At 51.3% G+C, this 69974-nt stretch overlaps 3 protein-coding genes across 3 annotated transcripts; 2 read left to right on the top strand and 1 right to left on the bottom strand.

Annotated features, from left to right (window-relative positions):
* Positions 1 to 5595: 5595 nt before the first annotated feature.
* LOC311425464 (uncharacterized protein) lies at positions 5596 to 8796 on the top strand. Its single transcript, XM_084501334.1, has 3 exons — positions 5596 to 5698; positions 6269 to 6409; positions 7900 to 8796. The coding sequence occupies exons 2-3, from the start codon at positions 6303 to 6305 to the stop codon at positions 8327 to 8329; spliced, it is 537 nt and encodes a 178-aa protein (XP_084357460.1). The 5' UTR covers positions 5596 to 5698; positions 6269 to 6302; the 3' UTR covers positions 8330 to 8796.
* A 2856-nt stretch (positions 8797 to 11652) lies between these two features.
* On the top strand, positions 11653 to 19557 carry LOC311425460 (uncharacterized protein). The gene is made up of 3 exons (XM_084501329.1): positions 11653 to 11824; positions 13387 to 13486; positions 15994 to 19557. The coding sequence occupies exon 3, from the start codon at positions 16031 to 16033 to the stop codon at positions 17729 to 17731; it is 1701 nt and encodes a 566-aa protein (XP_084357455.1). The 5' UTR covers positions 11653 to 11824; positions 13387 to 13486; positions 15994 to 16030; the 3' UTR covers positions 17732 to 19557.
* A 121-nt stretch (positions 19558 to 19678) lies between these two features.
* Positions 19679 to 69532, bottom strand: LOC311425541 (scavenger receptor cysteine-rich domain-containing protein DMBT1-like). The gene is made up of 36 exons (XM_084501485.1): positions 69347 to 69532; positions 67850 to 68170; positions 66414 to 66743; positions 65704 to 66018; positions 64470 to 64784; positions 63776 to 64090; positions 63225 to 63539; positions 62020 to 62334; positions 60839 to 61153; positions 59472 to 59618; positions 51695 to 51862; positions 49766 to 50095; positions 48078 to 48425; positions 47038 to 47370; positions 46217 to 46546; positions 45762 to 46091; positions 44974 to 45090; positions 44756 to 44802; positions 40537 to 40735; positions 37793 to 38122; positions 37375 to 37704; positions 36224 to 36553; positions 35496 to 35810; positions 34635 to 34964; positions 33990 to 34319; positions 33074 to 33412; positions 31640 to 31969; positions 30597 to 30926; positions 29739 to 30062; positions 28712 to 29041; positions 27557 to 27895; positions 26405 to 26734; positions 25240 to 25593; positions 24630 to 24959; positions 23550 to 23666; positions 19679 to 23374 (listed from the first exon to the last, which is right to left on the bottom strand). The coding sequence occupies exons 1-36, from the start codon at positions 69417 to 69419 to the stop codon at positions 23232 to 23234; spliced, it is 10194 nt and encodes a 3397-aa protein (XP_084357611.1). The 5' UTR covers positions 69420 to 69532; the 3' UTR covers positions 19679 to 23231.
* Positions 69533 to 69974: the final 442 nt, after the last annotated feature.

The raw sequence follows: 69974 nt of genomic DNA, 5'->3' as shown, positions 1-69974 counted from the left end.
CTTGGATGTGAAACAGGCAAGCAGACCACCATGGACAGGGGAATCTAGCCATGAGAATTTGCCGTACTGGAGGTGATTTATGATGACCTAGACAATGAATATCTATCCAAAGATCCAGGTGAAGTCAAATGTACAGGACCCACGTGGTGGAAGTTTGTATGGAGCACACCATTATTATGTGCCAGCTCATTGACAGTAATGACCTGAAAAGACCATGAGGAACCCACAGTGGATAAATTGACTAGACAACTCCAGCAGCACAAAGAAAGTCTCTCCTCATCCCTATAGAATCTCAGCTGTGGAGAAGCTTTCTGAAGAGGTTCACCAACTCAAAGAGAATGCTTGGGAGAAAAGATGTCCACCAGCTTAAAGAGAATATATTTTCCTCCCCACTTGCATGAAACAGTGTCTCAGCTATCAGGGTAAGCATCCTTCCATTCACGTAGTAAGATATAGTGGGTAGCCACCCTGTGCCACCCTGTGGTTTTACCTATGTAACCATGGAGAAGACATGAGAAAATGGGATGGAAAATCTACCTCGACACTAGAGGCACGAGTACATGAATTGCAAGGAAAAACAATCAGAAAAGGGGGGGATTCTAATAAATTTGCTGCTCCGATTTCCAGTGGGCAGTCCTCCAGACACAGAAATGAAGGTTCTGACCAGAATTAGAGGGGCTCTGCCTCCAGCCAGGGGGAGGAAAGGGACAATCAAATTTATTGGACTGTGTAGATTCAATGGCCTGGCACGTCAGATGCACAGAAGTATAAGGCTTTAGTAGACACCGGTGCACAGTGCACTGTAATGCCATCAAGTTATAAAGGGCCAGAACCCATCGGTATTTATGGGCTGAGAGGGGGATCCCAGCAGGTAACTGTTTTGGAGGCTAAAGCGAGTCTTTTCCCTTTAGAGAATCACAGATTCCCTTTAGAGAATCACAGATTCTCACAGAATGACCCCAGGCAGTTCTCCAAGGCCGAATTCCCAAGGATCTGGGCTTATTTCTCCTCATTTATCAGTTCAGGGTTGGAGGATAAACAGTGGAGAAAGAGCAAGAGCTGTGCTGAGATAAGATGCTCCCTGCTCCCAGCAGGTCACAGGTGTTTGTCTTTTCAGGGATGAGAGTGGGGCAGATGTTTTGGCTTCATGCATTTTTAGGGATTTTAAGGCTTCTTGCTCTATTTTCCTTCTTTGGTCTGTTTTCAGAGGGTACTTTTGGATCAGGCTGCAACTGCGCTTTTTTTTTTTTTTTTTAAAAAAAAAGGCTTTTAAATAAAAAGCAATGTGCCATAAACTCATGCAAGTTTAGTGCCTCATTCCTGCAGCGTGTCAAGGTTCACCTTCATGTGGAAAAGCTACTAAAAGAGGAAAGTCAGGGATTTTTTTTCCCTGTTCTTGACCTTTTCGTCATAAAGCCAGAAGCCAAAGTATATTTAACAACATTTTAAAAAGCTATCATAACGCAGCCTGAGGTGTTTCTTTAGAAAACAATTTGTAATCTCTCAGCAACCTTAGTACATTAGATAAGACATAGATGAAAGTACATCAGCACATAAATAACCATACCAGACTTACAAGATAAGAAAAGCACAGGACTTTACGATATTATCAGTACTTTTGACCCAGGCACAACATGGATTACTTCTTAACTCATACAAACGTGACACAAAGGCTGATATGAAGTAGATCTCCATACCTAAAGAGCTTGGTGCAGAGACCTGCGTTGCATGGCACTGGGAGGCCAGGTCAGCCACATAGGTGCTGTTATTTATTATCTAAATTAGCAGAATTTACAGACCTAAAGACAAATCTGTACAGATTTGTATTTTGCTGAGGAGACAATGTCCTATAAAACTGGAGAGCATCATGGGGAGCAGGGGCAGTAAATGAACCAAACACAGCAAAGCTAAAAACAGCTTTAGCTCAGAACAGGGTTAACTTACCCAAATTCACATAGCTGGAGTGCAGATGGTGTCAGCCAAGCCAACCACAGAAGATACCCTTGCTGTCACTGTGCCAGAAGACCTGACTCAACACAATCGATGTTGATGTCTCCCTAAGGTGAGGTGAAGTGAGTCCTGGAGGTGTACATTTCTCCCAGATGACTGCAAAGAGAATTTAGATCAAATGCTAGGACCAACCAGCAACACAGCAGCTGTCATATTCCTGTAGTCTATCCTATAGAAACATCCTGTGCCTGCCACTCCCCTGATACTGTCACACCTGTGCATCCAAAATGTTTATTGCTCTTTCTGGGAAAAATAGTAGGAACCCAGGACTATATATCAGATACATCCTTTTCCTCCCAAGTGCAGCTCACTGTGTTTTAAAAGCATATTGCAGCTTAAACTTGTTTTTAAAAATAAGGTTTGCAGTCAGCCCCTGTTTAGCAACACCTTTGCCTTCTCTTGCAAATAAGAATGGGAAATAGGGCACTGCAGAAAAGCTTCCAGTTTCCCAGGGGAAGCAGCAAAACTAAAGCAGACTCCAGTTTTCCAGGGGCACAGAGCAGGAGCTTTTGCTGAAACAGCATTTCTCCTGGGGATGGGGGATGCAGCTAAAATGGGGATGCATCGCAGCTGGCTCGATAAACATTTGCCACTGCAGAAGAGTAAACAGCTGCATTAAGCATCTGAATTGCACCTAATTTGTCTGCTGTAAGTCCTTTCTCTTAAGCTTGGGTGTTCTATAGTCAAGATAAATCTGGTTAGGAGTCATATCCCTATTTCACATAAGTCTAGAGGCAACCAGGATGTGACTGAAGACAGGGACTGCTTAAAATCCCAGTCCTCCCACGGGGACACGAGTGGGCGCAGCACCTCACCCCTTTCCCTCTGCCACCGCTGGCATCACCATGTTCCCAGCACACAGACACCAATCTGGAGGATGCTCAGGCATGCAACAGCCACCAGGAAGGGGATTTGGAGCTTCTGCCCAATGCAGAATTGGTCCCAGCACTGCGTTGGGCTGCACAGGCTGTTGAGACACAGGGAAAGCAGCTGTAGCCACAGGATGGCACCATCAGCCCTGGAAGGGGACCTTGGTTGTGGCCCCTGGTGCTCCCAGCTGCTGGCTTGCTGCAGCTCAGTTTGGGAAGGGCTGTCCCTGGCTCTGTGGCACTGGCTCTGCAACCCCTGGACAATGGTTTTGGTGAGAAAATGGGCCAACACTGACCTCGGACCAAAGCCCTGCCCAGTAAAAAGCTACAGAAAGTGGGGTTTTCTCCTGGGATACCTCATGCATGTGAATATGTACACGCCAAACCCATGCCCACCTGGGCTCCAGGGTCTAAAGCACGCAGAAACAGGACATTTAGCACACAGAAATAGGACATTTACTGGCAAGTTTTTACATACAGATTCACAGCTTGCTGAGAGAAGGGCTCACACATTGAGCTGCCACAATAAGACACAGAGTGACCATGCTGCCCTGCTCTATATTAATTCCAAACTTTACAGCAGTGCTTATGGAAGAATGAGCTCCCCAGCTCTGCACAGAGCCTTCAGTTTAAAGAAAAGCGTCCTAAAACAAGTATGTACAACACTTACCTGCAACGGTGCACTTTTCTTGCATTGATTTTTTTTTCTACTTTTCATCTCCTCCAAAAGGTTTCAAATTCATCCTTTCCTCAAAGTGCTGGCTTCAGTAAACTCCCCCTCTGCAAGTGCAATAGCTGCGCTGCCATCAAGCATCCTCCCTTGCTGTCTTGATGTATCTTGGATCCAGCAGCCAGGGCTGTAGTGCACAGCAGGAGGAAATCCCATCAGGAAATCCTACAGCTGGGATTTGCTGGTGCAGCCTCCAGCAGACTTCAGGCTCAGATGAAGCCACATCCCCTGGGGACATGACCCCTCTGCCTTGCTGAGGAATGTGCTCCAGTAGCACCTTTCTGCCCAGGGGCTGCAAAGTCAAAACAGGGCCCCTGCACCTCCAGGGAGAGCTGCTGAGTTAGTATTTTTCCTTTCATTGTCCCTGTGCTGGGAGTACAAGGGATGTGAAGCAAAACAGCCGTGCCCTGAAGGCAGCCTCAGCTGTTTACCCTGCTCTGTAGAGGGGAGATGGAGGGGTTGGAAATGTTCCTGGGTCACATTAGCAAACAGCAAAACCAAAACAGCTCACCTGCAAGGACGAATCTGAGCTGGAAGGGGTGGGGGCTGAGACAAAGCCCTTAATACAGCCTTCTTAGGTGTGACCATTTACCCAGAGCTTGAGCCAAGACTCTGACAGCTTTAGGAAGCTGCCTGGTACAGCTTAAGATTCATCCTAGCCCACAGACAGCAGAAATCACCCTGGGGTTCCCGGCTGAATGCTTCAGACGCTGAGCTGTGCAATTACAGGAAATGCGTTGGATTCCCAACAGCAGAAACCAAGCAGAAACGGGACAAAACAAGTGGCTGGAGCAGCCGGGCTCCATCCCTTCCCTTCCACCCCAACCCTTTGCATCCTCTGACCTCCAGGTGGGAGGTTTTCAGCTGGAAGTGGGTTTGTGCCCCACGTCAATAAAAAACTATGGGGAAGCCTCTGTCTTCTATAGTGCAGCAAGAGCTGCTGCGACTTCTGAATTTGGGGAAGGGAAGCAGGGAGGTAAAGGGAAATTTAAAGAAATTCAAGAAAAAAAAAAAAAAAAAAAAGGAGGGCAAATAAAATGAGTGCAAATGGGTGTTCATATATACAAAGAGCAGCTAAAATGCTCTCAGCTGTCCTGAGGAAGGAAAGGTGGTGATTTATAAGGACAGCTGAGGGTTGCCTGAGCAGCTACATCAGAGCCACACAATCTGGAAGGCAAACACTGGCTCCTTGTTTGAAAGCAAACACAAGGGCTGGTTTCCTCATCCACTTCTTGCAGGGGAAACAAGTGCCAGCGGCGCTGCAGCCTCGTGGGCTGGTGGTCAGAAACGCTGCCCCTGGACTCTGAAACCCATCCTTCTGCATCCCTGCATCTTGGGTGGGTTGCCATGGGTGAGCACCAGCAGGCTCAGCTACTTGCTCGCTATCCCCAGAATTGGATGATGAAGAGAAAAAGAATCCCCCAGAATGGGATGGGTTGAGGTAAAGAGAGTTTAATAGGCAAAACCAAAGCTGCATCTGCAAGCAAGGCAAAACACAAATTCATTTAGTCCTTCCCACCAGCAGGCAGGTGTTTGGACACTTCCAGGAAAAGCAGGGCTCCATCCTGCATAAGGATTACTTGGGAAGACCAACTCCATCTCTCCAAACGTCCCCATTTTCTCCTCCTTTCCTTGGCCTTATATTGCCGAGCATGACACTGTACGGCATGGGACATCCCTCTGGTTGTTTGGGGTCAGCTGTCCTGGGTCTGTCCCCTCCCAGCTCCTTGTGCACCCTGAGCCTCCTCGCAGGCAGGGCAGCATCAGGAGCAGAGAAGTCCTTGGCTCTATATAAGTGTCGCTCGGCAACAACTAAAACATCGATGTGTCATTGCTGTTTTCATCACAAATCCAAAACATGGCAGCGTACCAGGTGCTAGGGAGAAAATTAACTTTTCCCCCACCAGAACCCGTAGAGGATTGCATGTCCTAGGACAACACCCCCACTTCACCCTGCCTCCTGCCTGCCCTGGGTGTGATCGGGCTCTCAGGGAGGAGCAGGGCAGCCCAGAAGGCTCCATCCGCAGCCCCGAGAACCCAAGAGGCAGTGGGTTTCTTCTCCCCATCTGCACAACTTGGGCAGCACCAGGTAAGGGTCCTCTTGTGTGTCCCAGGAGAGCAGAGCTGGGGTCCAGGAGTGATTTCTGTGCTTGCTTTTTCTCTCTCTCACTCACCTCTGCTGTCAGAGCCCAGCTCCAGTCCGAGACATCTTATTCTGGGGTGTCTCGGTAGTTTTTTTTGTTTTGCCTCATTCATCCAACCCACACCAGCCCCTTTTTTTCTTCTGAGATGCCCTTGGGATATCCCAGCACATCAGTGGGGCATGATGTGGACTTACAGGACCAAGCTCCCTAGGGCATCTCTGTGCTGCCTCATCTCCCCACACCGAAGGGCTGGATCCTCTCATCTCCTTCTCCCATGGCTCAGATGAGAAATCAGGGCAAAGAAATGGATGAGAAATCAGAGCAAAGAAATCAGAAGCTCCCTGCTTCTGCTGCCCACCCCAGCCTGTCCCCTCTGCCCCCTCTGCCATTATTTTGAAGATGGATGTGTCAGCTTGCTTCAGTGGGGCTTGGCTCCAGCCTGGACCCTGCCCAAAGACAGATTGTGCCCCTCAAACCCCACTGCACTTCTCCCTCTGGATTTCCAACCCCTCTAGGCTGTCCTTTTCTGTGCACCAGCAGCCTGACCCCATGGAGAAGCACAGAGACCTCGAGGAGATCCTCCTCAGCGTGCCCCAGTCCCGGAGCGTGGGAATTGAAATCACCAACAAGACAAGCGTGACCCTCCGCAATCCCAGGTTTGTACGGTGCCCACCAACCCCCGGATTTACAACGTCCCCAAAGCTTGGGCATGAATCTGAGAGCAGCAAAACCTGGTGTGCACAAAGTGCTGCATAAAAGCTGCAGGGGGAACAAGGAAGCAGACGGGAGGTAGAGGCACCCACAGCCTGGGCTGGTGCCAACAGGGTGAGGGGACTGCCACAGCCTCGTTAGCCTCGTTAGCACACACTTTGCAGAGAAAATGCTCAGCTCTGAGAAAACACAGGGCTGGACAAATGCCCGGGTTCCTTGGGGCTTGTTTATCTGAGGTAAAGGGCACCCCATCCACTTCCACCCCACTGTTTGCTGCAGGGTCTGGGATCACAAAGTGGTGAAAGGGCTGAGGTTCGGAGGGACCTTTGGAGGTTGTTTTGTCCATGTCAAGCAGGGGCACCTACAGGAGGCTGCTCGGGACCACATCCCGACAGCTTTTGGGTATCTCCAAGGAGCCTCCACCACCTCTCTGGGCAACCCATGCCAGTGCTCCGTCACCATAAATGATGTTCAGATGCTCAAAGGGAACCTCTCCTCCAGTTTGTGTCCCTTGCCTCTTGTCCTGTCACTGGGTGCCACTGGAAAGAGCCTTTTCTGCCAAGCTGGTTCCCAGCTGGGTGCCTCCTGGTGCCTGGGGTTGTTTCTCCCAGCTTCAGGACCTTCCACTTCTCCTTGTTGAACTTCATGAGGTTCCTGTCACCCTCGTCTCCAGCCTGCCCAAGTCTCTCTGGACGACAGTGTGACCCTCTGGTGTATCCACCACCCCCTGGGGTTTTGTGTTGCTATAATCTGCAGATCATTAATGAAGCCGGACCCTGTACTGACCCCTTGGGTACGCTGCTAGTTCCTGGCCTCCAGCTGGACTTTGCAACCACTGATCACCACCCCTTGAGCCTGGTCACCGTGGGATGTCATTCCTTGGCTTCCCTCCTGCCCTGCACCCTTTCCTGCTCCAGCACTGAGCCCTTGCTGTAGTGCCTGGGGTGATGGGATGGGGACGAGGGTGTCTGCAACCTGTGCCTGTGCCTGCAGCCTCACCCTCTTGTCCTGGGAGATATCAGAGGTGCTCCTCAGCAGTGCCCTGTGCATGGGGAATCATAAAATGTAGAATCGTGGAATCAGGTTGGAAAACATCTCTAAGATTACGTAGTCCAACCCTTAACCTAGTACTAAAGTCCACCACTAAACCATGCTATTGAGTTCTATGTCTACAGGTTTTTTTGAAGACCTCTGGGGGTGGTGACTCCACCACTTCCCCAGGCAGCCCATTCCAGTGCCTCACAACCCTTCCAGTGAAGAATTTTTTCCTAATATCCAACCTAAACCTCCCCTGGTGCAACTTGAAGCCATTTCCTCTTGGTGCCTAGGAGAAGAGACCGATCCCACCTCGCTGTAGTCTCCTTTCAGCTAACTCGAGAGCGATGTGGAAACCTTCCAGCCTGACGTTACGGCTCTCTTTCTGGTCTCCCCACAGCTATTTCTGCCAAAGCGGTGATGTCTTCACTCCCCCGTCACCATCCATCAGCCCCCAGTCCAGGGAGATGTGCATCTTTGTGAAACGCCACCTGAGCGCCTGGGGCGTATCCGGAGCCCTCTTTTATGTCTCGGAGCCCTTCTCCTTCGCGGTGATGTTCTACAACCCTAGGAACAACATGATATTTGCCCACCAGTATGCGGTGGAGATCTTCCAAGGGCCAACCATCTCTGGGAACCTGGAGAGCCTCTACTGGTCTATGTGTGGGGACCGACCCCAGTCCCAAACCTACAGGAAGGAGGTGCTGGACAAAAAAAACTCCTCCATCATTGTGTCCGATGGGACCTATAGCATCTCAGCCACCATGTCCAACCACAACAAAGCCGTCCTGAAGGTGCTGGTGGAGGAGACGCGGGGGCCTCTGCCATAGTATACACCCAACTGCTTTCCTCACCCCAAGGACATCTCCAAGGACAGGCACCCCCAAGCTTTCTCCTACTTGCCAAAATAGTGACAAAGCTCCATGTCCTGGAATTTTGTCCCCACGTTGGGAACCCAACAGTTTCTGCACAAAGTGTGCAGGTTTGGTTTTAATTTTGTGTTTCCTCTGATTTCATGCCCTTTTCACCAAGCCTGCTGACAAACTGGGCAGGCAACCCAAGAAACAAATCATTTTCAGATTTCACACTGAAGTTTTACAGATCTCCATCCTCCAAAGCTGAGAAATTAGGAAATACTGAAGAAAAATAAATTAACACATTTCTCTGAGAGCTGCCCTTCGTGCTTTTGGGGTTGATCATAACCAAGGCAGAAGGAAGAAGGCAGTGAGGGCTCCAGCATCTCAAGTATTCAGCCGTCACAATTTCCATTTCCTGAAATAAAATCTCTTGTCCAGACTGAGGGAGAACAATGGCTTTTTTTCGGTGCTGAATTCCCCTGATAACGTGCACTGGCACTTTCTCCACCTGCTGGGATTGTGGTTCCTCAGCTCTGCACATCCGTCTTGCTTGGCACAACCTTCAGAAAAAGGAGGGGAGGCGGGGGAGGAATGGGAAAATACATTTTTTTTTCAATATATATTTTTTCCTGTTAATTCTGTCCTGGTGACATCTGAAACCAGCTTTTCCTACAGTGAGTCACAGCCGACAAACTAAACACCCAGCTGCTCCAGGAGCTGCTGCTGGGGCTGCAGCAGGGGCAGGTTGCAGGAATTTGGGGCGATTTGTTGTGGTTTCAAGGCTGGCCGCCAGGCAGCTGGCACGCACTCCCTGCAGTCACTCGTTTCTGTATTTCTTTACTCCGTCTTCCGTGTGTTATGGTGGCTTTTGAGACCATGACGGGAGGGTAAAGTACCTCGCTGGGGGTTAAAACAGCTCGCAGAGCTTCCGTGTGGAACGAACATGGGCTTGCTTGGAAATCCCCGAGCACCAGGAATTGCAGAGACACACAAACATGTGCTCCAAACACGTCCGTGCCTTGCACACACGTGTTCCATACACACACGTGCTCCAGGCACGTCTCTACCACACGCACATGTATTTAACACACGTGTGGTCCTGCACATCCCTGCCATGCACATGCATGTCCCACACACACGTATCCCCCGCATACCCATGTCCAACACACACATCCTCCTGCAGATCCCCACCATGCACACGTGTCCCACACATGCACATCCAACACGTCCCACATGCATCCTCCTGAACATCCCTGCCACACACGTGTTACCCACACATACATATCTGACACACGTGTCCCACACATGCGTGTCCCCATTTCCCAGACGCATCCCACACACACGTGTCCCCCATACGTGTCCCACACACATCCCCTACATACATGTCCTACACACACATGTCCCACAGATGAGTGTCCCATACTCACACATCCCACACACACGTCCCACACATGCATGTTCCACACACGTGTCCCCCCAAACATGTCCCACCTGTGTCCTGCACACATACATCCTACATACATATCCCACACACGTGTGCCCCACAAACATATCCCACACGTGTCCCATACATACATGTCCCAAATATGTCCCACACATGTCCCACACACATGTGTGACCCACACACCCCACAAACATGTCCCACACACACATGTTCCACACGTGTCCTCCTGCACATCATTGCCACACACATGCATTACCCACAAACACATATCCCACACACAATATCCCACACACACGTGTGCCACGCTCATGCATGTCCCCATTGCCCCCCCACATGTCTGACGGCGCATGCCTGGGAGTATTGGTCGATAGTCGTCTGAATATGAGCCAGCAGCGTGCTCAGGTGGCCAAGAAGGCCAACAGCATCCTGGCTTGTATAAGAAGCAGTGTGGCCAGTAGGGCTAGGGAAGTGATCGTCCCCCTGTACTCGGCTCTGGTGAGGCCGCACCTCGAGTACTGTGTTCAGTTTTGGGCTCCTTGCTACAAGAAGGACATCGAGGTGCTCAGGAGAATCCAGAGAAGGGCAACGAAGCTGGTGAGGGGTCTGGAGAACAAGTCCTATGAGGAGTGGATGAGGGAGCTGAGGTTGTTCAGCCTGGAGAAAAGGAGGCTCAGGGGCAACCTTATCGCTCTCTGCAGGTACCTTAAAGGAGGCTGTAGCGAGGTGGGGGTCGGTCTATTCTCCCACGTGCCTGGTGACAGTGATTCATGGAAGAACTCTACAACTCAAAGCAAATGAGTTATAAAGTAGGTATGTGGTTTATTTCGGCGCCAGGCGCATGTGGGATAGCTCCCAAAGACACACGCACCCTAACGCGGTGACTTGCTTTGGTTATTATGCAGCAAAGAGTTACATATGCATGAAGTTTCCCAATAAGCCTATACATATTCATAACCTATCCCCGCTTTGTATTAAAATTAGCTCCAAGAAGTCATTTCCATAAACTCCTCCTGTCTGCGCCTGCGCGATGCCTTCTGGTGGTTGTTTTATTTGGGTGGGGGGGGAGTCGTGGGGATGAAGGCCAATAACTCCTCTTCATCACCCCTGGCTGACCCCCTGCCTTTGTGCAGACTCAGCTGCTCCTTGGCTCTCGTCCAAACCACAGGGTCGGTCTCAGCTGGTTTTTGAGACGGGTTCCCCATTTTTGCCAGGAAACGTCCTCTGTGAGTGGCCCCCGAGACCCCTTGTTTCGGTTAATTTGCACAGTAGTAAGCAAAGACACTCAGCAATACCTATTTTAATGATATTCTTCCGTTCCAGGCTTTAATAATTACGATTGTTTTATTTACAAAGCATCAATGCGATTAAGCAACCCCCCATTCTTCTATCTGTGGCGTTAATAGGTACCTTAAGGGAGGCTGCAGCAAGGTGGGGGTTGGTTTATTCTCCCACTGGTGACAGGACGAGGGGGAATGGGCTAAATTTGAGGTTTAGGTTGGATGTTAGGAAGAACTTGTTTAACGAAGGGGTTGTGAGGCACGGGGATGGGCTGCCCAGGGAGGTGGTGCAGCCACCACCCCCGGAGGTCTTCAGAAGACGTTAAGGTGTAGTGCTTAGTGCTATGTTTTAGTGGAGGACTGGTTGGCGTCAGGTCAAGGCCTGGACTGGGTGATCCAGGAGGTCCCCCCCCACCCTCCATCACCCTGTGGCTTTATACGCCCCCCCACACACACTACGCGCCCCGCTAACTGCGCATGCGCCACCTCCCCTCCCGTCCCCTCTCCACGCTCTGCGCATGCGCTGCCTCTCCCCTCTCTGCCGCGCGCTCTGCGCATGCTCCCCCCTCCCCGCCTCTCTCCCCCCCTCCCTCCCTCTCCGTTCCCGCCCCCGCTCCGCCGCCGTTGCCGCCGCCGGAAGTGACGTTCCCCGCGGCGCGGCGCGCGGCCGGAAGCGGCGGCGGGGGAGGCGGCACCGGCCGGATGTGAGGGGCGGCGGCGGCGGGGCCCGGCGGGGGCGGCCCCGAGGTGAGGCCCGGGGGGGGCGGGGAGGGCCCGTGCGGGTTTGGGAGGGGCTGGGGGGTACCGGGGGGATTGGGGGGAACCGAGGGGATTGGGGGTTACCGGGGGTGCCCACGGTGGTGGGCAGGGGGCCGCGGCCCTGCTCCGCCGAAGCTGGGGGCGTTGAGGCCGGAGAGGGTCCGGGGAGAGCTGGGAGCGGCCTGCCCGTGCCTGAGGGGGCTTCGGTGTTAGGGGGTGTGGGGATAGGGCAAGGGCTTTAAAGAAAAAAAAAAAATTAGATTTGGGTTAGGTGTAAGGAAAAAAATCATTGCTCAGGGGGTGGCGGGGTGCTGGAGGAGGCTGCCCAGGGAATTGTGGCTGCCCCGTCCATAGGAATGTTCAAGGCCAGGCTGGATGGGGCTCTGGGCAGCCTGGGCTGGTGGGAGGGGTCCCTGCCCAGGGCAGAGGGGTGAAATTAAATGGCTTTTAGGGTTCTTTCCATCCCAAAGCGTCCTGTGGGGCTGTGTTGGTACTGAGGGAAGGGGATGAGAACAGGGAGGGTCTGGTTGTAATGCAGGGGGGCAGGCAGCGAGCTGACAGGGCTCACTTCGAGCTGACTGCCCACTGGGGAGGGGGGAGGTCCTGAGGAAAGACCCCCACAGGGGCTGCCAAGCTCGCCTCTCTGCCTCAATTAACCCTGCCCCTTCCCTGAGGTGGTGCCGTGGGGCTGGCAGCACATCTTGGTTCCAGACAGAGCAGTGAAATGCTCCAGCTGCTTTGGGGAGTGGGGGAAAAAAGGAATTTTATTTTTTTTCTCAGCTGTTCCTACCGAGCTGCAGCTAATTCATCCTGATTCTCACCCCTCTCTGCACTGTGCCTCTTCGCTCTGATGCCAGCACCATCCTTCAGCTTAAGCTGTTCTTTTTCCTCTCTGACACGTATCCGTTCTCTGACATTATCTTTGATTATCTTTATAGCCTGCAGTTAGCTCTTCCTTCTCAGCACCAGCTCGATGATGCTAGATAGCCGTGGGTAGGACAGGTTCCCCTGACCAGTCCCAGGACTCCCTCTGCTCCTTCTCCCGCTCTCAACTGCTTTGCACCATCTTCTCCCAAGTGCTTTTCACCAGGACTTTGCTTGGTGTCAGTGCTGCCTGCACTGGGAACTCCTCTCCCACAGCATTTTGATGCTTTTAGTCACTTTTAACCCCCAGATCTTCTCCACCTTGGCACTCAGAAGCTCTCTTTCAGCAGACGTCTGTTTTTCACCTTGCCCTTTCTGTTTCACCCCATCCTGTCTCTTCAGCTCTCAAGGCCAGCAGGTATTTTCATCCCTTCCTGCATTAAGAGCGGTCTCCTCAACTCTCCCCAGTTCTGGGCCAAGGCTGTGGAAATCTCTTGGTCACAAATCATCATTTTCACAGCAGTCATTCCCGTGCTGCTGGGCTGAGCCCTGGTGCAGCCCCGCGGTCCTTTCCCCACACCCCTGCAGGCTCTGGGATGGCAGGGCTCGGGGCAGGCAATAAAACTGTGGCAAATTCAGCTGTTTCCGTGCACGTGTGTGACCTCTTGCCTGGTGTGGCCCCCTAGGTTTCCTGCTGTGACCATGCGCATGTGCCACCAAGAGCAGCCCTCTCCGACACCGCATGGTTTAAACCGACCACTGGAGGAGGATCCCAAGCAGCACGGGGTAAGTCGGTGTCTTGCTGAGTTCCTTTTCCCGTTAGGACTCTGTGTTTTGCATCCCATCTGTGCTGGGCACGAAAATCTGAGGCACAGCAGCGGTGGTTTGTTGTCTTATGTGAATTTATGGTGTTGGGTCAGCCTGGACTCTGCAACATCTCTTCTTCCACAAGCAAGCAATTCCCTCTTTTTTTTGTTTTTTTTTTTTTTGTTTGTTTGTTTGTTTGTTTGTTTTTTTAATACCTAGAGGTAAGTGTAGGTGTTGGTTATGGGGCTCAGAGTCTGCTCGGGGGATTTCTGGTCACCCCGAGGACTCAACCCAAAGTCTTGTGTGTGGGTCCTGAAGCCTCAATACAAGAGCAGGAGTTGTGGGCTTGAAAGGGAGGTCCAGATCCATCCCAGAAGGTGAGCAGGGCAGTCCTGAGCCCTTATCCTTGCTTCCAGCCTTATTTGTGCACGAGTGAGGGATGGACTGCCTGCGTGGTGGGGGAAGCAACTAGTACATACCCATCTCAGCAGGAGACAAAAAGTGGTCGCTTAGGTACAGATTTCTGCTGGTTTCATCCTTCACTGGTTTTCTCTGGTTCTAACCTTCTGATGCATTCAAATTCCCATCCCTTTCACCCTTTGCTGTGTGTGATCTATTTAACAACTACCTTCTTTGCCCCTCTTTTCAGCTTGCTACCTTCTTAAACTAGCATGAGTTGCCCTTTTGAGGCCCACCCTTGTTTGCAGCTGTGAGTGAGGGACTAACAAAGCTTCGGGCTGATCATATTTTCTCTATGGCAATGAAACCAAATCTTGCATTGAAACCCACTCAGTTTTGTTGTGACTTTTTTTTTTTTTTTGTAACTTGAGATTGAGTGGGGGCGGGAGGCACAGATAATAAGCAATGGATCTTGGAGCACCTTTTATTCATTAGGCTCTTGCTATAAGTGGAATCGTGCTGTTATTAATAGCATTTAACCTCACACGGTGCATTCTCTGCCTGCTAACGTCTCAGCCCTTTGCCTTCCCTTGCAGTTGCCTGGCTGAAGCCCCGTCCTCAGCAGTGTTAGGGGCACAGGGGCTCATCCCTTGGGGATGTGGCCTGAGTTTCACAACCTGGTGCTGGTTCCAGCGCGTGCTGGTGGCCTTGGGACAGATTCAGCAGAGTCTTTGTGTCTGGAGTGTATCAGTTCTTGCAGGTTCAGCAGCACCAGCTGTCTGCAACTTAATCAGGCCTGGGGAAACTTTAACCGAGTGCCTTCTCAGCGTCTGTCTTTCCCTTCTTCAGCTCCTCTTCTGCTTGTTACTCCCTGGTAGCTACTTCTCTGTTCAAGCCTGTAGAGCCCATTCTGAAGTGGAAGGGACCTGTGGGATGGTTTCATGTTTAGTTTTGCAGCAGTTGCCGTTCAGCATTGGTGTTAGGTCAGCAGAAATGCTCTTCTCTGCGTGATGTGGAGCTCAGATGCTCTTAAAAAGCCCAAGCGTTGCTCCTGAGGACCTGCCCGCTGCTGCCACCTGCCTCGGAGTTCAGAGGTGAAGCTGGGTGTTTGAAATTGGCTGTGACGAGCAGCTCCTCGTCTCAGCTGATCACTCTTGCTGCGCGTCAGCCACTCTGAAGCGTGATTTGATGCAGCGTTTCAGGATTGCACTGTACCAGGAGACAGATCACGCTTCAGCCTTGTTTTCCTCCCTTGTTATCAGTCAGGTCTGTGCTGATCTATGAGTGGTTTGGATTGCAGATCCGGCTCAGGAGGTGTGTGAGGCAGATCCTGGTGCCTCTACGGAGCAGGGCAGAGCTGGCCAGCGTGCCTGTGACCTCTGTCCCCAGGCTTTCCTCCCCACAGGGCCTTTGGGGCAGCAACTTCAAGGCTGAAGGCTGGCTTGTTGGCCACACACCAGTGTCACAAGGCCAGTTCTGTGTGAATTCTGTGAACAAGCTTGAGGGGTACCCATGGGTTTGAATGGAGCCCAGAGAAACAGTGGCCAAAAAAAGGAGGTGTTTGTGCTGAGAAGGCAGGAAACTGCCCAAACAGGAGACAAGGTGTGCTGGTGAATCCACGGGAGCTGATAAACTCGTGGCAGACAGGCTGTAGGGCTGCACAGAGCTTTCCAAACCCCTGCCTGTGATGATGGTGAGCTGGTACGACCCCCAGCTGCTGGGTAGAGGGCTGAGGGTGGCTTCTCAACCACTGCTCCAGCCGAGTAGCTGTGGGTGAGCAGGCAGTCGGCTGTGCAAGTGGATAACCACCAGCAGTTTGGTTCAGTTGCTAATCACAGGTTAATCAGTAAAAAGATTTCGAAGAAGTATCGATCCGTGTTGTTCCTCCAGCGCCACCCAGCCAACTCGATTTCCCTAAGGTAAAGAGGAATTGCTGACCGCAGGTTTCGCAAGCTCTGCGGTCCCTGCTCATGTGGCACACCTCCCTGCATGCTGTTCAGCCCGTGTCTTTGTCTCTGTGCCTCTTGTAAAGTCCTGCCCGGTGATGGGTCACCTCTCTCATCTTCTCCCCTTCCTGATTTTTGCAGAGGGTCCTGTCTGGCTTGGCAGCCGGTGCCTGGAGCCATGGAAGAGCAGCCAGGTTCTCCAGCCTGCGAGCCCCCCTTTTCCCTGCGGCGTGTCTGCGTTTCCGAAGATGGGCCTGAAGGTGAGGAGCAGGAGGAGACTCCAGAGAAGGACGCCCCCCGGGCACAGCTGGCGGGAGACTCCCCAGAGCAGCACAGGCAGGTTTCTCCTCGCCGTTCAGGACGTTGCTGGCAAGGACGTGGTTCCCTCGCCCCTCAGGATGTGGACAGCCCCGGCCAGAAGGCAGGAGAGGGTGAGGGGGGTGCCCCGTGCCCCGAGCCCAAGGCACCGGGGGAGCTGCAGCCGCGCAGGCCGTTCCGGAGGAAGCACCGGCTCTACCTGAAGCCCAAATCGAGCCCGGCCCCGGCATCTCCAGGACCTGGGGAGAGAGCCGAAGAGCCAGGGCCCTCCCGGGGAAAGAGGCTGCGCTTGATCTGGGGACAGGCTGGCGACTTCCGACGGAAGAAAAGCCGTTTGGAGAACGGGCTGGAGGAGGCCCCCCTCGTGCCCCAGAGCAGCGAAGAAGAGGAGGAGGGAAAAGGTTCTCGGTCCTGCTCCCCCGAGCCGCCTCTTCCCGGGGATGCCCGTCCCAAGCCGGACTTTGTGCAGCTGATTGACGAGCACGGCATCTACTCCACCGCCAAACTCGTGCTGGGCGGCGCGGCAGGCGAGCTGGAGGAGGCGGCGGTGGTGCTGCCGCCCCACCTGAAGCGGGGCGCGAGCGTGGCCAGCAGCGGGGCCGAGTTCGAGATCCGTGAGGTGATCGTGGACGAGAAGCCCTTCCAGTGCGGCGTGTGCGAGAAGGCCTTCAAGCGGGCCTGGGAGCTCTTCAGCCACGAGGTGGTGCACAACGAGGAGCGCCCCTTCCGCTGCGACCTCTGCGAGGCCTCCTTCAAGCGCCACTCGGACTTCAAGAGCCACCGGCTGGTGCACACGGAGGAGCGGCCCTTCCGCTGCGAGCTCTGCGGCAAGCGCTTCAAGCGCTCCTCCAACCTCCAGGAGCACCGGCGCATCCACACGGGCGAGCGGCCCTTCCACTGCGCCTGCTGCGACAAGAGCTTCAAGACGCCCTACGAGCTGCAGCGCCACACGCTCACCCACTGCACCGAGAAGCCCTTCAAGTGCGCCGACTGCGGGAAGGACTTCCCCACCTCCAACGCCCTCCTCCTGCACCAGCGGCAGCACTGCGACGACAAGCCCCACGTCTGCGGCGTCTGCGGCAAGAAGTTCACCTACGGGCACAGCCTCAAGGTGCACGAGCGCGTCCACACGGGCGACCGCCCCTTCGTCTGCCCGCTCTGTGGCAAGGGCTTCAAGCAGTCCAACGCCCTCTCCTCCCACGAACGCGTGCACACGGGCGAGCGCCCCTTTGTCTGCAAAACCTGTGGGAAGGCCTTCAAGCAGTCATCCTACCTGGTGATCCACGAGCGGGCGCACACCGGGGAGCGGCCCTACAAATGCGAGGCGTGCGGTAAAGCCTTCGCCCGGCCCTCCTTGCTGCTGCAGCACCACCGCGTGCACAGCCAGGAGCGGCCCTACAAATGCAGCTTCTGCCACAAGTTCTTCAAGGACCTGGCCTACCTGGCTGTGCACGAGAAGGTGCACACGGGCGAGACCCCCTACAAGTGCAGCGTCTGCGACAAAGGCTTCGCTCACCCGTCCAACCTGCTGCAGCACCAGCGCGTGCACCGCGACGGCTGAGCCCCACGGCGGCGTGCGCAGCGCGAGCGTTTTGAGGCCAAGAAGCCCACAGCCATAAGCGAGTGTGCTGCAAGCATGCCTGCAGCAACAGACGAGCCCCAGGCCGGCCCGCCGCAGCACGTGTTCCCATAGGTGTGCAGGGGACTGCTGCAGCGTCCCTGGAGAGGAGCCCAAAAAGTGGGTGCTGCTGCAGCTCTTCTCCCGAGCCCGAACCCAGCAGGGCTTCAGCTGCATGGCTTTTCTCTGCCAAACCCTGACGTGTGCCGTTCTCCCCGTACTCCTCCCAGAGAGGTGATCCCACAGGGGTCCTAACTGAGCTCTGAGGTTTAGGATCCTGTCTCCCAGCTGGTGCTGCCCGCAGGGAGGTGGCGTGCCGTCCATGAGCGCTGCTGGCCGGTGGCAGCGAGCTGTAGCCTGTGGCACGCCACCGATGGGCAACTTCGAGTCCTGCTGGGAGGCCGTGGTGGCTTCCAGAGGTGATCTGGGCTGGCCAAGGCTGCGGTGCAGCTGATAGCCAGTGTCCAGAGCTCTGAAGAGCAGCATCAGCCAGGCCGTGGCAAGCCTGATGCTAAGGGAAGCTTCTTCTCCCCTCAGTGCTGCAAAGAGGACTTAATTTAGTCACCCCAGTAAGCATAGCTCAGCCTGGCCTTCCAACAGGCTCCTTCAGCATGTCTGCCTGGTGCTCTGGGGCCACGCTGCTGCCTTCCTGGAGTGCAAGGTGCAGGCTGAGTGTTCCTGGGGAGCCCCTCTAAGTAGGGGAACGCTGCTGCCTGTGACTGAGCCCTGCAGCAGGAGCCCCATCCATCTTTTGGGGGGTGTATATCAGTGCAAATTATGGTGGGGAACAGCAGTGTGCAGGCACCTCCCTGTCCTTCTAATGAATGTTAAGTGTCCCGTCCATATTTCACGCTGCTGCTGACGATCAGGTTAATGATGAAAGCAGTGCCCTTCGCCCTGCTGTGCAGGGGCCACGCGGGCGCTTTGCTGGTACAGCACCACACACGCTGCCTCTGTTCAGCAGCCTGGTTCTCCCCCCGGGCAGGGAGCAGAGGCAGGGTTGTGCTGGCTGCAGATCGAGTGTTCTCACTTAAAATTTGGCCTCAAGGCACAGGGGAAGGGGTGGGAGTGGAAGGGTGACCCTGGGAGAGCTGGAGCAAGGAGGAGAAGGCGCTGCCCAATTTGTGCTGGTGGTGGAGTGTCTTTTGGGAGCCACTGTCTTGCCTCTCCCAGCCCATCTGGAGGAAGGAGCCCACCACGGATTGGAAACACTAACCCTCTTTTCTGCCCCAGGGTGCCGGTGAGGCAGGTAGGGAGCAGAAGAGGGGGGTGCAAATGCTGTGATCTGCTTTGGGAGCCTTGTCAAGGGACAACCCGTGCTGTGAGCTGTTCCTAGCTGCTTGTGGGACCTGGACGAGGAAGGGGTGAGCACACAAAACCAGCGCTGGATCCTCCTCGTTCCCATGCTGTGCGTGCCCAGCGCGTCCGACGACAGCACCAGGTCGAGAGCCACCCGAGCTGCTGCTGCCACCGAAGTCTGGATTTGTTCTCTTTGACTGATGGCTGCTCCTGCTGCTGGGCAGAGGGTGGTGCGTGGACCTTTCCTTGCGAAGGCCAGCCCCGTCCTCCAATCTGAGCCGCCTTGGAGGGGCCCGGTGTCACGGGCACCTTCCTGCACGCTGTGGGCCTGGAGGTGCCAACCCTCGGACTCCCGGTGATCCTGGTCCTACCCTGTCCCCCTTTTGTATGGTTCCTGTAGCACTGGGGGCGGGAGAGGAGGTGTGCTCCTCAGCACTCTGCACACTAATTACAGGACAGTTATTTAACGATGTCTTTGCCTTGTTGCTTCTTTGAGCCTGCTGCGGCATCTGGCTGAATCCCTGCTTGCCTCTGGGCTTCTGGCATGAGCCTGGTGACCTTGTGGACAGAGAGGGGTTTTTTTGGGGAGGATTAACAGTCTCAGGAGCTGGTGTATCTAACTCAGAGTCCTTACTGCTAGCATATGGCTCAGGTCTGGATTTCACCACTTCAAAGCCCGTGTCCTGCAGATAATCAATGCAAAAACATTCCAGCAAGCTCTGTTTTGGATTTGCACTTTTGAGGATGCACTGTAAGGAGGATCATGGGCCTCCTGGTCAGGCTGGCCTCTCCCTCACCCCAGGGCTTCCCAGCTTCCTCCCATTTCAGCTCTGGAGACAGGCACTTGGAGGGGCTCTGGCCTCCTTGCATTTACTACCGGGATCACCTTCACATTTTCACAGTAGTTAGGAGATCAGAGGACGGAGACACTGCTTAAAAGCAGCAATACGTGTTCCTAGGAATAGATGCCCACAAAGTGCCAGCACAGGCCCCGAATCCTCTTGCTGAATCCACATTTCTCTGTCTCCAGGGTGTCAGGGTGGCCCACTGCAGTCCCTTCTTGTCACAGGGTTATCACCAGGGTGCTGCGTGCTGTGGGACTGCCTGCAGTGTTTGTGCAGGTGTGTGCAGGGCATCCATCACCGCAGCACATGCTAGGTCTGCCCTTTCCCCAGCCCTGCAGCTGACTGCAGGCTTTCCAGGTATTTTGCTGAGAGCTGATTGAAAGCGAGGTCGTAACTCTGTCCTTGTCTTCCTGCAAAGCTTGGAGAAGGCGCTGCCCAAGCAGCCCTCAGGAGGTTGGATGGATGGTGTGGCTGTGGGAGCGGGCTGAATGTGATGGTTGGGGCTAGGAGGGGTAGCAGAAATGGCACTCCTTGACTGAGACAGCAGGGAGAGAATGTCCTTCACCATTTAAAGCTTGGTGGGACACTGAAGCTGTTGCATTAATAAAGCACCTGTTTGATGTGCATTATAGCAATATTGTCCCTTTGCCCCTAACTGTAGAGCAATGGGTGAACTCTGGATGAACAAGAACTTGAGGGCTGGCATTTGGAGGACAGATGATGACCTTGGTGGCAGGAGGGGTAGAAGATACGGTGTCATTTGTGTCACTCCAGGTCTCCTCTGTGTCACATTTTATCTCTGCAGCTGTGTCACACGCCTGGAGGTATCTCCAGTGGCAATTGCCTGTGTAGGAGCAGCTGAATTGAGCACTTCAAGCCTCAGCTACAAGCAGCTGATGGAGACCTTGGAGTCAAATTCAATGCCTGAGGCCATCAGAGATGACCTGGGGTATCCAGGGCCTTTAGCTGCTTTTTTCCAAGGGAGCATGCATCTCTTACAGACCCTATATCGGAGATACCAGCCCCTGTGAGTGTCTGGGGTGACTGAGGGCATCTCAAGTGACACTGGTTGGTGCTAGCTGAACTGTGCAGTCGTGGTAGCCAAAAAGGACCCTCTGTGGTGGTTCATTTCACAGAATGGCTGTTACCAGACACCCATCTCCTAATTAAAGGTGTTCTCATGAGCTGGAGTCATGTGTTACCTAGCAATGACATTATTAGGGGAAAGTATGGCCTCGCTGCTGGAGGAAATTACTTCTGGTTTTGTGCTACTTGGATGTCCTGCAGACCCCTACTACCCTCTCAGCTGTGGCCCAAAGGATGATCTCTAGTTTTTTCCAATATCCAGTGAGCTGGAGTTTATCATGTAAGACCTAGAGGACAGGTTACCTGGGCTGAGGCTGAGCATCAGAAGGCTTGCATGGGGTCTTTCAGTTTATTTTCTTATTGCTCCTAATTTCAGGGCTTTGGTCTAAGGAGGACATGGAGTTTGTTTCGTGATGCAGTTGATTGACATGACTCAGTTCCTTGACAGATGACTGTGTTCGAGGTGCAGTACCTATAGCATGTCTCTGTAGCTGGCTGGCATTTGCACACTGCTGCAAACTGGTTTTCCTCATGTTTTTCATATATGGCATATATATTCATATATATTCATCATACTTTTTCATATTTTGCACATATATGAAATACACGTTCATATATTTTTGAGTATATATGAAATATGTATGATGATATCATGTATCGTCACTGTTTTTCATCATATGGCCAAGTAATGAAGGCAGTGGATATTTATTTTGCTACAAATGTCTTGTAACCTGTTACGAATGATGCTAGGCAGCTATATAGCTATATAGCCATAGCTGCTAGGCAGACTGGCACAGATGAACATTAGGAAAGAAAACAGCCTCTCTGAAGTGGCAAGAGAAAAAGGAGAAATGTGGGGAACTAGGGAAGCAAAACAGATTTTTCACCTTCCATTAATTCAATTCTATGCATTTCCCAGTTTTGGGATGTCATTTATCTCCAGGGAAGTTGGAGGTAGGGCTGGACACGTTCTGGCACAACAAGCCCATGAACTGGCAAGACTGAAAAAGGCAGGGTATTGCCATGTGTTCTGCTTCTCTATCCCCACCCCATTTAACATCTCATGAGGTGCAGAAGGATTGCACAAAAGGCTCTGTCTGCATTAGTTCAAGTGTTTGTTCTATAAATGTCTGTATTGGAGGCTGTCTGCACCCATGACAGTGCTCTGGACTACTCAGCCAGTAGACCATTGCTTGGAAGTACTTACATGATCTATTCTGGCCTTAACCTTGAGCCAATTTATTGGGATGTTTTCCCAAATGGTCTCTGAAGGTGAATTTTGTCCCGTTTGCCACTCTGTGTCTGGGTACCCTTGAGAAGAGCCTGGCTCCATCTTCTATGCACCCTTCCTTCAGGGATTAATGGGCATTGATAAGATCCCCTCTGAGCCTTCCCTTCTCCAAGCTCTCGGCCTCTCCTCATAGGAGAGGTGCTCCCTTGATCACCTTGGTGGCCTTCCATTGGATTCTCCCCAGCATGTCCATGTCTGTCTTAGACTGGGGGCGCAGCACTGGACCCAGCACTTAAGGTGCAGCCTCCCCAGTGCTGAGCAGAGCAGAAGGATCACCTCTCTTGACCTGCTGGTGATGCTTTGCCTAATGCAGCCAGGAATAGTTAGCTTTGTAGCTCTTGCACCTGGGCTGGGCAATAAATGGGGGCTTGCCTGTATCTGCAAGGTCTGGGGAAGCCCCCCCAGTGCAGGAAGCATTGGGCAGCCCTTGCTGGCTCCACGGCAGATGAGCACAAAGCATCACGTATCCCTCATAGCATTCACACTCATCACACCTGGGATGGATGGGGACGCTTCTTCTTTAATTCGTTAGCAGTTTTCCTCATGTTTCAGGTTCTGTGCTACTGTGCCAGGCTGCAAGGCCACCAGACTGTCCTGCTCTGTCTGGCTCCTGCCACCAGAGAACCCCTTAGGCTGACTGCAGAGTGCCAAAATGGATAAAATAACCTTCAGAAGACTGGCATCCCTTTGGGCAGCTGTTTTAGGGCTATATCAGTCATTGGTAAAGGATAGCTTATAAATGTCCAGCCCATCAGCTGCTGCTTTGCAGTCTCCTGGAAAGCGTGGTAGGGCTTCCTGCAGGTCTGTAAGAGCATAGGGGAGAAAGGTCCTGCACTGAAGAATGAGGTGCATGAGGAAGAGGGGAGAGGGGGAGGCATGTGCCATATCAGGGGCCACTCCTGCACCAGGAATTGTGCCAGCATCACGGGGCAGCATCTTCCTTCATTAGCTGAGTCATCTCCGTGTCGGCATCCTCGGGAGACTCTCCTTTGGCCGGGTAGTAGATGGCTCCTGGAGCCTGGAAAGGTGTTGCAGAGGCACCTTGCTCCCTGGGGCGCCCACGGTCTGCAAAGCAGATGGGGACAAGGAAACGCAACGTTTACTGGCCTGGGGGCGATGGAATCCCCTGAGCTCAACTGAGGTGACCCCATCTCTGGGTGCTGCATCACCTCAGATCTCTGGGTCTCAGGATGGCTGATGTATGGGGACGGGGACATTGAAATCAGGTGAGGGGACTCACCTGCAGCTAGGTCTGTGCCGATGCACCTCCTTTTCAGGTAGAGCCACAGCAGGACTCCACTCGCCATCATCAGCAGGGCAAGCAGTGCCACGAGCGTGGAGCAGGACGATGGAGAGCCTGTGGGGAGAGCACCCCCAGATCAGGATCCTGCTCCCAGCCAGTAGCAGGTGGAAGAAAACCAGACCAAACTTGACCCGGTCCCCCCAGCATCTCAGGTGGTGACAGAGCAGGGCTTTCCTTAATTATGTTTAGTATTAAAACCTGTGTTTTAATAGCCAGAGCTAACTGTTCTCTGCTTCCCACCGTGAGCACAACTGATCCCTTTCTGAAACAGTTTGCACTGCCCTGCAGCGCTGTGGTCTCTGCAGCACTGTGTGAGGACTGTGGGACGCTGCAACCCTTAACAGGGTTTATATCCCACTGATAATCACATCCATAGGTATGCGATAAGCTGTGGGGTTTGTGAAACCTTTCGTGTTCCTCATCCCTACTGCACTGCTGCTCTTACAAGAGCTCCATCACCTCCCTGGTGCATTGTCCTCCTTAGCATTTGGAATACAAGACCATGCATAGAAAAAGAAAGGCATGCTTCTGGCCCTCATCCATCCTTTGTAATTGTCCTACCTCTGTTATATTTCAGGAAAGGGGGCAGGTCCTGAAAAAGCACAGAGAGTCTTTGAGAGTTAATAAATTTGAGCTTCAAGAGGAAATGGCAGATGCTGGCTTATTCTAAGATCATACAAACATCTCTGATATGCCCAACAGTGATACTGAGCTCACTGCATGTAGATAAGCAATATCCACCAAGGAAGACCTCTGAGAGCTTGTTTGGACAAATAAATGCCACAAGCTTTACATCTCCCTCCCCTTTTGCAGTGAAATAGCCATGCCAGGGTTGCATACACCATTCTGGGGCCAAAACCATTGAACTCTCCCTCCTTGTAGGCAGACCTCTGTGCAGAAGCAGCTCAGCCTCACGAGATGCAGCGTGGAGGGCACTGCCTTTCCACTTTCTCCTCACCGTGAGCCCTGCCTCTCACCCCACACTGCCAGTTCCCATAGGAAGTTCTGGGCACTCACCTTTCGGCTCCGAGCACACCACGCCAGCTGTCGCACCGTTCCTGCAAGGCCCTGGGCTGATCTTGCTCCGCTGGCACTCCAGGAGGAGCGACTCCGTGCCCCGGCAGCTCAGCCCCTCCAGGAAGGCACGGTGGTGCTCCCGGCTGAAATGGGCTCCCGTGGGCACGGACTGTGCTGGCCCACAGCCCAGCTGCTTGCAGGCCACCTCTGCCTCCAGCAAGCTCCATCCGCTGCTGCAGATGCTGTACCAGGTGGTGTTGTACCGCACCTCCACGCGCCCGGCGCAGGGGCTCCGGCCATCCTTAACCCGCAGCTGCAAGGGGTTGGTGCCTGCAGCGGAGAGCAGAGGGGGTGAGGTGGGCTCCTTTACTTCATCACATGCAGCACAGGGACGGAGAGACACAAAGACGTGGACTGTGCGTGCCCACGTGCTCCAGGTGTATGTGCAATGTGCTACCCGTGCCCACTGTGCCCTTCCCTTGCATGAACGCCCCCTTACAAGAACATCCCCATCGTCTCACACTTCTGCACGTGTCAGAGCTGACTCCATCCCAGTGCAGGAGAATGATGCTAGGGATTTCTGAGCATTTTTTATCACCCCCGGGGTCACCTGAGCACACGACTCCCGCATCTTCCTCGTGGTTGCAGTTGTGGAGCCCCCAGCCGTTCAGGTTGCAACGGGAGAAGTTGGCTTCGGTGCCCGTGCACTCCACATCATCCAGCCAGATGGGGTCAGCCCCTTGTCCAAAATGAGCCTTGCCCGGGGCCGACACTGCTGTCCCACAGCCCAGCTGCTGGCACACCACCTTGGCATCACTCAGGTCCCAGCCGTCGTCACACACGGTTCCCCACTGTGCGTTGTGAAACACCTCCACTCTCCCGGCGCAGCGGTTGGGGCCATTCACCAGCCGGACCTGCACAGACTCCGTGGTGTTGGAGTCTGCAAGGAGAAATATGTGGCCTGCTGTTTAGGAGAGAATGGGGGAATTGTCATCTCGGGACATTACAAAAAAAAAAAAAAAAAAAAAAAAAAAAAAAAAAAAACAGGAAGAAAAAGAAAAAGAAAAAGAAAAAGAAAAAGAAAGGAAAAATAAAGAGGAAGGAAGGAAGGAAGGAAGGAAGGAAGGAAGGAAGGAAGGAAGGAAGGAAGGAAGGAAGGAAGGAAGGAAGGAAGGAAGGAAGGAAGGAAGGAAGGAAGGAAGAAAAAGGAAAAGGGGGAAAAGGAATGAAAGAAAAAGGAAGGAAAAGGAAAAGGAAAATAAAAATGGGAAGGGAAGGGAAGGGAAGGGAAGGGAAGGGAAGGGAAGGGAAGGGAAGGGAAGGGAAGGGAAGGGAAGGGAAGGGAAGGGAAAAGGGAGAGCAAATGCAGAGTTGCTAAAGCTCCCTTGGCAGGAGATGCAACTCCCAGCTCTTACTGAGGAATTCATCTCTCCCATGCCTGTGGAGGTGACTTGGTTTCAGAGTCAGACCCTAAAATGTTGGTATTTTTTCCAGGAGTGTATGTGAGCCAGGCAGAAGTCCCATCCCTTTCAGTGCAGACCTGGCTGTTGAGAAGGGTGAGTGTGCCCCAGGGAGCACATTGAGAGGAATGCCCACACTCAGGCTTGCTTCCACTTGGTGCCATGGGGGATTCCTGTGGGTTTTTGGCTATGAGCTGGTGCTCAGCTTCTTCAGCCTGGCACAGGTCTCAGTTTCTGCATAGCACCTCAGTCCTTCCAGACAGACCCACACACCCCTGACCCCTGCGATGCTTCTCGTTGCAGAATTTAACCAACCTGAGCACACCACACCGGCATCTTCCGCATGATTGCAGTTATTCTGTCCCCAGGGTCTGGCTTGGCATTGGGCAAGGGTGTCCTCAGTCCCTACACAGCTCACGTCATCCATCCAGATGCGCCCGGTGCCTTGCCCAAAGTGAGCCCTGACAGGGGCCGACTCAGCCCTACCACAGCCCAGCTCCCGGCACACCACGGTGGCAGCCCGCAGGTCCCAGTTGTCATCACACACCGTCCCCCACTGCCCATCGTGCAGCACCTCCACTCTCCCGGTGCAGCGGTTGGGGCCGTCCACCAAGCGGACCTGTGCCTCCACTGTGATGCTCGTATCTGCAAGCAGAGAATCCCTATAGTTAGCTTCTTGGCTCAGTGCCTTGTAGGAAGGGGAAAAAAATCCCTTTCTTGGTGCCTTTACTCCCTTGGGGAGTCCTCTTCTTGGTGTCCTATAGGTCTTACAAAGTCTCAGCACAGCCCAAATCACAAATGAGCCTCAACATCCCATTCAACCAGGTAAAGTGAAATCAGATCAGGACAGATATAAAAATATTAGAATGTGATCAAAGGAGGGCAACGAAGATGGGGAAAGGACTAGAGGGCCTGATTTATGAGCAGCTGAGGTCACTTGGTTTGTTCAGCTTAGAGAACAGGAGGCTGAGGGGTGACCTCAGTGTGGACTGCATGGGAAGCAGAGGGGAGGTGATCCCTTCCCTCTGGTGATTAGCAATAGGACTCATTGGGATGGCTTAAGGTTCATCAGGGAAAGTTCAGGTTGGATATGAGGAGAAAGTTCTTCATTGGGAGAGTGGTCAGGCACTGGAATAGGCTTCTCAGGGAAGTGGCCACAGCCCCGAGACTCTCTAGCCAAGAAGCATTTGGTCAGCTCCTTGTGTGGAGCCAGGAGCTGGAATTGATGGTCCTCGTGGGTCCCTTCCAACTCAGAATATTCTGTGATTGTATGAAATCAGGTAGCCCTGGGCTACTGGGATGCAGGGATGGAGGAGTCAGGGGCATCTGCAAAGCAAAGAGCCCCCATGCCCAGCAAATCTGCCTCCCACTGAATAAAGGGGTCAGTTCAGAGAGGAGAAGGCTTTGGGGCAGGGGACTCCAACCTGTGCTTTTCTGGATCCCTGTGTCTGGGGTTATGAGCATCACCTGAGCACACAACACCGGCATCTTCTTCGTGAGTGCAGCTATTGATTCCCCAGGGCCTGGCCCTGCATTCGGTGAGGGTGCTTTCTCTCCCGGAGCAAGCAACTCTGTCCAGCCAGATGGGATCCATCCCTCGTCCAAAGGAAGCATGTGCCGTGGCCGACACGGCCGCCCCGCAGCCCAGCTGCCGGCACACCACCGCGGCATCGTTCAGGTCCCAGCCGTCATCGCACACGGTGCCCCACTGCTGGTTGTGAAACACCTCGACTCTCCCGGAGCAGCGGTGAGGGCCTTCCACCAGCCGAATGGTTGACTTGTTGGCAGTGCCAGCATTTGACAACACTGCAAAACATGGTGGGGAGACCGTGTGTCAGCAGTGCTGAGGGTTGGAAGGATCTCCTAGATGTTTTACTGACATCTGCACCCGCAGGACCAAGGTGTCCACCTGTCTGTAGGATGCAGGTGCCCTCATGTTAAATGGGTGATCCTTTGGGATCGCGTGCACTGGAGCAGGTTTCCCAGAGAGGCTGTGGAGCCTCCCACCTTGGAGATCTTCTGAAGCCTTCTGACTTGCTCCTGGGCAGCCTGTTCTGAGGGGCTCAGTTTGGGTGGGCAGGTTGGACCAGGTGACCTCCACAGGTCCCATGCAACCCTAGATATTTTGTATGATTCCGTGATCCAGTGACCCCTGAGATCCTGCTGTCTTGTAGGGTGTGCAAGGACCACTTAGAGGGGGAGTTCTCGTAGATACTCTCTTTTTCCATCATTACGGGTATCAGAGAGGGGAAAGAGCCCTTCCTACTGCAAATGAACTGCACCTTCCCTACACCATCCTGCTCCAGCCCTCCCGGGGCAAGTCCCACACCCTCTGGCCTCCAGCAACAGGGTAGCCACAGCTTGCCTGAGCACACCACACCAGCATCATCCAGGTGGCTGCGGAATCATTCACCAGGCATTCAGAAAAGGGCATTTTCTGTCCTGGTGCAGGCCACTCTGTTCAGCTAGATGGAGTCTGCCCCTTGGCTGAAGTAAGCCCAAAACCAGAGAAATACAGCGCCAGCCCACTGCAGCATCACCATAATGGCAGTAAGGTGCAGCACAGACCCCTTACACCCATCCTGGCCTCTGCGATGCCTCTCGTTGCAGAATTTTACTGACCTGAGCACACCACACCGGCATCTTCCGCGTGGTTGCAATTATTCTGTCCCCAGGGTTTGGCTCGGCAGTGGGAAAGGGTGTCCTCAGTCCCGGCACAGTTCACGTCATCCAGCCAGATGTGCCCTGTGCCTTGCCCAAATCGAGCCCCGCTGGGGGCAGACTCAGCCCTGCCACAGCCCAGCTGCCGGCACACCACGGTGGCAGCCCGCAGGTCCCAACCATCGTCACACACCGTCCCCCACTGCCCATCGTGAAACACCTCCACTCTCCCGGTGCAGCGGTTGGGGCCATTCACCAGACGCAGTAAGGAGGATTTTGAGGTGTCCGGCTCTGAAAACACAATCAGGGGTAAGCCCTTGGAGAAATTCATGCCAGTTCGTACCTCTGTTATTCCTACCCTAGTTGGTGTTTAGTTTAGTTTTGTTTTGTTTTTTCAGGCAGAGAAAGTTTCTCTTGTGCAATTTGCTCCAGGACAGCTGATGAAGCTATCTCTGGGCTGCAGTCAGTGCTGCTCAGCTGGGAATAATACAACCCATCCTTTAGGATGGATCTGTCTTTTAGGAACAGGGACATTCTGCTTCAGGCGAATTACTTCCTAGGCTTAGAGCTTGTCACAGTCATGGATGTGGGATCATAGAATCGTAGAATGGTTTGGGTTGGAAGGGACCCTTAAACATCATCTGATCCACCCCTCCCTGCTGTAGACAGGAACATGTTTTGCCAGAGAAGGTTGCTTAAAGCCCCATCCAACCTGGCTTTGCACACTTCCAACAATGAAGCATCCACAACTCCTCTGGGCAATCTGCTCCCATGTCTTATTACCCCCATCATGAAAAATTTCTTTCTTTTATGGCATTTACATCTACCCTCTCAGTTTAAATCCATTGCCAGGAATCCAGTGGCGTGAGCTCAGAAGGAGAAAGCCCTTACATTGACTCCAAGATCGCAGAGTTCACATATTGACTCCGGGACACCCAAATGTGGCACTGTCCCCCATGATGCGCCACGTTGCAGGAGTGCAGCTTACCTGAGCACACCACGCTGGCGTCTTCTCTGTGGTTGCAGTTATTCCGCCCCCAGGGACTGGCTCGGCAGTGGGAAAGGGTGTTCTCAGTCCCGACACAGCTCACGTCATCCAGCCAGATGTGCCCGGTGCCTTGCCCGAAGCGAGCCCTGCCAGGGGCTGACAGCACCGCCCCGCAGCCCAGCTGCCGGCACACCACCTTGCCGTCATTCAGGTCCCAGCCGTCGTCACACACCGTCCCCCACAGCCCATCGTGCAGCACCTCCACTCTCCCAGTGCAGCGGCTGGGGCCGTTCACCAGCCGCAGTTCAGCTGAGCTCGAGTTCCCTGCGTTTGTAGAGATGCCGGGGAAATTCATGCAAGCATCATTGCAGAGCACCTCCCCCTGTCCCACCCCATCTCATTCACCGACTGCATCCTACATAGGACCTGCGTTGGGACACAAATAACATTCAGGATATAAAAAAGATTTCTATGGCTAGGCACTGATGAAAAACCAAAGGAATAAATACCAGGTGTGAAATTTGGCTTAGGGGTGATGCACACAGGATCCAAGAGATGCAAATGGGAGAGGTCTGCAAAAGGAGCCTAAACCTGCCTCCACTGCACCCCAACAACTCCTCTGGGGAGAGTCACAAACCCATAGAATGGTTTGGTTTAGAGGAGATCCCTAAACATCATCTACTCCAATGCCCTGACATGGGCAGGGACATCTTTCACTGGAGCAGGTTGCTCAAAGCCCTGGTGAAATATCTTTCTCCGTCTTTCTTTAAGCCCTGCTCCCTGTCCCAAGTGTGCAGGAGCTCTGGTCACAAGTCCATCTGTAAGCCTGCCTCCTGCCCACCCCAGCCCAAGTCTCACCTGAGCACACCACACCAGCATCTTCCCCATGGTGGCAGTTGTGGACACCCCAAGTCTTTGCTTTGCACTGGGAGATGTCATTTTCTTCCCCTGTGCAGTTGACTTCATCCAGCCAGATGCGGCCGGATCCCCACCCAAACCGAGCCGATCCTGGGGCTGAAAGAGCCATCCCACAGCCCAGCTGCCGGCACACCACTGTGGCATCGCTCATGTCCCAGCTGTCATCGCAGACTGTACCCCACTCGTTGTTATAAAACATCTCGACCCTCCCGATGCACTTGTTCAAACCACCCACCAGCCGAAGCGTGGTGGTTCTGGAGATCCCTGAGCCTGAAAAACACAGAGAAATGGGCATTATGAGTTCCCACTTGGATGTCTCAGCATCTGCAGGGCTGGCGAAGGATGAGCATCCCAGCAGTGGGTGTAGATGGTGTTGCTGCAACCTGCTTGCACATGGCAAAGGATGTTGTGTTTTTTTTCTGTTTGATCTTGTGCTTTCCTGACTGTTGATAACCACATAGATCTATCTCTGGAGGTTTATCTTCCAAGACAAAAACTAGATGGGTAGTAGCTGGCTCAAAGCTGCCAGTGTGTGCACTGCATTACAAAGGCTTGTTCTGCTGCATCTTTCCACATTTATCTGCATGACCTAGCATTTAGCAGCACTGGCAGCACAATCCACTTTGCCTGTCCTAACCCTGGGCATGGTGCAGTTGCATCTGCTGCCATTCAGGCAGCATCCTTGTACCCCTCAGCTTCCACTCCAAGAAGGCTTCAAGTGCTTTGCCCCATGAAAATGCCTTGGACACCCTTGGACATCTCCAGACACTGAGGTGTGTCTTACACCATGCTGTTTTTCTCCCGTGTCCATGTCCATATTTGTCTATGTGTCTGATAGCTCTGTTCTTTAATGTGGTTTCTACTGAAATGGAAAATTCTGGACACCAGAATTATTTGCCAGCTTGTTCCCAAACTGTTCCCAGCCTGCAGCTTGCAGGACAGGACTTGACCCATCTGCAGAAAAAGCACGCAATGAGGATTACCTGAGCACACAACGCTGGCGTCTTCCATATGGCTGCATGTGTGGAGTCCCCAGGGCTTGAAGGGGCATTCAGCAAGTGTTGCTTCTGTCCCAACACATCTCACCCCCTCTAGCCAGATGGGGCCAGACCCTTGCCCAAAGGAAGATAACCCTTGGGCTGATACCGCTGTCCCACAGCCCAGCTGCCGGCACACCACCGCGGCATCGTTCAGGTCCCAGCCGTCATCACAGATGGTGCCCCACTGCCAGCTGTGGAACACCTCCACCCGCCCTGAGCAGCGGTTGGGACCATTCACCAGTCGCAGGGCTTCTGGGCTGCCCAGGTCTGCGTCTGGAAAGAGAATTGGCATGAGAATAAATCCCAGAAATTCCTGCCTGTCTGGTTACCAGCAATGCGGTGGATGTCCCTGTCCAGGGGTCTTTCATGCTCTCCACCAGCATATTTCTCATTTACCTCACTAAGGACATGCATGTATGAGCACTTTTTGGATCGGAAGTGTTAGGACCTTGCCTTGACCTTGCCCTGTGAGCCTGGCCAAGTCTTTGCCACCCATTCAAGAATAAAGTCCTGCTTTAGGGGAAAGGGATAACTCTGGAGTTTCCAGACTACAGGTACACAGGCACTGAGATCCCAGGGAGGGCAGCACGGACCTTTTATCACATATACCATCAGCTCTCGTTGTCCTGGCAGCATGGCAGAGGATGCTCACCTTCTCAGCACACACGCTGAGATTTTAGCATCCATCCCAGCAGACAGGCAAGGACTCTAGCAGAGCGACCCTCTCTAGGAGAGAGACCCTTTTCTGCTCCCTGCAGCAGAGGACCCCAAGAGCCCCTCAGATAATGATACTATCTGGCCTAAGAGCATTCCTTTCCCTGCAGCATTCACTTCTGATGCCTCATTTTTTCTCAGGAGTGAGCATGCTGCGTGGGAGAGGAGGTGAAGGCATTAATTACTAGTGGGTTGGTCCATGATGTGATTATTCTCATGAGAACGACCAGGCAACAAGGCACCCAGTGCACACATTCTTGAATAAGGCAAAGGGAAGGGCTTGCCCAGGGACTAGTGGCTGTAAGGTAGCATGGCTGAAGAGCAGTGATTAAAAAAACATAGGCAGAATAACTCCCTGCCCTACAGCATCAGGGCTTTTGGTGTGTGATGGTCCCTTAGAGAATGCGTGCATCATAAAATCAGGCTCTTACAGACTTGGGGTTTCAGGGAATCCTTGGTTTGGGATTTCCAAACACTTTGCCTGCCATAAGCCAAGCACTGGCAGATCTCTAAAAGGAAAAGGTTTTGTGCTCTCTGGAGGGACCACAGAAACAAGCAGTGGTTAAGCCAAGACAAGGAGGAGCTGGAAAGAGTGAATTTGCAGACAAGAGGTGGCACAACCTCCCCAGGGGGAGGACTGGTACCTGACTCACCCACACTGACCTACGGCCACAGAGCACACGACACTTGCATATCCTCTAGACTTGCACTTCTGGGCTCCCCAGAGCTTGACCTTGCATTCGAAGAGGGCTCGCTCCGTCCCGGTGCACTCCACAGCATCCACCCAGAGTAGGTCAGGTCCTTTCCCAAACTGGGACGAGTCCGTGGCCAAGCGTGCTGCCCCACAGCCCAGCTGCCTGCACACCACATGGGCTTCAGCCAGGTCCCAGCCATCAGCACAGACAGTCCCCCAGCGCTGGTCATGAAAAACCTCAAGTCTCCCTGAGCATTTGTCTGAGCCATTCACAAGGCGGAGCTCTCCGAGGTCAGAAATGCCTGATCCTGCAACACCAAAAGGCATAAATATGTAAGGAGGCACCTTCTGCTCACCAAAGCCTTGGGCTGACAGCAAACGGCTTTACACATGAGGCTTAGCAGCTTTGAGGGTCGAGAATGCTCTTACAGCAAGAGACAGTGCCGGATTTTCAGATGTGATGCAAAATGGCTGGGGGAGGAAATATAAATAAATAAAAAATAAAAAATAAATGAAGAGATTGTTACCCAAGCTTTGATTAGTATGGACTATAGTCCAACATAGTCCAGACTATTAGGAATGGTATCTGGCCCATGCTAACTGCCAGGATTTGTGAATAACATCAATTAAAAGCATGCCAGGGACCTTGTTATTGTGACAATAATGCAAATGAGCAAGCCATTTATTTTTCCTGGGCTTTAATGTCTAGGTGCTATTCTCTGCCACCAAGATGGACCATGAGGAGCTGGTTTCAAAGGCAAGCGTCTCCAGGCTGGCTGCAAACTGTTCCTGTACCCCAAACCCTTACAACCATATGGAGACACCAAGTCAAGCCTAAGTAATGCTTGCTGTGGTGCTCCCGGTGCTGTGACAGGTGGTGGTTACCTGAGCACACCACGCTGGCATCTTCATCGTGATCACAGCCATGGACAGCCCATCCCTTGAGCTTGCATTCGGAAAGGGCAGCCTCCGTCCCCGTGCAGTTCACGTCGTCCAGCCAGATGGGGCCCTGTCCCTGGCCAAAGTAAGCCCTCCGTGGGGCCGAAATAACCACCCCGCAGTCCAGCTGCCGGCACACCACCGCAGCGTCTGGGAACTCCCAGCTGTCATCACACACGGTTCCCCATTGCTCGTTGTGGAACACTTCCACTCTCCCAGCGCAACGGCCTGGGCCATCCACCAGTCGGATTGGGGCAAAGCTGGAAACAGCAGAGCCTGTGAGGAGACAAGAAACTCAGAGCAGCCCCTGCAAATCCATCCATAGTCCATGCAGGAGGATGAAGGACCCTTCATTTTTACATGCAGTGCTGCACAGAGCATCGTGGTTATGTTGCTTCTGAACCCACACCACCTCATACTCCTTTGGAGACGCCTCTCAAAGGATCTGAGAGTATTTGGTCCAACAGCATGGGATAAAGCAGGCACCTTGCTCCCATGGGGTCAAGGGGGAGACGACCTGGCTATAGCAGAGCATCCTAGCATCCCAACCCACTCCCAGTGGGAGAAGTGCTACTGCACGCTGAAACCCACCTGAGCACACCACACTGGCATACTTCCCATGGCTGCAGCTGCTTTTTCCCAATGGGCTTGCCCTGCATTTCATGAGGGATTGTTCAGTCCCCTCACAGCTCACGTTGTCCAGCCACGTGTGGAGAGATCCAGCACCCAGGTGAATTTCCCCCGAGGCTGACAGCGCTGTCCCACAGCCCAGCTGACGGCACACGACCTCGGCATCCTTCTTATCCCAGCCATGGTCACACACAGCTCCCCACTCCTCATCCTGAAACACCTCCACTCGGCCAGCACAGCGGTGAAAGCCGTTCACCAGTCGGAGACGAGCAGGCTCCGGGATGATCGCATCTGCAAACATCCAAGGGAGTTATAAATCCCTTCTAACGGCTACAGATTTTCTACCATGCTCATCCTGTCAGAATTAAGCTCCTGACCCTTCTTCCAGCCACCAAAATGTATGGAGGAGGTGGGAACAGGAGGACTTTTCACTGCAACCCAAAACCCCTCCCATGGCCTGCACTGCTCCTGCCCTGCACAAGACCCCAGACCCACTTCGTGCAAGAAAATCTTGGTTGCTTTCACTAGCTTTGCCCCCAAGATATCGGTCTTCCTGCTGTTGGAGTTGGTCAGTCTGGGGAGTTTATGGGGAGAAATAGGGTTCCCTGCAGGAATTCCTCCCACCATCCTAAATAAACACTTCAGAAGGGACCTGTTTCATCCACCAGCTATAGGGCAAGTCCAGGGAAACCACACTGACTGCTGACTCTGGGTCCCAGCTCAGCCTTACAAGGGGCATAGACCATTTGTTCTGGCACCTCCCACCAATCTTCCTTGCTCCAGGGGACACATGTAGAGAGACGTAGAAGGAGCAGTGCTCACCTGAGCACACCACACCAGCATCTTCCCCATGGTAGCAATTATTGATGCCCCACTGCCTGGCCCAGCAGGAAGACAGGGCATACTCAAACCCTGTGCAATTCGTCTCATCCAGCCAGATGACACCAGTCCCTTGCCCAAACTGAGCCCATCCAGGGGCTGAGAGCGCTCTCCCACAGCCCAGCTGCCTGCACACCACGTTGGCATCCAGCAAATCCCAGTTGTCATCGCACACAGTTCCCCACTGCTTGTTGTGAAAGATCTCAACCCTTCCAGCGCAGCGGCTCCCGTAGTTCACCAGCCGGATCTGGTCGCCCTCTGAGTTAAATAAAAGAGCAAAAAGCAGAGAAGGCAAAGCCACAAGTGACCACAAGTGGTCTCTTTCTGCAGCACGAGAAGTCTGTCCTGCCACTGGAGCTGAGCGTTTCATTTAATGACCTCAAGCTCATGACCTTAGGCTCATTTAATGACCATGAACAGGGTCTACCCAGCCAGATGTTTGAGACCTGTGGCTCCAGAAACTTATGGCAGAGGGGCCGAAACTTGAAACCTCCCATTGCAACTCTACCATTCTCACCAACCCTTCAAGGTGAACAGCCAAACTATGTCCAACCCCAAACACCCCCTGGCAACAGGGCAGCCACAAAGAGGCCATATTATCTAAGCTTGCTGCAGAAATTAAGGTGATGAGCCAAGCATCTCTCCGCCCATGCCATTCCCAAGGTGGTTACCTGCACACACCACACCAGCTGATGTCCGAGGATGATGCGTGCTGTTGCTCCAGGGTCTCACCTTGCAAGCAAAGAGGGCAGTTTCTGCTCCCGTGCAGTTCACACTGCCCGGCCACATCTGTCCTGATCCTTGCCCAAAACGAGACCCACCGGGAGCCAACAGCGCTGTCCCGCAGCCCAGCTGCCTGCACACCACTTGAGCCTCAGCCAGCCCCCAGCCGTCATCGCACAGGGCTGCCCAGGTGGCATTGTGGAAGACCTCGACCCTTCCATTGCAGCGCGTTGTACCGTTGGCCAGGCGGAGCTCCGCTGAGATGGACACTCCTGAGGCTGCAATAAACAGGACAGAGCCATAGCTGCTCCTGCTCCTCCCTGACAGAGCTGGGCATCCTCTAGTGCACGTGCGCTAAAACCTCCTTCAACACCTCTGACACTCAGGTAATGGGTGAGACAGACCTGGATGGGCAGGAACTGCAAACCTCATGAAGTTCAACAAGGCCAAGTGCAAGCTCTGACTTTGGGACAGTGGTGGAAGAAAAGTGGATACGAGCCAGCTGTGTGCACATGTGGGCCAGAAAAGCCAACAGATGGGATATACCATCATTAGAAGTGTTCGAAGTCAGGTTGGATGGGACTCTGAGCAGGCTGATCTATTGAAAAATGTCCCTACCCATGACAAGGATGTTGGACTAGGTGATGTTTAAGGGTCCCTTCCAGCCCAAACCATTCTCTGATTCTATGATTTGCTGGGGTGAGTTATAGCTGCAGAAAACTGCAAGGTTTTTGCTAACTAGCCTATAGTCCCCAAGACCAATAGATCTTGGTGCAGGTGCTTGGTAACTCCTGCGTGTGACTGCAAATGGTCATCTGAATCCAGTGAGAGGGGAAGCCCAGACAGCTCACTTGTCTTGCAGCTCAGCACTGGACACATGGCTGCAGAGGTGGGAGAAGTCTTTTCATTGCAACTTGCCTGCCTGCATGCTGCAAGTGCTCTCCAGCTATGCAAAGGGATGCTGCAGGAGAGCACTCCAAGATGCACCCCATGCCCCCAGTGCTTCTGAGCATTCCAGACACCCCTTTCAAAACCCCTACAAGTATTCTAGGGTGCTGACTTTTAGCCTTCTGTGTTGGAAGGTCTAAGCGAGAGTTACCTGAACACACCACACCAGCATCCTCGCCGTGGTAGCAGTTGTTGACCCCCCACGCACTGGCCTTGCAGTCGAAGATGGTGGCCTCTGTGCCTGTGCAGTTCACCTCATCCAACCAGATGGGGTCCTGGCCTCTCCCGTAGTGAGCCCCCTTGGTGGCCATCAGCGCTGTCCCGCAACCCAGCTGCCGGCACACCACAGTGGCATCCATGAGGTCCCAGCCATCATCGCAGATGGTGCCCCACATGTGGTCATGGAGCACCTCCACTCTCCCCACGCAGCGGTTGGGGCCATTGAGCAGCTGGAGCTTGCCCAACTCCGAGGCCCTGGAGTCTGCGAACACCCCGAGAGGATCAGTTGTAGGGTGGCTGTGCATGGGGGACAGGCCCGGAGGTGCTGCACAGTGGGGCACTGGGACTACCTGAGCACTCAACGCTGGCGTCTTCCACGTGGTGGCAGTTGTGCTGTCCCCACGGCCTGGCCTGGCATTCGGAGAGGGCAGCCTCCGTCCCCGTGCAGTTCACGTCATCCAGCCAGATCTGGCCCAGGCCTTCTCCGTGCCGAGCCCCCTGTGAGACGGACAGCACCGTCCCACAGCCCAGCTGGCGGCACACAACCCGGCCCTCACGGACGCTCCAGTTGTCATCGCACACCGTCCCCCACGTCCCATTGTGGAGCACCTCCACTCGCCCAGCGCAGCGGCCGGGGCCGTCCACCAGACGAAGCCCCTCTGGATCTGGGGAGGCTGTGCCTGCAGAGCCAGGAGGAGGAGAAGGAGAAGGAGGTGACATCCTAAGAGTAGATGGGGTTCAACTCTTTATGTGTTTGAGATGCCTGCTGTCCCCTATCTGCTGTTCAGAAAGGGTTTCAGAGAAGTAGCTGAACATCCTATGCTTAGCTTCAGCTTAGAGAAGACCCCATTGCAGCCTACATCTTCCTCATGAGGGAGAGCAGAAGGGCAGGCACCGATCTCTTGCTAGTGACCAGCGGTACGACCTGAGAGAATGTCATGGGGCTGTCTCCATGAACTTCTAGGTTCAGCTAGGAGATCAGATCTTCACTGAAAGCCTGGTCAGGCACTGGAACCAGCTCCCCAGGAAGATCCCCAAGCCTGCTAGAGGTCAGGAAGCCTTTTAACAACACTTAGGTATGTGGTTTAATTCTTAGGTTGCCCTGCGTGGAGTCAGGAGTTGGACTCAATGATCCTTGTGGGTCCCTTACAACTTGGTATACCTTACGATTCTATATGTCCTGAAGCATCTCAGATGGTCCTGGGTGTCTGTTTTTGGGCAGCTGAGTCTCGTGTTTGTATCTAAATGCCTGAATTGAATAATCCTAATGTCAATGTGGATCCCACACCCTACGGGTCTTTTTCTCACTCATGTAAAAAGACAGGCAAATGCTTGTTTGTCAGTAACAAAGATATAGTTTCACCAGTGTTACTTTGTGTGGTATAACTACACAGAGAGTTGGGAGAAGTGGAAAAGTGCTTCAGCTATGGGAAGGTCTTCACAGTTTACAAGATCTGCAGCATAAGATTGCCTCCAGCCCCTTACACACACTTAGCAAGAGCACTAAAAAAAGTGGAGACTGTGCAGAAAGGAGCCATAAGTTAGCTGCAAGTTCCTAACCAGGTCAAAATAAAAAATGCTCAAGAGGACTGTGTTTGCATTCTGTAAATACCTTTTTGACTGCAGATAATGATTTCCAAAGTGCTCAGGCACTGATCTGTGCTCACGTCCAGCAGTTTTGCTGCTCCCATAAGTTCTGTCAGGAGCTGGTGTCTATGTGCTCCCTAAGCCAGGTGCCCCATGCTCCAAAGCTACTTAAAGTTGAGCAGCTAAACACTTTTTCCTCCTCTTCTCCTTTTAATACCAGTGCAGAGCAATAGGCAACACTGCCCACCCAAAATGGGACCTGCCTTCTGTGGGGGCCTGTCACTCTACAAAAGATATATCACAAGACTGAATTAGGACCTTCAGTGATGGCCTGATACCCTTGGTCTGTAAGCTGCAAGGATTTCCCCAGATGATAAGCAAAGGATCAGATACAGCACTCAGGAAGTAACCGAGGCCAGAAAGAAGAAGAAACAGTTTACAAATTAAATCCCTGAGTCATTCCCAGGTCCAAGCAAGGTCTGGGGAGCTGTAGCATTACCAAAGGGGACAAGCTGCATGCAGGCTTCAGTAGCTCAACTCTCTTATTTATAAGGGATGTGCCCTGGGGAGCATGAAAATATCTTTGCAAAGACAACCCTAAAAATTAAGATTATTATATTATTAAAATTTAAGATGAGTCTGAACCAGGTGCATGGCAGGCATTCACTTCTCAGTTTGCAAGCTCTCCTACCCCAGGCTAAAAGCAGTCTTAAAGGCCTTTTGCTCATTTTCTTCATTTTTACCCATTATGGTAATAATGGGTAACTCTATTTACAAGAGTTAACTCTATTTACAAGAGTTACCCATTGATAAACAATAACAGATCAACCCCATAGCTGAGACTTAGCAGAGCTTCTTGGCATGTTTCCTGAAAGCACTACCGTGGGTAGGGAGCCTTTGTATGAAATTTCATTTTTAGCGTGGGCAGTCTCAGGTGCGTTGACTGACCGTGCCTGGGTGGACAAACCACAGCTTGGTAGAGTGCACCCAGCCTTGTCCTGGCAATTGAGGTCTGTGGTCCTTACTTGTCACCCCCTCATCTTACAAGGAGCTGCCCCTCTTTGCTGTGTACAGGGGTGTTGAGTTTGTCCAGGCCCTCTCCACCCTGCAATACCATAAATTTGCCACACAAGGTCCGGAATAAGACAAGGTTAAGCAGAGCAGAAGAGTATGTATAGTTATGGTACAGCTTTAGGAGGCAAAACTCAGCATGATTATCTCCACTCTTAAGTCCCAAGTCTTCATTTATGTGGCAGAACCACATGTGTAGCAGTAAGTAGGCAATACATGACTTTGAGAGCAGTCTGCAGGGATAGCTGCACATAAAGACTTTTCTTCTGCCTCCAAAACAATCACAAACCATTCCTTCCTGCTCTAGATGATGAATGAAACCCAGGACCCTTGGCCAGACCAAGCCATCCTCCACAAAGCACCAAATGAATACACTGGAGGAGCACACATAGCAGAGGGGCACCTGGGATCAGAAGCAAAGGCAAACACCACTTACCCCAAAGGCACACCATCAGGAGGAGGATCCCCACGCTCTTGGCTCCGGAGCAGGTGGGTTGGTTTCTGCCCCAGGGGTACCTGGGGGAGGGATGGAGACCACCTGGCATCCCCATCTTCACAGGTTGGCCATGGGCTGGAAGCTGGAGCAGAAAGTCCTGGTGAGAGACAGTAGCTGAGCTCCGTGTCCTGCTGGCTGACTAGGAGGGATGGAGAAGGATCGAGGCAGATGCCCAGGGTTGGGAGTGATGGGCATTTCAGCAGCAAACCCTCCTCCTGCTCCCTCCCTTGCCCTGTGCTTTTCCCTGCCTGGCTAGCCCTCCTCTTCCTCGCCCATAGGCCACAGGGCATCGGCTTGGGCTTTGTGTGAATCCATGCCAGAAGGTGACCCTCTGCTCTGTGCCGCCGTCTGATCCTGTCACTGGGTTGTGAAATGGAGAGCTGTTCCAGGAAAAGGCAGAGCAAACAAAACTCCCTCTGCACCCAGGCCCCGTGTTCTACGTGACAGCCCCGAAGGTACCTCGACTGTCCAGCAGTGTCCTGGGGATAGTGCAGGAGACCTTCCTCTGACAACATAAATCCAGCCTTTTTGCACAGAAGTGGGGAAAATTAGCTACTTTAGCTTCATTAAAATGTATTTTATTGGGGTTTCAGGTGTAAGGGACCACCTTCTACAAGCGAATATGTTACTAAATTTTGGAAATGTCTTTATTGTGGAGACTGGAGTAAATATGATGCTGAGCTGGGCAGGAAGCACCTCTCCAGCCAGGAGGAGAGAGGGAAAGAAAATTCCTCATACACATGAAGAAAACTTGCAGAGTCTGTGATCCAGGACTTTCCCCAACCCAGTGTGGGTTTCCACTAGAATAAGCAACTACCCATTTGGATGGGTAGTGCAGAGCAGTTCAGGCCATTCATAGGTGGAGGGAAAATGGACATTATTTTCTTGCTCAACAGAGGAAGAAGGTGAGCTGCAGGGTTTGCTGTCCCCTCTCTCCCATCACTTGCAGAGTGCACATCCTTGTGGCATGTTGACGTTTTGCAAGAAGAGGGCCTGAAGACAGAGTAAGCATGGCACTGGAAAAACGAGTTTGCAAAGTCATTAGATAAATATCACTTGTTGCTCCGAATGGGAATGTTAAGACTGTGGTGGATGCTACACTACTGGTGCACTGAAGATAGGGATGAGAAAGGATATTGCCCTAGAAAGTGCAAGTCTGTAAAAATCAGAAATGAAACCGGAGCATGTTATGGGAGGAGGACCTAGCATGGCCAAGGTGGTCTTGGGCTGAACTGAACTCTTCAGCCTGGCAAAACCCAAGAGGAGTATTAAAGATTAGATCACTACCTATAGGAAGAGAAAATAAGAGAGGTCCAAACTGCAGAGGAATGCTGAGAGTGAGCAGAGCAGGGGCTGCAGACCAAAGGGAAAAAGATGTGTGTTAAAAAACAGTGAAATACTGGTATGAGAATGAGTGGGTGAAAAAATCAGCTGGAAACGATTCAAAGCTAATAAAAAGTAGAGCAGTTGGGAAAGGTGTTTTCATTTGTCCTGAGGCTCAGTGAGCCCAAGGACTTTGTGCCTCTCTTTTGTAAACAGAGGCCAGCAACAAAGAAATTCCCTACACCATCACAAAAATGTTATAAACTGTCAAAGCCTGACCTGGCCAATGCAGCTGTGAGTAGGGGTGCTTCTGCTGGTAGTTTTCAGTAGTTTGTTCAAATAGGTGCTCTAGAAATGCGTCGTGCTCCTATGTTTGTTCTGTTCCTTTTGAATTTTTGTGCTGTGTCTCCTTGGGAAGGCTGAAACCCCTTCCTGAGATATTGCGGAATCTCTGCAGAGTAGTCCACAGCCCAAACTCATCTTTTTCAGTTGTAAAGGCCTTCTCCAAACTGTGATTAAACACAGACAATGATGCAGACAGTTGGTGCTTTCTGATACTCGGGCTCCAGTCTTTTCCTCCTTTCCCAAGGCAGTGAAAACACCCCAGACAATTGGGTCCAAGTTCCTCCTATTCTAAGGCACTCATGTGCAGATGCACAGACCTATAAGAGCTCAGGAGTGCTGAGCCTTTGGTGTAAACTCTGGGACAAACAAGACTGGAGAACTGGGTCTGCTGGATCAGCCAGAAGAAAAATTAAAAGATTTGAGTGCCAGCAGGAGGATAAGAAATCCCAAAGTCCTAGGATGTTCAGGGAGGACCAGAAGATGACCTTGCAACCACACATTGACAGAAGGGGCCAGGGACTGCATGGCTGAGGCTTAGGACAGGTAGAAAGATGCAAACTGATGACAGCTTCAACTGCTGGCTGGAAGGGAATGAGAGGTGGTAGGTGGTGTGGCTTAACTTGTCTGGCAGCACCCACTCACTCCCATTCCCTCTCTGGGATGAGGGACAGAATTACAAAGAAATGCAAGCCTGCGGGTTGAGATAAAGACAGTTTATTAGGACAGAAAATAAAGGAAAATAATAATAATATAATAAAAATAACGATAATACTCCTAACAATGTGTACAAAACAAGCGATGCACAATGCAATTGCTCACCACCCGCTGACCAATGCCCAGCCTATCCCTGAGCAGCCAGTCCCCCAACCCCGGCTAGCCCCCCATATTAATTGTTCAACATGACTCCATATGGTACAGAATACCCCTTTGGCCAGTTTGGGTCAGCTGTCCTGGGTCTGTCCCCTTCCAGCTCCTGCTGCACCCCTAGCCTGCCCACTGGCAGGGCAGTGTGAGAAGCTGAAAAGCCCTTGGCTCAGTAAGCACTGCTCTGCAACATTTGAAACAACAGCATGTTATCAACATTATTCTCACCCTAAATCACAAACACAGCACTCTACCACCTACTAGGAGGAAAATAACTCTATCCTAGCCAAAACCAGCAGAGGAGGATAACAAGACCCTGTTGCCCCACCAGTTCCCAAAGGCAACCTTGCTGTTGGAAGGACTGAACAGATCCTGCAACGTTGTCATTGAACAGAGAGCATGGGAGGTCTAGCTTAATTCCCCAAGCCCTCTCCACTGCTGAAAAGAACCTGCAATGCCATTTCCTGCCTTCTATATTTCATTGTCATGTCCTCAGCTGCACCTCACAGTGCTCTAAATACTCATCTTCTTCTGCATATACCTAATGGCCCCTCTCTTCCTGCTTTGTCTTCTACCTGGTGATATCCTAGCTTGCTTTTTCTACCTCTTCCAGCAGCTAATTTGAGATGTTGCCATGTCAAGTAGGCTGTTTGGTCCCTAAGACAATGCTTCTTTCTCTGTGGCTTCATCACAATCTGATGAAGCTTGTGGTCATTTGTTCCCTCCCTGTGGCACTGGGATGTTCCTCAATCTTGACCGTGGGACCCTCTGGCTTCACCAAAGTGGTGGGTGGTTTGGGGCTCACATCTGACTCATGGGTTGCTCTATTAAGAACGTGACCACTCACAGACCCTTCCTTGGTTTTGGCCAGGACCATATCTCACCCAGAATTAGCAATCATCAGTCTCCAGTATGTGACCCAATCTTCCCTCTGTAGCCAAAGAACCCGTTCTTTCATCACATAGGCTTTGCCTAAATTTCAGGCCAAGTCACTACATAACCCTGAACATGCATACAATATTTCATTCTTGTTCTTTCAGGTTTCAGGATTCTTTACTGGTATTCAAAACTATACTGAAAAAATACAACAGACGAGGTACTTCCCAGCCCATGCTGGACAGACTTCGAAGTGCATTGCTCTTTTTGCAAGTTAGCTATGTGCAGTGCAGTAGAGCATTGTGCTCTCTTTTTCTTGGATCATGAAGCCATTTCCATGGGAGATTAGAGGAAAAAGTATGATGACTGTTGGGGTGATGGCAAGGGGTAACTGTTGGGTGAAGGCACAGGATTGCAGTGGCGGGAATGAAGCATCTGTGCAAGCAGATGGAGCTGGGATGCTGGAGCCTACCTGGAGGACCAGATAGAGGTTATCACTCTGAGAAGACCTGGCTTGGAAACTGGGGAATTTATGGTGCTGTGTGTGACCGTGGGGGAAGTAGGACCCCCAGAAGCTCAGTGCAGTGGGCCGGGGGCTTTAGGGCACACAAGACAGGATTCTGCCAGAGGAGATCATCTCTGCTGATCCTTGGAGGGCTGCTCTGCTCTGGCTCCACAAAACAGTGTCTTTGCTGCCTTCTGGGGTCCTGGGGAGCCTTGCCTTCATTACCAGGAGTGTGGCCACCTAAGCCTCAGATGATGTCCCGGCATCATCCACCTTCTTTGCATTTGATTTTTCTGTAAAACAAAGGAACAGGGTGATGTTCAGAGGGTACAAATCCCAACCCAAGAAGTGATGCACAGACCAACAATGCACAAACCCCAACCCCAGCCCAAGAAGTGAGGCCAAAAGCACCATGAGCCCTGTAGGGACACCAGATGTACCAAGCACAGAGGTTCTGCTCTTACCATGGGAGCGCCCAGCCTGTTTTCCACACCTCACCAGGTACAGGACCAGCAGGATCCCACAGAGTGTTGCCACCACACCAAGCAGACCCGACAGCACTGAGCAGGCCTGGGTGAGATCTGTGGAATGAGTTAAGCTCAGAGAAGTTTGGTTGGATGGTCAGACCTGCTCCATCCCTCAGGGTTTCTGCTCACCCTTCCTTTCTGCTGCACGTTTTTGGGGGACTCTCAACATCTTCCATCACAGCACTCCATGGGGCTGGGGTTTACCCCTGATGGCTTGCCCTCCACTTTTGTAGGATGGGTGCAAGGACCTCCCAGCTTGGATTAGTGCCAAGAGAACATATCCACAAGGGGAACCCTTGGCATTTCCAAACACCCATGCTATGTGGGATACAGCAAGGCACGGCAGAACTAGGTTAGATGCAAGAGGCTGCACCTTAACAGAAATCCCTGTGCATTAGGAATTGTCTCTCCCTGCCCACAGAGGGAGACTTTCTGAGGGAGCATGATATCAGCATGATATCCACACCTTCTCCTAATTAATCCCTCTCCATCATCTACAGCTTTTTTCCTCCAGGTGCCTCCATCCTGTCCATCTAATGGTTTCTGTCAGGGAGGTTTCTGGCAGCACTTCTGCTAAGACTGGCACAGAGACAGGAGCGTTACCCCACGGTGTGTTATCACTGCAGTGGCTACTTGGCTCTGCCCATCCTAAACACTAGGTTGGCCACTAGTTCAGCAAGAGCGGTGCCATCTGCAATAGGACAACAAAGGTTCCTGGCACTCACCTTCCATCTCCATACACACCACCCCAGCTGCAAAGCCATGCTTGCACTGCCCCGGACCCATGTTCCTATGCTGGCACTCCAGGAGCAGATTCTCTGAGCCGCGGCAGCTCAGCCCTTCCAGCAAGGTGTGGCCATGCTCTGGGCTGAACTGGCCTCCGATGGGCGCAGACTGTGCTGGCCCACAGCCCAGCTGCCTGCAGACCACCTGTGCCTCCAGCAAGCTCCAGTCACTGTCGCAGACGCCGTACCAGGTAGCATTGTACAGCACCTCCACACGCCCTGAGCAGGGACCTGGACCATCCTTAACCCGCAGCTGCAAGGGGTTGGTGCCTGCGTCAGAGAGCAGAGGGGATGAGGTGTCAGGCAGGACAGCTTTGGTGTCCAACCCCACATCGAGTGGACAGGAATTAACTCAGCCTGTCCTGGATGGCCCACCCTGGTCCCTATGGATTTACCTGAGCACACCACACCAGCATCCTCACTGTGGCCACAGTTGTGCTCTCCCCAGCTTTTCAGCCCGCACTCTGCAAAGGTGGACTCTGTCCCCACACAGTGCACATTGTCCAGCCAAATGGGGTCCGACCCTTGCCCAAAATGAGCTGAGCCCGGTGCTGACATTGCCATCCCACAGCCCAGCTCCCTGCACACAACTGCAGCATCGTTTATGTCCCACGTGTCATCACACACGGTCCCCCACTTCTGGTCGTGAAGAACCTCAACTCTCCCAATGCAGCTGTTCGATCCATTCACCAGCCGCAGCAGACGGTGCCTCGATGTGTCTGTGTCTGAGGAGGGAGCAAAGTGCACATTCATACCTGATCATCAGCTGCAGACAGGCTTTGAAATGTATAGAGCCATGGAAAAACTAGAACATCCTTTCAAGAGGTCTGGGAAATGTTCTACATTGACAAAGATTCTCAGCTCAGATAAAAAGGGACCACAGCTACAGAGCCTGGGATTCAGTGCCAAACAAAGGGTATTGGGATCAATACCCACCACAAAAAGTGGTAGGAGGCACTGACAGATGAGTTTATGCAGCTAGTGCTATCAGAAGAGGATAGCAGAATGGCTCTCTAGCTGTGCTTCTTTCTGCACAAAACCTTCCTAAGGTCTTGCACAGGGAATAACATCACCTGGTGTGGCATTCACACCATTCTCTGATTTATTTTATTTTAATTTTTTTTTTCAACAGGGTGTGGAAAAACCCCCATTTCTGGTTTTTGAGGACATGATCAGGTTGCACCCAAGCTGCACAGTACTTACGAACACAGCTCACCTGAGCACACCACACCAGCATCCTCCCCATGGTCACAGTCGTTGGATCCCCACGGCCTGGCATGGCACTCGGAGAGGGCGGCTTCAGCCCCGGTACAGTTCACGTTATCCAGCCAGACACGGCCAGACCCTGGCCCAAAGTGAGCCAGAACCGGAGCTGAGACTGCCGTCCCGCAGCTCAGCTGTCGGCACACCACCGTGGCCTCGCTTAGGCTCCAGCCGTCATCGCACACTGTCCCCCACTGATGTTCATGGAGCACCTCCACTCTTCCTGCACAGCGGCTGGGGCCATTCTGCAGGCGCAGCTGAGCTGGCACTTTGACAGCTGTGCCTTCTGGTGGCACAGGGTGAGAGAGAAAAGGAGCATCAGACCTGATCTGCAAGCACATCCACATGCCACCCATGCCCTCAACACCTTCCCCAGGGGGTACTCCCCTGTGTTTTGCTTGGGAGGGTTCTCGTGTCCATGCAAACCTGTTGAGGTATGTAGATGAACCAACTGTGTGACCTCAAAGCCCATGAATGTTCAACATGAGCACAAGCAAACTGCCCCTGTAAGCTGCTGCAATCTGGTTTTAAGGGGTCCAGGAACCTATAGCATTGGCTTGGTGACTCCAGCAACCTCCGGCTTCCTGAAGACCCCCTTGCTTCTTTCCTTTCTTCAAAAAGGCCCCAGGACTCCTCACTTTTACCCATGAGGTTGTAAGCTGCTGGTCCTATAGCACAGAGGGTTGGGAACTTGCTGGGGAGCAGTTCTGCCACCCAGCCCTGTGCTCTCCCTCTGTCCTTGGTGCATGCTCTTTTTGCCCATACCAGCATATTTTTTGTATGCTACCTACCCCTCATCATCACTGCTGCTCCTTACTTACTGCAAAAGGATGACCTGTGTTCTAAGGAGTGCATTACAGAAGAAAAGAGAGGGGACGAGATCACCCTTTCACCCTTGGCTAACGCTGTCAAAGTGGCATTAGTCCTTGGAGCCAAGCATCCTCCACTGAACTTCTTCTGGTATCAAGCCTGATATTATCTATCAGTGGTTACCTGTACACACAACTCCAGCATCTTCTCCGTGGTCACAGTTATTGACTCCCCATGGCTTGGCCTGGCATTCAGACAGGGAAGCTTCTGTCCCACTGCACTGAACGTTGTCTAGCCAAATGGGGCCCGTTCCCTGGCCAAAGTATGCTGAGCTATAAGCTGAGACTGCCGTCCCACAGCCCAGCTGCCGACACACAACTTTGGCATCTGTGAAGCTCCAGTCATCATCGCACACGGTTCCCCACTCGTGACCATACAGCAGCTCCACTCTCCCGGCACAGCGGTTCGGGCCGTTTACCAGGCGCAGCTCTGTGGAACCAGCTCTGGGGTCCTGGTGGTGGCTGGCTGACTCTACGAGAAGCACAGGAGATGTACCTTGAAACCCTCCTTGTCCCTCATTTCTCAGAATTACAGAATTATCTAGGTTGGAAGAGACCTCCAAGATCACCGAGTCCAGCCTCTGACCTAACACCTACAAGTCCTCCACTAAACCATATCGCTAAGCTCTACATCTAAATGTCTTTTGAAGACCTCCAGGGATGGTGACTCAACCACTTCCCCGGGCAGCCCATCCCAATGCCTAACAACCCTTTCAGTAAAGAAAACTTCAGTAAAGAAAATTATTCTTCCTAATATCCAACCTAAAACTCTTCTGCCCCTCCTTGGGGCACTGCAACATCCAGCATGACCATTCTGCACTCCACCATGTTTGCTGGCTGCACCCAGTAATCGCTAACATGCAGCTACCTCTGGACTGAGAAAAGAAGCAATGGACACAAACTGGAACTCAACAGGTTCCATCTGAACATAGAATCATAGAATCACAAAATGATTCAGGTTGGAAAAGACCTCTAAGATCATCAAGTCCAACCGTTAACCTAGCACTGCCAAGTCTACCACTAAACCAGGTCCCTCCACGTTAACACATTTTTTGAATACCTCCAGGGATGGTGACAACCACTACCCTGGGCAGTCTATTCCAAAGTCTCACAACCCTTTTAGTGTTTGTTTTTTGTGTGTGTGTTTTTTTTTCCTAATATTTTTTTTTCTAATATCCAACCTATACTTCCCATGGTGCAACTTGAGGCTATTTCCACTTGTCCTATTGCTTGTTGCTGGGAAGAAGAGACCAACTCCCACTCCACTACAACCTCCTTTGAGGTAGTTGTGGAAAGGTAAGGTGTCCCCTGAGCTTTCTTTTCTCCAAGCTCAACTACCCCAGCTCCCTCAGCTTCTCCTCATAATTCTTACTCTCTAGACCCTTCACCAGCTTTGTTGCTCTTCTTTGGACATTCTCCAGCACCTCAAGCTGATTTCATATTGCCAGAGGCAAAAGCATGGAAATGATCTGGTATCCATTATATTGGTAGCAGCAAGGAGGAGTTGATGTCTCCTTCTGGCCCCTCTCCCCTGCCTAGGGATGTGTTTTATGGAGCCTGTTGGCAAAACAGAATGGGTGGCTGTATCTCTATCTGTGTCCACTTCCCCCAGAAATTCAGACAAAACAAAGATCTTGGAGAGTACACACCCCCTAGGGGAAATTCATCATCTCAGGACCCTTGCAAGATGCAATTAGCACTGATTTACTGGGCTGCTAATGTTTCCAAACCTGCAAACCCCTGTGCTGTATGAGATAAACCACAAAATATCTAACTGTGTCCTCCCAACCCATAATTTCTTCAGGGTGTTACCTGCACAAACCACACCAGCATCTTCACCGTGGTGGCAATTGGTCTTCCCCCAGTCATTCGCTCTGCAGTAGGAAAGCGCCACCTCCGTCCCCGTGCAGTTGACATCATCCAGCCAGATGGGGCCAGACCCCGCCCTGAACTCGCCAGGTCTGCTGGTGGACAAGGCGATGCCACAGTGCAGCTGACGGCACACCACATTGGCATCATCCAGGTCCCATTGGTCATCGCATACTGTGCCCCATCTGTTGCTGTAGTACACCTCAACTCGGCCAGCGCAGCGGTGCGGTCCATCCAGCAAGCGGAGGGGAACCCTCTGGGATGCAACTGGTTCTGCACAGGATACAGAAACAGCCCCATGCAGAAGAGCTGAGAAAGCCTACACTACCTGTGCTAGCTTCACATGGGCTCTGCAAATAGCTATGGTTTATGTGTACCACCAACATGCTTCTCCTTTGGTAGGCAAACCCCAAAAAATCCAGATCTAGGAGAAAAAAATGCTATGCAAATCCTATATTCCTAATAAAAGACATCAATCTTCAATGTGGCTTTGGATATTCTTACTGGATATTTCCAAACAAATTCAGGAACAAAAAAAAAGACCACACTGCAGTCTGGATTGAGAACTCTGGACATAGGGATTGTCTGTCAGCTGGCTGTTGCATTAGGCAAAGCATCACCAGCAGGTCAAGAGAGGTGATCCTTCCCCTCTGCTCAGCACTGGGGAGGCTGCACCTCAAGTGCTGGGTCCAGTGCTGCGCCCCCAGTCCAAGACAGACATGGACATGCTGGGGAGAATCCAACGGAGGGCCACCAAGGTGATCAAGGGAGCACCTCTCCTACAAGAAGAGGTTGAAAGACTGGAGAAGAGAAGGCTCAGAGGGGATCTTATCAATGCCCATAAATCCCTGAAGGAAGGGTGCAAAGAAGATGGAACTGGGCTCTTTCCAGGGGTGCCCAGTGCCAGGACAAAAGGCAGTGGGCACAAACTGTAAGACAAGTGGTTCTGTCTAAACATCAGGAAACATCTGTGCTGTGCAGGTGACGGAGCCCAGGCACAGGTTGCCCAGAGGTTGTGGAGTCTCTCTCCTGGGAGACCTTCAAAAGCCACCTGTGGTCCTGGGCACCCTGCTCTGAGTGTCCCTGTTGGAGCAGAGGCGTTTGACCAAAGGAGATCCCTTCCAACCTCAGCCATTCCATGATTCTGTGTTTCTGTGCTAAGACAGCAATGGGAGTTGTCTGCGTGCAGCCTTGCATTTTAATTACATTTGTATATATATTGTGATATGGAGCCAGCAACAGAACATCAGATTTTTTTGCCCATCATGCACAAGAGCAAGCGCTCCTGCTGTGCACAGAAATAATGAATTTCGGTGGACTGGAAAGCCAAGGGATGTTATTTGGGAAAAAAAAAAAAAAAAAAGAAAAAAAAAAAAAGGATCATAAAATGAAGTAGGCAGAAGCAGGAAAAAATAACAGCAACTCAGCATCCCACCTGCTAGAGGATGTACAGCACAACCACTCACCTCCTTTCTGTGGGTTGGAGAGTAGTAGAAGTGCCTGTTCCTGTTTGCACTGGAGGAAAGAGGACTTTGGGCCCCATCTTTGTAAATATACAGGCTGGCCCTGAAGAAGTGGCCAACACAAATATGCAATTTCTGGTCTTAACTGTCACAGGCTGGTAAGGCTCCAAACATTTCCCAACTACTCTGCACGAGGGCAACAGCACAGAGGCCAAAATAATTACCTGGCCAATAAGGTCTCCTTCCCCATCTGCCATTTTCCCTTCCTTTTAAAGCCTGGCAGGTCAAAGGAGTCTTTGCCCTGTTTGTCTGCAAGCCCAGACCCCCCATTCCTACATATCACAGACCTCTCTCATCCCATGCACGTGGTCTACTAAAATACACCTTCCCCCATGCATGAGCTACTCACCACAGAGGCATGCCAAGTAGATGAGGAGCCCTGCTCCAGCACAACCAGCCAGGGTGATCTGCAGGGGCAGAAGATGTCCTGAGCACCCCATGCCAGTAGTTTTAGGGCAGGTTATCCTCCTAGTGAGAACTGCAAGCTGAGCTGGACAATGCCACTGCCAGAAAGGTTATGGTCAGTCCCCTCCTCTGACCTGTGTTTGTCCCATGCTCATCCCTCCTCCTGCACTGATCCCTCCTCCCTGCTGTCCCTGGGATCGAGCCCTCCAATTTGAAGTGGTTTAAGTGGCCTCTCCGCTGCAGCAGTACCTGCTCAGAGACTCCCCCTTTCATCCCCACCTCCCTGACCCTCCAGCCAGCTCTGGTCCTGCAGCAGGAAGGTTTGCAACTCTCACTTCTGGGGGTTTGGAGCCTTGGGAAAAGACAAGCCTTCCTGCTCTTCAGGGAATGCCATTAAACAACCACCATTGTCCCAGATAAGCATATATGTTCATCTATTGAAAAGGAGTGGAAATCATTTCCCTTAATTTAAATGTCTTTGAAGCTGGAGCTTCATTTAGGCTCATACCCTGAGGTCCCCATTAAAGCTAGCTGGGGGAAAAGTGGGTGCTTCACCTGGAGTCCTTGATGCTAAGGTGGGGAGAAGTATGTCCCAGGAGAGTTCAGTTCTCACTGAGACCCTCATAAAACCAGAGGATGGGATGGGATGGAGTGGGGTAGCGTAGAGTAGAGTAGAGTAGAGTAGAGTAGAGTAGAGTAGAGTAGAGTAGAGTAGAGTAGAGTAGAGTAGAGTAGAGTAGAGTAGAGTAGAGTCAAGTCGAATTTTCTCAAAAAAAATGTGTCCTCAGCCTCTCCTCACAGAACATGCCATCCAGCTCTTTTACCAGCTTTGTTGCCCTCCTCTGGACACAATCTTCACATCCTTTTGATGTGGAGACCAAAACTGCACACAATATTCAAAGTGAGGCTTCAGTAATATATAGCAGGAGAATCACCTCTTTTTTTTTTTTTTTTTTTTTTTTTTTTTTTTTTTTTTTTTTTTTTTTTTTTTTACCAGCTGGCTATGCTGTATTAAAAGCATCCCAAAATGATGTTTGCCCTCTCGGCTGCCAGGCACCCTGCTGGCTCACATTCAACTTGCTGTTGACCAGCACCCCCAGATCTCTTTCTTCAGGGCTGAAGGTAAGATCTGCCTCACCATATAGGTGAGGAAACAAAAGTCTCCTTTCCCCTGCCAAAATAAGGAATTCTAAGGGGCAGGTCCTTTACATACATGGAAGAGCTTGCTCCAGCTGAAGTCTGTCTGTCCCCAAGGCCACTATCAGAAATTGTGTTGATAAGACCTGACCCCTCACACTAAAAGACACATAAAATACACAGTCTGTATTCTGGGAGTATCATGTAAAGAATAAGGGGGTTCCAGAAATCATGAATGAACTGCTGAGGTTTAGTTATAAGCATGTCCAGGTTATGGGTGCCCCATTGCATTGATTCGGACCCCCAGTATAAGTGAATTCAGGGATTTTCCTGGCTGATCTCTGAACCATGGGATGCTTTGGCACAACACCCTGAGCCTTTCCCTGTGCTTACACTTCAGGCTTTCAGCAAATAGTATAATGAGCCACCTCGGCCTTCCTCCTCAATTTAGCCTGACTAAAAACATATAAGGTGCAGCAGCTTGTCTGAAAGGAAATGAAAGGATGTCTCTTGCCCCATTTATCCATCATGTCTTTTGGAAAAGCTCCTCTCTGGCAAGTGAACGGAGCTGTCCATGCCAAGACGTTTTTCTTTCATGACACAGCCACACATTTCCCACACTTCCTATTGCTGCATCACAGCCCGTGAATATTGCAGCCCATAAATTTCACATCCTAACAGAAACCCAATAAGCAAGTCTGTCCATAATTAACCCTTTGCACCAGGGTTTCCAAGATCTCATGCAATCTTGCACACATGCAAGACTCATTGCGCACATATGTCCCACTTTCCAGCCAAGAAAAAGCTTCCTTGTTGCAGCACCCACACCAGCTCCTTCTGCAGTCCCTGTGTTCTGCCAAGACCCAAGACATAGCTGAAACTGTCACAGAAGAGAAATCTCCTGTGAACTGCTTTTTTATTTCTTATATTATTCTGCTTGTGAAAAAGTGGTTCCTAGAAGCAGGCAGCCTCTTGTGAGCGGAGATGTTCATTGCTGAATACTAACTGACTAAATGCTGGCATCTTGTGCTCTTTGGTGGGATGCTCTGCAACCATTTTCTGCATCCAGATGCCTTCATATGCACCCACCAGAGCCCTTCCTCCTCTTAGTGCCCCAAGGTCTGCATCCATTCAGCTCCTGCTCTCTGAGAGCCTTCAGCCCGCCTCAGGAAGACACACATGAATTCTAAGCATGTTACAGAGAGCTAGGGTGTTTTGTTGTAGTTGTTTGTTTTGTTTTTGTGTTTTGTTTGTTTGTTTGTTTCTACAAATATACCAAATGCTTCAAACATCTGGGATTTTTAACATCTTTGGCCGTGGCACGGACAGTGGGATTGAGCAAGTTAGCTAGTGACACCATCTGTGTGTTCAGTCAACATGCTGGAGGGAAGGGATGCCATCCACAGGGTCCTGGACAGGCTTGAGAGGTGGCCTTGTGCAAACCTCATGAAGTTCAACAAGGCCAAGGGCAAGGTTCTGCATCTGGTCTGGGGCAATCCAAAGCACAACTACAGGCAGAGGATGGATTGAAAGCAGTCCTGAGAACAGCCTGGGGGTTTTGGTTGACGAGAAGCTCAACATGAGCTGTGAATGTGAGTCTGTAGACCAGAAAGCCAACCGCATCCTGGGATGCATCGAAAGAAGCACGGCCAGCAGGGCAAGGGAGGGTATTCTCCTCCTCTACTCAGCTCTTGTGAGACCCCGCCTGGAGTAATGTGCTCAGTTCTGGGGCCCCCAGCATCAGAAGGACATGGACCTATTAGAACAAGTCCAGAGGAGGGCCACAGAGATGATCGAGGGGCTGGAGCACCTCTCCTGTGAAAACAGGCTGAGGGAGTTGGGGTTGTTCAGCCTGGAGAAGAGAAGGCTCTGGGGAGACCTTAGAGCAGCCTTCCAGTACCTAAAGAGGGCCTGCAGTAATGCTGGGGAAGTTGCAGAAGGACAGGGTGTCCATGTATGAACTCCATGGAATTGTAGAACCATTTAGGTTGGAAAAAACCTGTAAGATCATCTAGTTCAACCTTTAACCTAGTCCTAAAGTCCACCACTAAACCATGTTCTAAGTCTACTATGTTCTAAATCTACACGTTTCTTGAATACCTCCAGGGATGGTGACTCAGCCACTTCCCCGGACAGCCTATTACAATGCCTCGCAACCCTTTCAGTAAAGAAATTTCTCCTAATATCCAATCCATACCTTTCCTGGTGCAACTTGAGGCCATTACTTCTTGTCCTATTGCTTGTTGCTTGGGAGAAGAGACCAACCCCAACTCCGCTACCTTCCAGAAGGTCCCAGACCTTTGTGCAGTCTCTGGACCTGCTCTAGTTCCAGTACATCCTTCCTGGGATGTGGCAACCAGAACTACTTGCAGAACAGAAGACGTGGAAAATCCAGAGTTGTATATCATGGCAAAATTAAACCCCTTTTCTTCATCTTGACACCTTTCTTAAAGTATACAACATTTCTTTGGATTCCTTAGCTGTTACGACATACAGAGGCAATGATTTCAGGCAACATGCTAGCAGTTGTGTACCAGAAAAATGAAACATTCAAAGTCAGACACGTTGTACTATCAATTCCTTTTTGTTGCATTTCATTGATGTATAGCTAGATGGCAGGAAATCACTTCATTATTCAAGAGCAAGCACTCAGAAGCATTACCCCGGGACTGCTCTGTGTACGGTTTTCTGAGAGGCTGGAATATGAGATGAGGGAAACCATCAGGGACTTCTCATGTGGTTCATTTTTCTCTGCTGACACTCCCAGTGACTCTAGCAGCAGTCCAGCACAGACATCTGCACTTCAGCACATGGAGCCTTTCCATATGGTTGAGCTCTGCCTGTGCCAGTATCTCCAGGGTTAGCTCTCCCCAGCTGTTGCAAGGCTTTTAACACAGACTCATCTTGTCCCTCCCAGCTTTTGCATTTCAGTGTCTTTTGCTAACCTGCAGCAGACAAATTATTTCACTCTCCCCTTCAACAATGAACTAATCTATTGAAAACTGGTATAAATAATAAAGGTAAAGAGATCTCAGGGAACGGTTTGAGCCAGAGTAAGTCCATCAGCCATAACAAGGACAGAGGAAGCTCACAGCTTTAATTTTTTAAGTTCAGATGCCCTAGTACTGGCAATTGCATGGCTTCAGAAATGGTTAAGTGAGAGAGGACAGGGAATGTGGGAGCAGGTCATGAAGAAGAACTCTCCCCATTCTGAGCCTGTCCAGACACTAACTCCCCTTCATCTGCTCATCCTTTGGTGTACCCCATACTGAACCTCCCCAGAGGGCCTCCTGAAGAAGCTGCCTCCCATGGGATCCTCGCTGCAGTGATACTCAAGAAACACAAAAATGAAACTCCCACAGAGATGCCTGTTTGTTAGCAAGGGCCCTCATTTATCACCCCACAGAGAAGGCAATGTGTTGGAGAAGTAACAGCATCCTGGGACAGCAGGGCATGTTCTGGGGTTACCCCATGGCCCATTTGCAGATGACACTGAAAAGAGACTTCAGGGACAGGCTATAAAGTGCATGTGTGTAAATCGCACACTCCAAGCTCAGACATTTTGGGGACCTACACACATATGAATTTCTTTTTGCAAGGTATCCTTACTTGCCTCAGTGTTTCTAGACTCATAGACTAAGGTCCCTAGATCCCATTTCTACCATTAAGAGAGCATTATTCCACTTTTAACTCTCACTTGCCACCCTTTAAACAAAAGTACATAAATTGTATGATGGGCTGATTGTAGATTCAAACTTAAAACCTGAGGAGCTGCTGGGTGGTGGATGGACTACTAGTCCCACCACACTGGTGGGCTTCCCTATCTCAAACTCCTCTACTTCCCAAACCCCTGCAAAGAACCAGCTGAACCACCCTGGTCATGTATCCAGCTCACATCAAACTGGAGCAATCCAGGGAAGTTTCCAGAATCGTTCTTTTGTTGAGCAGATGAAGGACTGGAAGCTCTGCAGCAGCACAAGGTCACTAGCCAGCCATGGGTGGGGACCCTACAGCTGAACTCTTCTAAACCATGCCAGGAAAATGCTGAAAAGGGAACTGTGATTCCTAGGAAGAAGATAACCCCGTGTCAAAGTGGGTGAGAACTGCAGCTTCAGGAACGAGAACAAAGAAAAGCTAATTCTGCAAACACTGCCTGCATTCTGGAGAGAGACCTCACCATTACCCTGACCTCTTTAGGGTCACTAGGTCACAAGGGTAACAACCATTATCCTGCTCATTAGCAGACAGCAGGACCAATGTATGCATCATCTCAAAGTGCCTGCAATAAGGTGCATTCCTACCTGTAACAAAAGTCATTTCTAGATTAAATCATCCCTGGGCATTCCAAGCCTTCATCTTCTAAGTCCCTATGACTCAGTAGGCATCCTGTTTCCTGCTCACCTCCTCTCCTCCCCTGCCTTCCAGGTGTTCATGCTTTTAACTCATCACAGCTATCATAGCTGTCACAGCCTGAGTCCCCATGTTGAGGCTTTCTCTGATGCTTCCAAGCAGCTGTTTTGGGTTGTGTGAGAAGGGCTGCATCACTAGCCACTTGAGAACCCAGCACTTCTTTTTATGACCAGTGCTGCTTAGAACCCCAGCCAACATCCCTCCGCATGTCTAGCTCCCATCTCTGTGCCTTCCAAGCTCTTCTTGTGTCAGAGCACTGTGCTCTCAGGTGCCCCAGAAGACTACTCTCCAAGGACAACATGCAGAAACATTTGGGGATGCAGCAGAAGGAAGAGCTCAGCATGGCCTAGCTGCCCACACAGAGACACATCTAGTTACCTGTAGGTCCTTTTTCCTATTTGACAGTCCCATGCCAGAGTCTGAGTCCTAGGACATCTCAGGTGGCTCTAAATGTCTATGTGAGGCCTCACCTGAGCTTTCAGTTGGTGGAGTTAGCAAAGCTACTCAGCTTCACAGGTGAACAGAAACAAGCCATTGCATATATGTAGGGAGGCTTTGCAGCCTCCATTGACTAAAAAAATAAAAATAAAAAAATAAAAAAGGAGAAGAAGAAAAGAAAGAAAAAAAAAAAAAAAAGTAAAACATTGCTTATGTGTTACAGAATTATTTTTTTATTTTCACAAGTACACCAAGAAAAAAAAAATGAAAACAGGAACCTGAAATATTTCTATGCATCACTTCTCTTGTGCACACAGACCATTTCTGCCAGCTGGTGCTTCATGCCCTGTATCACTTCAGGTGGCTGGCTGATGTGGGCATGGAGCTGACAATGGATCAATCTCTGGTGATTTCACTCTGCAGAGAAGGGATGGTCCATGGCCCTTCATGGTGACAGGGTTGTGCACTGGGATGGAGCTGCATCAGCTGGAGTCTTGTGTCTGGGATGGTCACAGGAACTGAGCTCACTTGTTGCTGGCATCATCAGCGTGAGACTCCTTTGCCTCCACTTGCTCTGCTCCAGGCATCTAGGTGGACATGTCAACCAGCTCGTCCATGTGTACAAAGCCTGCAGACCACAAGGATTCAGTCAGTGGGTCAATCTAGGCATCCCAGGCAGTGCTGCCTGAGTTTTCCTCCTCTTTTACAAGACCATTGAGGATGCTCACTGCTTTGGAGACAGCACAAATCAAGTTGACTTGACTAACGCCAGCAGCACAGGGTATACACTGTTGACTGCCAGTACTCAGACATGAAGTCTCCTTTGCAGAAACCACCCTTGATCAAATGTTTGGTCCACACACAGCACCCTTCATCCCAAAGATTTTTCCCACCATCAAAACTACATGCTGATCCACCCACCCAATCTTCCTCCTACATGCAAAGAGCCTACAGATGGCATTCCTTTCAACACAAAGTTTCAGCACTTGGCAAAGAAACAGGATGCAACCTGGAAGATATCTCCTTGGTTGGGTCACACATGGGCCTAGGAGTGACCTTGCCATGAGGGAGATAGATGGGCATGTTCTTTTGGACTCCAACACACCACTCATAGGAACATCTCTGGACAATCCAGCCCTTTGGATCTGCTCAGTCTTGGTGCCTTCCCACTGCCCTGTCCTTTTCCTGAGGTGAAAAAGCTTGAGAACAGCACTGGTAAAACTGGCAGCATCATACCCAACCCCATCCCTCATTCCCAAAAAGACAACATGCAGATGTTCAACACAGGTGTCTCCAACCACTCAACCCTGGTTTCCAAGAGTCTCCACCACATCCTTAAAAACTCAGGCACAGACACAGTTCCTGATCCTTTCTCAGCTGTTGGATAAAGATGAAATATCCCCGATATCCTTCCCAAGGGGGAGCTGGGAACAGAGCAAAGCTCAGAGCTCCTGCTTAATGAACAAGTGGAGCAGGCAACAAAGAGGAGCATTTAAGGAGGTGCTCCCACTTGAAGGACCATCCCACCACCAAGAGCATCAGTAACCCAGCTGGAAATATGATGTTAATGTGAAAGAGGGGCAGTGGATAGAAAGAGAAAAGAGAAAGGAACCAAAGGACTCAAACTAGAATAGGAAGTCTCTTTCAATATGAGCCACAGGAAAGAAATCTGCTCCTACTTCCAACCATACCCTCCTGGAAACTTCATTTCCCTCTTCATCCACAACGGAGCTCACCTGGAGAGGAACTAGAAGTCCTATTTCGCATTTGCCTCCTCTTCAGGCACAGAACAGCCCCACAGACCAGTATCAAAACTGGACAGATGACTGAGACCAGCAATGGGAGCAGTGGCAGAGTCTGTGATGATGTGATTGAAGCATAGCCTGTGGGGAGAAAGCAAATTTTCCTTCATCCAGAGCTAATCCAGGAGATAATTAGCAGTACACAAGGACAAGAAGAAACAGGCACAATGTGCACCAATAGAAATTCACATTAGATAGCGGAAAATATTCTTTTTCCACATAAGGATGGTTAAATATTGTAACAGAGACCAGAAAGGCACTAGGACCCTCATCCCTGGGGACTTTTACATTTTCACTGGTCAAGGCCATTAACAAGGTTTAGTTGGTCTCACAGTGAATGGAGGACTAGATCAGTGTTCTCCAGAGATCCCTTCCAATCTGTATTATTCTGTGATATATGATTCCAAAGAGGAGACACAAAGAGAGCTTCTCTTAGGTCCCTGTGCATCACAGCTGCCTTTGCCTCAGAGCTGGACCACTTTGGTGGACCACTCAAGGGGAAGTCAAGGCCACTCAAGGTGCCATCGGTCTGACTGTTCGTTCTGTAGAGCAACTTATTTGCAGTGGGCATTGGCAGGGCTGGATGACTGCAAAATGGTCCTTTCTGCAAACCACATCCCACAACCACAGGTTTCTTTCCTTAAAGAAATCTGGGTGACCAGTTAAGATGGAGTGTTCTGCAGGATGTACAAGATGCATAAAGGAGAGTACTTCAGTCTGGGTGGTTCCCAAGCAAGTGCATCCATTCCAGGATAATTCACTGCGTACTGATGTCCTAGAGACAACTTTCTATTTTACTGGCCATGAGGAGAACACATTTTGAGATTTGTCCAAAAGTGGATGGAAAGAGTGGAGCAAGTGTGAATGCCAGGACAAGTCTTGCCAATCATGACACTCAGCTTCCCAGCTCAGCTGTAGGGATATTCCCCATGGTGTAGTCTTTTCTCCTTCAGCCTTTCTGAAAGGTTTTCGTCATTTTTATCCCTATTGTCATGATCATCCCTGCAACTTGTGTTGAGCACATACTCAAGTTACCCACATCCTGGGATGACACTGTTGACCATGGTGCATGGTGACCATGGTGTTGACCACAGAGACCATGGACCCACTAATCCTGTAGGTCAGGTGGAGTCTAGCAAGGTCAGACTCAGCTTGTGTTGAAGGAAATTCCATCTTCATTTTCCATTTGTCTGTGCCTCCTCAGCCACCAGCAAGCATGCACTCTCAGAGCAGCACTAATTCAGCAAGGAGATGACACCTGCATGCCCAAAGGCTTTTCCATACCAACAGGGCCACCTTACCTGAGCACACCACACCAGCATCTTCCCCGTGGTCACAATTGTGTTCCCCCCATGGTCTGGCCAGGCACTCCAAGAGGGTGTCTTCCCCCCCTGTGCAGTTCACATCATCCATCCAGATGGCAATATGCCCTCGCCCAAACCAAGCTCTGTCAGGGGCTGAGACTGCCACCCCACAGCCCAGCTGCCTGCACACGACTGCAGCATCATTCATGTCCCAGCCATCATCACACACGGTTCCCCACAGTTGCTTGTGGAGCACTTCAACTCTCCCAGCGCAGAAACTTGAGCCATTCACCAGTCGTAGTGCCACAGGATCTGAAAAAAAAAAAAAAAATCATGCACTTTTTGGAAGCCTCCATCCATGTCTGCACTGCTCACAGAGATCATATAGCTAATGCATGTCACTGATTTTTGTACCTTTTATGACATTTGTAACTGAGGAACTTCTGTATGCATTTCCAGCCACTGAAAATGACATGCCAAAAAGCTTCTGCAATGGCCAACAACCTTGCAATTTGGACTCCTTTAGCATCAAAGTGCAAGCAGGCATGCTGCTGCTCTCATGGTGTTCAGAGATGTTGAATTACCTGGACCTTTGTGAAGGAGGTGTCTGATTCCTTTATTATACTGAACATCCCCAAACTCCAGAGGGACTTTGAATATTTAAAGCTAAGTTGTAATTAGTACCAACTATAATAAGAAAACTTCTGTGACAGAGAAAATTCAGGCATGCTTGCTGGAAAAGAATAAAAACAGTGCAATTTGTAAAAATCTCCCTTTTTGATCTTTGTAAGATGAACCTTTCTTCCCACCTGCTCTTAATCTGACATTTTTTACTTGTTTTCTTGATCACATCAATCTTTAAAACCCATCCTCTAGGTCCCTAAACAAAGCCTTGTTCTTTCCATCCCTTGGAGGCTTGGTTGTGTCTCTCATTGCTTTGCTCGGATTCTCATTCCCATCACCAGCTCAACCTCTTTCGGGATCTCCCATCTCCCTAAGGTTTCACTGGCAAGCCCAGCCACTGACCAAACCTCTGCAGAACAGCGACCTGAGCTCTTCTGTGGGGCTTGGCATTACCCAGAATCAGAGGAGAGTGAGTCACTAGCAAAGTCATGCTCTTCCTTCCTCTAGCACAGCCCAATGCTCTTCTGAATAACGATATTCAAGAAAAAACTTACCTGAGCACACAACACCAGCATCTTTACCATGGTTGCAATAACTCTGTTGCCCCATCCTGGAGCTGCATTCAGAGAGGGCAGCTTCTGTCCCTGTGCACTCAACACCTTGCAGCCAGATGTGGCTGGAGCCCTGCCCAAACTGAGCTGAGCCTGGAGCTGACACGGCCATCCCGCAGCCCAGCTGCCGGCACACCACCTCTGCATCTCTCAGGTCCCAGCCGTCATCACACACAGTCCCCCACTGCTGGTTACGAAGGACCTCGACCCTCCCAGAGCAGCGGCTGGAGCCATTCACCAGCCGGAGCTGGAGTGGTCCTGGAATTAAAAAGACACATGCAGGTCAAAAAACAAGTAGAAGACAGGACCTCAAGTGGTAGCCAGGTGCAATGTGATGTGAAGGCTCCTGTTGGTATAAACACAGGTATCTAATCCCATTTTATGTGTTCTCAGGCATCCAAAGAAACCACAAGGAGGGAACAGACATGATACAGGGACAAATGGAAGACCTACACCTGTCTGGATTTCATTCAACATTCATTAGCTGTATCAACAAGGCCACCCTGGATTTTAACAGGAGGGGGTGGCTCAGCCATGTAGTTCACATGGAGAAACCTGAACGTAGACCTAAATTTTGTGCTATGGAAACATAGAGCGAGAGTCTGGCAGTCCATCAAGACTACATGGACCAAAGGTAGTGAGAAGGGTCAATGCGTAAAGGGACCTGAAAATAGGTATCTATACAGAGGCAAGAGACACGAGCAAAATAGAGCTATCCATATGCTTCCCTTAAGAGGGGAGCTATGTTGCTGTGTCAACATACTGAGTCCACCAGGGCTGCCAACTTTGCTCCTTCCAGAGCTGCACCATGAAGCAAGGTGGGGGTTGGTCTGTTCTCCCACCTGCCTGGTGACAGGACGAGGGGGAATGGGCTTAAGTTGCGCCAGGGGAGTTTTAGGTTGGATGTTAGGAAGAACTTCTTTACCGAAAGGGTTGTTAGACATTGGAACGGGCTGCCCAGGGAAGTGGTGGAGTCACCATCCCTGGAGGTCTTTAAAAGACATTTAGATGTAGAGCTCAGTGATATGGTTTAGTGGAGGACTTCTTAGTGTTAGGTCAGAGGTTGGACTCGATGATCTTGAGGTCTCTTCCAACCTAGAAATTCTGTGATTCTGTGATTCTGTGATGAAGGAATGAAGGTGGCTTACCTGCACACACCACACTGGCATCTTCTCGGTGATTACAGTTGTTGTCTCCCCATGGCCTGGCCCTGCACTCAGAGAGGGCAGCCTCTGAGCCTGTGCAGTTCACATCGTCAAGCCAGATGGGGTCATTCCCCAGCCCAAAACGAGCTGCACGTGGAGCCCAGATAGCTGTACCACAGCCCAGTTGCTGGCACACCACTTGTGCATCATCCAGGTCCCAGTCATCATCACACACACTTCCCCATCGCTGGTTATGCAGCACCTCAACTCTCCCAGAGCAGCGGTTTGAGCCGTTCACCAGCCGGACCTCAGGAGGGTCTGAAATGGAAAGAGGCAGAGCATGTCATCTCTTGGTGGTAGACCTGGTAAAGGAGAGACCAAGTGCCTGATATGACACCAAAGGGGAATCCCCACTTGTTCAGCATCGGTCTTGCCTTGGAGTTCAAGATTCACATGTGGGAAGAGCAGTGACATAGATAAGAAAGGAAAAGCAATCCACTGAGCTCCTGCAGTGTTGGAACCCACAAGCTCATCGGCAGATGATCAACAGCTACCTGAGCACACCACACCAGCATCTTCTCCATGGTTGCAGAGGTGGACTCCTTTGGGCCTGGCCCTGCACTTGGAGAGGGCAGCTTCTGTCCCCGTGCAGTTGACCTCGGCCAGCCAGATGGGACCATGTCCCTGGCCAAAGTAAGCCAAGCCTGGAGCTGCAGTTGCTGTCCCGCAGCCCAGCTGCCAGCACACCACTTCTGCGTCACTCAGGTCCCAGGCATCGTCACACACCGTCCCCCACCGGCGCTGCTCAAGGACTTCAACTCTCCCAGCACAGCGGCTTGGGCCGTTCACCAACCGAACCACCTCTGGTTCTGAAACAAAGGAATACACACAAAAAAACCTTCAGGAAGAGTTGGTGGATACAAGCTTGGCCATGGGATCTTGCAAGAGATGGTGACTCTGTACTCTGAGCTCCCTGATATCATGCCTTTACTAGACGGGGATTCCCATGAGACTCAGCAGTTTTTTGCACTATGGGAGCTCCACGAGAATCTCAATGACTATTCACTCAAGCTGAAAATGAGCCAGGAAAACTGGGAGAAGTAGCAGTGATGGGATCCTCCTCGCAATGCTTCTTGGCAGCAGGAACCTTTTTATCATCCCCTTGCCTTCTGAAGAAGACATGTCCGTGTCTAAGCAGCAGCAGAGGTCTCCCTGAAGACAGGCAGGAGGAATGTGGCAGAGGGTTACCTGAGCACACCACGCTGGCGTCTTCCCCATGGTGGCAGTTGTGGACTCCCCATGTCTGGGCCTCGCACTCACTAAGGGCAGCCTCAGTCCCCAAGCAGGTCACTTTCTCCAGCCAGATGGGATCGTAGCCTCTGCCAAACTTGGCCCAGCCTGGAGCAGAGATTGGAGCACCACAGCCCAGCTGCCGACACACCACTTTGGCATCCTCCATGTCCCAGTGATTGTCACACACACTGCCCCACTGCTGGTGGTGAAGCACCTCCACCCGCCCGGCACAGCGATTTGGGCCATTCACTAGCCGCAGTTCTGTGGGCTCTAAAGAGGGAATGAGATAAATGAATAAATTGCACGCTTTAGTCCTCTGAAGCAGATGTTCTGGGGTTTGCAGCTACATGCAACCATGCCACGTACAAGCATGTAACTGTGCTTCCCCCATCTGCATCAGCATCTTCAATGGAAGCATTTGAGTAAGAGAAAGACCTGGACATGTTCAGAAGAAGGTAAAAACAGGATTCATGCCAGAAAGCGTTTCCTGTGGGTAATGCCAGGATATCCATATTCAAACCATAAACATAAGAATGAGCTTCAGAGGTCTGCTAGGGTGACCACATCTCCCTCAGAGGACACATGCAATGAGGAAATATTTTTTTTAAATTACATTTATTTACTCTAGCAAAAATGTTTGGCTGAAGCTGTGTCGTGGAGAGTCCTTCCATGCTGTTTTTCTGTTTGCTCTCCTCTACTAAAGCTCCTTGCAAATATCGCCTGAGATCACCCAGAGTCGCTTTTCTGGTGACAAAGGGCTGGCATATCACTGCAAGATGGAGTGATGGGGGAATATCTTCCAATCTTGCACCACCTCTAAAGATCCAAAAGAAATTTGGCATGTAGAAATGGAATAGCCTGCAGCCACGTATGGCAAGTGTCAAAGGCCAAATGACTCATCTGAGTACACACATTTCAACATACAGAGAGTACAGAGAGGATGATGACATGATGGACATGGCAAGCCACTTGAGAAGAGACATTTTACGGTGTCAGATAGGGGATTAGCACAGACACACAAAGGTGCATCCAGATAATCTGTGCTGATGCCTACAGGAATGGAGTTACCTCACCTCCCAAGCACTGCTGCTTGCAATGGCATCATACACAAAGGAGAACAACATGTATGCAGGGAACAGACTAAAATTAGATCAAATTTCCTTTCTGACACCATGACCTGGTCACTTACCTGAACACACAACGCTAGCATCTTCATTGTGATTGCAGTTGTGTTCCCCCCAGGGCTCCAATCTACATTCTGTGATGGCGCCTTCTGTCCCTGTGCAGTTCACATCATCCAGCCAGATGGGAGCGTGTCCTCGCCCAAAGTGAGCCTTGCCAGGGACTGACGCAGCCATCCCACAGCCCAGCTGCCGGCACACCACCTCTGCATCTCTCAGGTCCCAGCCATCATCACAAATTGTCCCCCACTGCTGGTTGTGGTGGATCTCAACTCTCCCTGAGCAATGGCTGGAGCCATTCACCAAACGTACTTGAGTTGGTTCTGGAAAGAGACAAGCACCAAATATCTGGATATCCAGGCCAGGACTGGAGCTGCCCTGGGAGCAGGAAGCCCAGTGCTTAAATCATCACAGAATCTCACAACTGGAGGGTGAGAAGGTTGCAGACACAAGCTGAGAAGAGCAGGCTTCCCTAGGGCTCTCATCTCCTCCCCACTCATCCCACGAGTGTAACATCTGGATGAATACCACCTCTGAAGCTCCCAGTTCGTTTCCCTTGCACACATCAGCCCATCACAGGTTTCCTCCCAGCTCCATTTGCAGGGCTACTATGCAGATGTCTACAACTAGGATCATTTCAAACTCTTCTTTTTTCTCCACTAATCCCTTAAAAAAAAAAAAAAGGGGGGGGGGGGGGGGGGCGGGGAGGGACAGTTACCTGAGCATTCAACACCAGCATCCTCACTATGCTTGCAATTATGACTTCCCCAGGATCTGGCCTGACACAGAGAAAGGGAAGCCTCTGTCCCAGCACAGGTCACTTCATCCAGCCAGATGGGTCCTGCCCCTTGCCCAAAGGCAGCGCCAGGGGAAGCTGATAGAGCTGAGCCACAGCCCACCTCCCTGCACACCACCTCAGCATCCAGCAGGTTCCAGCCATCATCACACACGGTGCCCCATCTGCTGTTATGGAAGACTTCCACTCTGCCCGAGCAGGGGCCAGAGCCATTCACCAGCCTGGCACGGGTCAGACCTGGAGTGGGTGCCCCTGCAAACACCACCAAGGAGAAAACAGTCAGAGCCTCTGCAGGAAAAGCAGCTGCTTACAGTTCTTAGGAGCAAATGATCAGTAACTTTGCTGAGCATGCAGTTGCCTACAATGTTTAGGATCAGTTTATTCTCAAAGGCCATTCTGGACAGTGTCTGACAGTCAGGATATACCCATGAAGGGTTTAATCCTTGTGAAGTCAGGAGGTGTTGAAGCTGAGAAATGGTCAGGGGAATGTAGACTCCATGACAGATGTAAAGAGGTCTTGAATCCAAGAACAACATTCGGAAGTTATCTGGAGCAAGTGTGAAGAGTGTGAATTCTTTGCAAAATCATGTGAGGGAAGTAATTCTGCCTACCTGTAAGGGCAGGATTCAGCTCAAAATCTGTGAGCCAGGTGCCAACACTCACAGCACAATCAGAGGACACCCAGCCAACGACATCATCTGTGGGTGACAAGAGGTCCATCTCTTCCTAAAATAGATGCTGATGGAGAACTGAGTGCTCCAGCAAATGCTGCATTAGGATAGCATGACTTATGTCCCAACATAATCCATATTGATTAGACCTCATTATAACAGTGCACTGCACTGTTCCAAAGCAGATGACTGCAGACAGGGATATTCAGAGAGGTGAACTCAAGCCATAGATATAAGGAAGAAATTCTGTACTATGGGACTGGTGAAACACTGGAGCAGCTTTCCTGAAGAGGAGGTGGAAATGTTTAAGGTCAGATTGGCTGGAGCCTTGAGAAATCGGATGTGGTGAAGGGTTACCCTGCCCATGTCAGGAGGGTTGGATCTTTAAAAGTCCCTTCCAACCCAAACCACTCTATAATTCTGATCTGGCACCCATTGGAAGCAACGGTGTGAGACAGAAACCTGTCTTCTAAGACTGATCTTGCATGTTCCATGGGCCTGCTTTGTGATCAGGACCACCTGACATTAGCAGCACATCTTCCTAGGATGAACAGTAGTTGTTCTGCCCATAATTTCATCCTTCAGCTGTCTCCAGCAGTTGTTGCAGAACCAAATAACAGAATGGTTTAGGTTGGAAGGGACCTCTGGAGGTCATCTGGTCCAAGACGCGGTAGGAGCCAGACTCACCCGAGCACACAATGCTGACGTCTTCCCCATGCCCACAGTTGTGATCTCCCCAGGGCCGTGCCCGGCACTCAGAAAGAGCAGCTTCTGTCCCGGTGCACTGCACATTGTCCAGCCAGATGGGGTCTTCTCCTCGCCCATACCGAGCCCCGCCAACAGCAGACAGGCCCATCCCACAGCCCAGCTGCCGGCACACCACACGGGCTTCCGCGAGGCTCCAGTGGTCGTCACACACCGTCCCCCAGGTGCCATTGTAAAACACCTCCAGTCGCCCCGTGCAGGGGTCAGGGCCATTCACAAGTCTTATTTGGGCAGGACTTGATGCTGGCAATGAGGGAGAGCAAAGGGAAAAAAAAGTTAGTAGGAAATCTTGGACAAGAAAATGCTAAGGAGTATCTTGATGGTCTCTACCTGTTGGCTGAAAGGAATAGGGATGAACCAGCAAGAGGAGGACACAAGCACTTAAAACTTTATTATCATAATTTTGGCAAGGACACATGACAGATAGCCCTTGAGCAAACCCCAGGCTGTTCCACCTACTGACACGTGAAAATATGGTCCCTCAAAACAAGGAAAACCAAAATACATTAAGGCCAATTTTTTCAAGTGAACAGACTTCAGGATGAATTTACATTACTAAAAAAAAATTAAAAAATAATAATAATAATAATAATATTTTTTTAAAGTATAGAATAGTTGAATTGCAGGCTCTTTGTTGGAGCAATTTTGAGTAAGGCTGTGCACTCAGAGCACCATGTGCCAGAAATGTTGCATTCACAAATCTCGGTTGGCTTTATTGAATGAACAGCCTTACCACAGCATAAGGAACATAAGAGGTCCTTTATTTTCCTTTATTTCTGCAAACCTCTATCCTGCTTCCTCAAATCAGTCTGGCCCAAACATATCAACCCCACAGCATTTACTACCCCTCAGAGGGCTGGCATTTCCAATTCTCCCTCTTTTTTTCAGCCATTCAAGCTCTACAACACATAGTTGACACTACTGAGAAGGCAGCACCACACTCACTCAGCACACTTGATTTCTACACCTTTCCCAATTTTTACTTGGCTGCCTCTGCCATCCCTTTGCAATTCACTGTTTTCTGATCATCAATGTATGATGAGGGCAGCTGGGCAGCACTCCTCTCCATTCCCAGTAGGTTGTTTTCTCATTCCTAATTTGCCACATGACTCTACCACTATAAAAAATTCTCCCACTTTGTGACATCCACCTTCTAGGAGATATCAGCACTTCTGAGGAAAACTCAAGCCTTCTGCAGCAACCAGCTGGAAGAGAGCTGCCCTTGGCAGGAGGGCTTGGTAGTTCTGCATCTATGCCACTTCCAGCAGTGTCCACAAAGCCCATGCAGGTTGCTCTAGACAAGTACCTTATAACGATAATTAAGCTGCACAGAAACGAAGAGAAGCAGCAACCCAACATGGTGTTTCTGAAAACATAGACTGCAGCCAGCACAGGGAGGAGACTGCACAAGGCACTCACCACACAGCCCTGCTAGGATGAGGAGGACCTCTGCAGTCCCAAGCCCAGCACGAGCAGATAGCCTCTCACCCATGGGTGCTTCATCCAGCAGCAGAAGAATTTTTGAGAAGTTGTTACCAGTCCAGCAGGAATAAAGGAGGAGGTGGCTCAGCAGGGGCTGAGCTCAGGTCCACCATTACCAGCTGGGGAGGAAATATAGCAAAGACCGATAGAGGCAGCTACAGGAGGATGCTTCCCACACTGCTCCTCCCCACTGCTTGTTCCTCCCATCCCTGCTTGCACTTGCAGCACATGGAGCCAAGTTTCAGAGGGGGAACCGAATCTGCTTTCAGCTTGACCCTTGGTAATGAGCAAACATGCTCTGGGAGCAGACACTGTGGGCACTTCAGAGATGTCCTATGGGTACATTTCACAAGAGAACAATAGAGAGGGGACAGGAAGCGCTTGGTTACAGTCTTAGCTTAGGTCCATCATAACAACCTACCCCCTCTGTAACATATGATGTTGCACAGGGGGAGGTTTAGGTTGGATATTGGGAGAACTTTCTTTACTTAAAGGGTTGTGGACCTTTGGAACTGGCTGCCCAGGGAAGCTGTTGAGTCACCATCCTTGTAGGTACTCAAAAGAC

The sequence above is a fragment of the Aythya ferina genome (genome assembly GCF_964211825.1).
Source record: "Aythya ferina genome assembly, chromosome: 31".
Lineage (NCBI taxonomy): Eukaryota > Metazoa > Chordata > Aves > Anseriformes > Anatidae > Aythya > Aythya ferina.
The sequence above is the reverse complement of the archived record's forward strand: the minus strand, read 5'-3'. Positions and strand labels throughout refer to the sequence as shown.

What these genes read in the sequence shown, in the direction of transcription:
- LOC311425541 (XM_084501485.1), bottom strand. Translation starts at nt 69,419, where the DNA reads ATGGGTGAGAGGCTATCTGCTCGTGCTGGGCTTGGGACTGCAGAGGTC. An exon ending in TGCCAGCGTGGTGTGCTCAG is followed by an intron (nt 33,413 to 33,989) that starts GTAACCACCACC and finishes TTGGTGTTGCAG; the next exon opens with GATCAGGCATTTCTGACCTC. An exon ending in CGTGTGCTCTGTGGCCGTAG is followed by an intron (nt 31,970 to 33,073) that starts GTCAGTGTGGGT and finishes TTCTCTTTCCAG; the next exon opens with ACGCAGACCTGGGCAGCCCA.
- LOC311425464 (XM_084501334.1), top strand. Translation starts at nt 6,303, where the DNA reads ATGGAGAAGCACAGAGACCTCGAGGAGATCCTCCTCAGCGTGCCCCAG. An exon ending in GTGACCCTCCGCAATCCCAG is followed by an intron (nt 6,410 to 7,899) that starts GTTTGTACGGTG and finishes GTCTCCCCACAG; the next exon opens with CTATTTCTGCCAAAGCGGTG.
- LOC311425460 (XM_084501329.1), top strand. Translation starts at nt 16,031, where the DNA reads ATGGAAGAGCAGCCAGGTTCTCCAGCCTGCGAGCCCCCCTTTTCCCTG.